This window comes from Rhinoderma darwinii, chromosome 7 (genome assembly GCF_050947455.1).
Source record: "Rhinoderma darwinii isolate aRhiDar2 chromosome 7, aRhiDar2.hap1, whole genome shotgun sequence".
NCBI classification, from domain to species: domain Eukaryota; kingdom Metazoa; phylum Chordata; class Amphibia; order Anura; family Rhinodermatidae; genus Rhinoderma; species Rhinoderma darwinii.
Window position 1 is genome coordinate 144,231,648 of NC_134693.1, and position 72,089 is coordinate 144,303,736.

Sequence of the window (72,089 nt, forward strand, 5' to 3'; positions counted from 1 at the left end):
AGGAGGGGGGGGGGGTAAACTGAGCTCAGGGGGCAGATATGAGAGGATGGGGGGGTAAACTGAGCTCAGGGGGCAGATATGAGAGGATGGGGGGGGGGTAAACTGAGCTCAGGGGACAGATATGAGAGGAGGGGGGGTAAACTGAGCTCAGGGGGCAGATATGAGAGGATGGGGGGGTAAACTGAGCTCAGGGGGCAGATATGAGAGGATGGGGGGGGGGTAAACTGAGCTCGGGGCAGATATGAGAGGATGGGGGGGTAAACTGAGCTCAGGGGGCAGATATGAGAGGAGGGGGGGGGGGGGTAAACTGAGCTCAGGGGGCAGGTATGAGAGGAGGGGGGGGGTAAACTGAGCTCAGGGGGCAGATATGAGAGGAGGGGGGGGGTAAACTGAGCTCAGGGGGCAGATATGAGAGGAGGGGGGGGGGTAAACTGAGCTCAGGGGGCAGATATGAGAGGAGGGGGGGGGGGGTAAACTGAGCTCAGGGGGCAGATATGAGAGGAGGGGGGGGGGGTAAACTGAGCTCAGGGGGCAGATATGAGAGGAGGGGGGGGTAAACTGAGCTCAGGGGGCAGATATGAGAGGATGGGGGGGGGGTAAACTGAGCTCGGGGCAGATATGAGAGGATGGGGGGGTAAACTGAGCTCAGGGGGCAGATATGAGAGGATGGGGGGGGGGGGGTAAACTGAGCTCAGGGGGCAGATATGAGAGGAGGGGGGGTAAACTGAGCTCAGGGGGCAGATATGAGAGGATGGGGGGGGGGGTAAACTGAGCTCAGGGGGCAGATATGAGAGGATGGGGGGGTAAACTGAGCTCAGGGGGCAGATATGAGAGGAGGGGGGGGGGGTAAACTGAGCTCAGGGGGCAGATATGAGAGGAGGGGGGGGTAAACTGAGCTCAGGGGGCAGATATGAGAGGAGGGGGGGGTAAACTGAGCTCAGGGGGCAGATATGAGAGGATGGGGGGGGGGTAAACTGAGCTCGGGGCAGATATGAGAGGATGGGGGGGGGGTAAACTGAGCTCAGGGGGCAGATATGAGAGGATGGGGGGGGGGGTAAACTGAGCTCAGGGGGCAGATATGAGAGGAGGGGGGGTAAACTGAGCTCAGGGGGCAGATATGAGAGGATGGGGGGGGGGTAAACTGAGCTCGGGGCAGATATGAGAGGAGGGGGGGGGGTAAACTGAGCTCAGGGGGCAGATATGAGAGGAGGGGGGGGTAAACTGAGCTCAGGGGGCAGATATGAGAGGAGGGGGGGGTAAACTGAGCTGTGGGGGCAGATATGAGAGGAGGGGGGGGGTAAACTGAGCTCAGGGGGCAGATATGAGAGGATGGGGGGGGGGGTAAACTGAGCTGGGCAGATATGAGAGGAGGGGGGGGGGTAAACTGAGCTCAGGGGGCAGATATGAGAGGAGGGGGGGGGGTAAACTGAGCTGTGGGGGCAGATATGAGAGGAGGGGGGGGGGTAAACTGAGCTGTGGGGGCAGATATGAGAGGATGGGGGGGGGTAAACTGAGCTCAGGGGCAGATATGAGAGGATGGGGGGGTAAACTGAGCTCAGGGGGCAGATATGAGAGGATGAGGGGGGGGGTAAACTGAGCTCAGGGGGCAGATATGAGAGGGGGGGGGTAAACTGAGCTCGGGGCAGATATGAGAGGGGGGGGTAAACTGAGCTCCGGGCAGATATGAGAGGGGGGGGGGGTAAACTGAGCTCAGGGGGCAGATATGAGAGGAGGGGGGGGGGTAAACTGAGCTCAGGGGGCAGATATGAGAGGATGGGGGGGGTAAACTGAGCTCGGGGCAGATATGAGAGGAGGGGGGGGGGGTAAACTGAGCTCAGGGGGCAGATATGAGAGGATGGGGGGGGGTAAACTGAGCTCGGGGCAGATATGAGAGGAGGGGGGGGTAAACTGAGCTCAGGGGGCAGATATGAGAGGAGGGGGGGGGGGTAAACTGAGCTCGGGGCAGATATGAGAGGAGGGGGGGGTAAACTGAGCTCAGGGGGCAGATATGAGAGGATGAGGGGGGGGTAAACTGAGCTCAGGGGGCAGATATGAGAGGATGGGGGGGTAAACTGAGCTCGGGGCAGATATGAGAGGGGGGGGTAAACTGAGCTCAGGGGGCAGATATGAGAGGATGAGGGGGGGGGTAAACTGAGCTCAGGGGGCAGATATGAGAGGATGAGGGGGGGGGGTAAACTGAGCTCAGGGGGCAGATATGAGAGGATGGGGGGGGGGGTAAACTGAGCTCAGGGGGCAGATATGAGAGGAGGGGGGTAAACTGAGCTGTGGGGGCAGATATGAGTAGAGGGGGGTAAACTGAACTGAGGGGGCAGATAGTCCTAGGGGGGCTACATTGTTGGCTATCGTGGCTCATAGTGAATAATATCTGTTTGAATGCGATTTAGCGCTCAGCGAGCATTGTGAATCACTGACAGATCCAACAGAACACACAAAACTGACAGAACACACAAAACTGACAGAACACACAAAACTGACAGAACACACAAAACTGATAGAACACACAAAACCGACAACTAACAGAACACACAAAACCCACAAAACCGACAGAACACACAAAACCGACAACTAACAGAACCCACAAAACTGACAGAACCCACAAAACTGACAGAACCCACAAAACTGACGGAACACACAAAACCGACAACTAACAGAACCCACAAAACTGACAGAACACACAAAACCGACAGCGCCCAATAGAGCGGTAAGCCGCCATATTCGATTATAGCTGCGCCAAGAGTAACACTGAATCAGTCCCCAGTACGGCTCAGTGCCAGACGAAGGTCTCACGACAGAAACGTTGCACTTGTAGCCACTGGCTTATACCTAAAGAAATAAAATCTATGTTGAATACTACTAAGGTCTGCTGAATACAATTCTTCAGAACCCACAAAACTGACAGAACCCACAACAATGCACGGCACCCGCTGACTGCACCACATTAGCCGTTCTGTGCACTCTGCTGACATCTAGTGGAATCATAAAGTAGTGCAAACAGCTGAGGACATGACCTGCACCCCTCTATACGCTCTACCCCCAGCCAGGGACCTACATACCAAATATAGGAGCCCATTGTCGCTATAACAGCATTGCATGTAATGGACTGAGCATATGAATTTCGGGGCTCAGGGATTGTTAGAGACATGTGGGGGGCTCTATCATAGTTGCCAACATTTTAATTTTTTTTCCATGGACACTTAGGGTGTAGTGTCTTTGATGGGTGTGTCTCGTGGGGCGTGGTTTAACTGATGGGGCGTGGCTTTCCAGAATTCCTGCATACAAATAAACAAACAAAAATGTCTGCACTAGTTTGGCTCACAATTATTTTGGCAGCCGGTATCTCCCTCTGGTTATCTGGTCGTTTACAGGCCGGTGATGTCTCACTTTATCACTAGGGCGAGGTGATATGTGCCGACCACTACTGGTAGTGTAAAAACCAGCGTAGATAGTGCCACACTCAGAGCCCCTTGTAGATGGTGCTCCACACTGCCCCCAATAGATAGTGCCATGCACTGCTCCCTGTAGATATTGCCACGCACTGGTCCTTGTAGTTATTGCCACACACACACACTGCTTCCTGTAGATAATTCCACAGTGCCCCCTTTAGATAGTGCCACACAGCCCCCTGTAGATAGTGCCACACAGCCCCCTGTAGATAGTGCCACACAGCCCCCTGTAGATAGTGCCACACAGCCCCCTGTAGATAGTGCCACACAGCCCCCTGTAGATAGTGCCACACAGCCCCCTGTAGATAGTGCCACACAGCCCCCTGTAGATGATGCCACACAGCTGCCCTGTAGATGATGCCACACAGCCTCCCTGTAGATAGCGCCACACAGACCCCTGTAGATAGTGCCACACAGCCCCCTGTAGATAGTGCCACACAGCCCCCTGTAGATAGAGCCACACAGCCCCCCTGTACTTGATGCCACACAGCCCCCCTGTATATGATGCCACACAGCCCCCCTGTAGATGCCACGCTTTGGCTGGGGATTCCTCTGCTGGAGGAGACCTTGACGTCACTGTCCATAGACAGTGAAGTCAGTGGATCCTCCTGGACCGGACTGTGATGTCAGGGGCAACCCCAGAGCAGGACAGAGCGCTACTAGCACTCCTGCTCTTCTCCTGACATCACTGTCCATATATGGACAGTGATGTAAGGGGCTTCCCCAGAGCAGGAGTCTCGGAGCCGAGCGCTAGTATAGTCTCTGCTCTGGAACTCCTTCAGGTCAGTGAAATTAGGGGCTCCATCTATGAGCGGAATCCGAGGCAGAACATTGGCAATGCTCTGGCCGGGGACTCCGCTGCAGGAGGTGCCCTGCCCTGGCGTCACTGCACTTATATGGACAGTAAAGTCAGGAGCTCCGTCTGTGAACGGAATCCCCGGCCGGGGCATCGGCAACGCTTCGGCTGAGGATTCCGGCGCTCCAGGAGGAGTGAATGGCAGAGCAGGAAGCGGATAGTTTCCTGCTCTGCCATAGTATTCAATTGAGGACGCAGATACAATTGAATGTAGCAGTTCCCGGGACAGTAATTTGTAAATTCGGGACTGTTGGCAAGTATGCTCATATACTGTTCTTGTACGAGGGTCCTCTGCTCTGTGCCTGCCCATAGATGAGATCATGATGTCCCCCTCATAAATAAGACCAGCGGCTTGTGACATCATTCCGCCTAACATTGGCATTTATTGTATGTAAAGCCTGGCATCAAACAGCTACAACTGTACACCGGGCCGGGCACCCGGAATGGGATGTGGTCAACTTACATACATACAGCGAAGAACAGCAAAGGGTTAACCATCTAAAGGAGCAGCGGGTCCACCCAGTGCAGAACACACCGGCCGGTGGAGGTGCTGAGCTCCAGGCCACGGGCCCCTGTGTTATACTGACAGCACAATGTTACAGGGCCACGTCTGGAGGTGCGTTCCAGGCCGCTAAAAAACAAGTACGTTATAAACAGACTGGCAGCCCCCCCACCCAGCACGGGTCCCTATAACCGGGTGATCAGGGAGGTCACCAGTGTCTGAGCGTCTCCAGAATGGGTGGTGGGCGCTTCTTGTGTCCGATCTTCTGCTACGACAATGATGGAGGAGAACCGTGCGCTGAGCCCCTACTGCGGAGTCTGGACATCCGGGACACATGACGGGAGACATCAGGCGTGCGATTACTCATAGAAATCCTAAATGTCCTTTACTGGGAAGGATGAAGAGCCTGTGGAGCGGGGGCGGTGTAGGTGACATCCCGGCGGGGGCGGTGTAGGTGACATCCCGGCGGGGGCGGTGTAGGTGACATCCCGGCGGGGGCGGTGTAGGTGACATCCCGGCGGGGGCGGTGTAGGTGACATCCCGGCGGGGGCTATTGAGGTATTATCTTCTCTACTCCCCTAAACTTTCTGTTGGATCGAACAATGTGATGTGCAGTTTGATTCCTCCGTGCAGGAGGGGGAGGGGATGTAGCGCTCCTTGTTCTGAGGCTCTTTGGGGGTGGAAGGACGAGGGAACGTTGTGGGGCAAAACCCGCAATAGAATTCTGCAGAGATCTAAAACGGAAGAAATATGAAAGTTAGAAAACTAAAAATTCAACATGCAAATAACTTTCTTACAAGACGTCACTGGATGAAACGGCATATAACGATGAGTAACAGATCTCATGCTCCAGTCACATCCAGAGCAGCATCCACAGTTCTGCTTGTGTTCTGATACTGGAGTGCAGTGCATTATGGGAGCTACAGGGTCAGAGCAGAGCAGTTAGGTGACAGTGCAGGGGAATATGGATAAACTGCGGACGGATCCCAAGCTGTATCCGCAGAATGTGAACTCTCACTTTGGTAGTGAATAGAGAATAAAATCTGATCGGACTTAGATCCAGAGTTACACGATCTCCGCAGATTAAGATGTTGCAGGTTCATTCCCAGAACAGCGTCCGTCGTCTCATGTTCCATTATTAGCGGGAAACTTGTGCAATTCCGATTCATTTGTTTGCGGGATGTGAAATGAATTGAGGACTGATAGAAGAAACTGTCCAGATCATGATGTTCCCAGATAACTGCCGGCTTATTACATGCGTGCAGCTCCCGTCACGTGCATCGGCGGCAACATTGCGTGTTGTTTGGCAGGATGTAATATTTGAATAAGATTAAAAGGGTCAAGGGGCGTCCAGGGCGGCAGCTCACACGGGCCGACATCCGAATAACAGTAACAACAGCTACATGCACGAGACCCCAGTGTACGGGGAGACTAGGAAATCAATGAGGCTCCCACAGCCCTGATAATAACTACATATGACAGTGACTGAGGGGTTGTCACAGCCCCGCCCCCTGTTACTGACATCACTGATATATAATATAATTACACTGTGATCAGACATGAGATCCACACATCTTATATACAGTCACAGCTATTCATCTATTACTACTGACAACCAGCCTGTATATCATGTGTGAGAGGTTGTCACAGCCCCGCCCCTGTTACTGACATCACTGATATATAATATAATTACATGTGATCAGACATGAGATCCACACATCTTATATACAGTAACAGCTATTCATCTATTACTACTGACAACCAGCCTGTATATCATGTGTGAGAGGTTGTCACAGCTCCGCCCCCTGTTACTGACATCACTGATATATAATATAATTACATGTGATCAGACATGAGATCCACACATCTTATATACAGTAACAGCTATTCATCTATTACTACTGACAACCAGCCTGTATATCATGTCTGAGAGGTTGTCACAGCTCCGCCCCCTGTTACTGACATCACTGATATATAATATAATTACATGTGATCAGACATGAGATCCACACATCTTATATACAGTCACAGCTATTCATCTATTACTACTGACAACCAGCCTGTATATCATGTGTGAGAGGTTGTCACAGCCCCGCCCCCTGTACTGACATCACTGATATATAATATAATTACACTGTGATCAGACATGAGATCCACACATCTTATATACAGTAACAGCTATTCATCTATTACTACTGACAACCAGCCTGTATATCATGTGTGAGAGGTTGTCACAGCCCCGCCCCCTGTTACTCACATCACTGATATATAATATAATTACACTGTGATCAGACATGAGATCCACACATCTTATATACAGTAACAGCTATTCATCTATTACTACTGACAACCAGCCTGTATATCATGTGTGAGAGGTTGTCACAGCCCCGCCCCCTGTTACTGACATCACTGATATATAATTACACTGTGATCAGACATGAGATCCACACATCTTATATACAGTAACAGCTATTCATCTATTACTACTGACAACCAGCCTGTATATCATGTGTGAGAGGTTGTCACAGCTCCGCCCCCTGTTACTGACATCACTGATATATAATATAATTACATTGTGATCAGACATGAGATCCAAACATCTTATATACAGTCACAGCTATTCATCTATTACTACTGACAACCAGCCTGTGTATCATGTGTGAGAGGTTGTCACAGCCCCGCCCACTGTTACTGACATCACTGATATATAATATAATTACACTGTGATCAGACATGAGATCCACACATCTTATATACAGTAACAGCTATTCATCTATTACTACTGACAACCAGCCTGTATATCATGTGTGAGAGGTTGTCACAGCTCCGCCCCCTGTTACTGACATCACTGATATATAATATAATTACACTGTGATCAGACATGAGATCCACACATCTTATATACAGTCACAGCTATTCATCTATTACTACTGACAACCAGCCTGTATATCATGTGTGAGAGGTTGTCACAGCCCCGCCCCCTGTTACTGACATCACTGATATATAATATAATTACATGTGATCAGACATGAGATCCACACATCTTATATACAGTCACAGCTATTCATCTATTACTACTGACAACCAGCCCGTATATCATGTGTGAGAGGTTGTCACAGCCCCGCCTCCTGTTACTGACATCACTGATATATAATATAATTACACTGTGCATGAGATCCACACATCTTATATACAGTAACAGCTATTCATCTATTACTACTGACAACCAGCCTGTATATCATGTGTGAGAGGTTGTCACAGCTCCGCCCCCTGTTACTGACATCACTGATATATAATATAATTACACTGTGATCAGACATGAGATCCACACACCTTATATACAGTCACAGCTATTCATCTATTACTACTGACAACCAGCCTGTATATCATGTGTGAGAGGTTGTCACAGCTCCGCCCCCTGTTACTGACATCACTGATATATAATATAATTACACTGTGATCAGACATGAGATCCACACATCTTATATACAGTCACAGCTATTCATCTATTACTACTGACAACCAGCCTGTGTATATCATGTGTGAGAGGTTGTCACAGCTCCGCCCCCTGTTACTGACATCACTGATATATAATATAATTACACTGTGATCAGACATGAGATCCACACATCTTATATACAGTAACAGCTATTCATCTATTACTACTGACAACCAGCCTGTATATCATGTGTGAGAGGTTGTCACAGCCCCGCCCCCTGTTACTGACATCACTGATATATAATATAATTACATGTGATCAGACATGAGATCCACACATCTTATATACAGTAACAGCTATTCATCTATTACTACTGACAACCAGCCTGTATATCATGTGTGAGAGGTTGTCACAGCCCCGCCCCCTGTTACTGACATCACTGATATATAATATAATTACATTGTGATCAGACATGAGATCCACACATCTTATATACAGTCACAGCTATTCATCTATTACTACTGACAACCAGCCTGTATATGATGTGTGAGAGGTTGTCACAGCCCCGCCCCCTGTTACTGACATCACTGATATATAATATAATTACACTGTGATCAGACATGAGATCCACACATCTTATATACAGTCACAGCTATTCATCTATTACTACTGACAACCAGCCCGTATATCATGTGTGAGAGGTTGTCACAGCCCCGCCCCCTGTTACTGACATCACTGATATATAATATAATTACACTGTGCATGAGATCCACACATCTTATATACAGTGACAGCTATTCATCTATTACTACTGACAACCAGCCTGTATATCATGTGTGAGAGGTTGTCACAGCTCCGCCCCCTGTTACTGACATCACTGATATATAATATAATTACACTGTGATCAGACATGAGATCCACACACCTTATATACAGTCACAGCTATTCATCTATTACTACTGACAACCAGCCTGTATATCATGTGTGAGAGGTTGTCACAGCTCCGCCCCCTGTTACTGACATCACTGATATATAATATAATTACACTGTGATCAGACATGAGATCCACACACCTTATATACAGTCACAGCTATTCATCTATTACTACTGACAACCAGCCTGTATATCATGTGTGAGAGGTTGTCACAGCCCCGCCCCCTGTTACTGACATCACTGATATATAATATAATTACATGTGATCAGACATGAGATCCACACACCTTATATACAGTAACAGCTATTCATCTATTACTACTGACAACCAGCCTGTATATCATGTGTGAGAGGTTGTCACAGCTCCGCCCCCTGTTACTGACATCACTGATATATAATATAATTACATGTGATCAGACATGAGATCCACACATCTTATATACAGTCACAGCTATTCATCTATTACTACTGACAACCAGCCTGTATATCATGTGTGAGAGGTTGTCACAGCTCCGCCCCCTACTACTGACATCACTGATATATAATATAATTACATTGTGATCAGACATGAGATCCACACATCATATATACAGTCACAGCTATTCATCTATTACTACTGACAACCAGCCTGTATATCATGTGTGAGAGGTTGTCACAGCCCCGCCCCCTGTTGCTGACATCACTGATATATAATATAATTACACTGTGATCAGACATGAGATCCACACATCTTATATACAGTCACAGCTATTCATCTATTATTACTGACAACCAGCCTGTATATCATGTGTGAGAGGTTGTCACAGCTCCGCCTCCTGTTACTGACATCACTGATATATAATATAATTACACTGTGATCAGACATGAGATCCACACATCTTATATACAGTCACAGCTATTCATCTATCACTACTGACAACCAGCCTGTATATCATGTGAGAGAGGTTGTCACAGCCCCGCCCCTGTTACTGACATCACTGATACAATGTTGTTGTGTGACCTGTATTCCTCAGAACAGGGGATTGGGGAGAGGTGGTGAGTATTTGGTTATTATATTATACTGATCTAACAAGACTGTTGCGTGGAAATCGATTTGCTAACGTGGGATCCTCAGCGGACACCAGACCCCGGGGATGGACTCTATTCCTCTAGGGACGGACGTGTGTGAGGGGCAGGGTCTTGTTCGGTTCTCACCTCCTTAGAACAGGCCGCAGTCCTTCAGGTTTTCTTTGATGATAATGTCTGTGACCGCGTCAAACACAAACTTGACGTTCTCGGTGTCGGTGGCGCACGTCATGTGGCTGTAAATTTCCTTTATGTCTCGTCGCATATTCAGCTCCAGGAACTGAGTCTTGATGTAGTTTCCGGCATCTTCATATGTGTTTGAACCTGGGTCATAACAAAGATAAAGAGATCAAGGTGTGGGGTTACGATTAGGGCCGCACACATGTAAAGGGTTAGTCCCATTTATTGAAGTGATGGCCTACAGCAACGCCTGGCCTCTTCATTCTCAGGATCGTGGGGGTCCCACAAATTATAATGTGATGGCATTTTCTAGGTATGGGCCATCACTTCATAAGATCGGAATAACCTACGGATATATTCTCTAACTTCCCCATCACACTTATCTCAAACGAGCATGCATGTTTATTTCAATAGTGAGAGAGGAATAGGCTGCAGCCAGAACCCCCCCCCCCCCAACCCCTCAAGACCCCTCTGTCCTCCTCCAGACCCCTCTGTCCCCTCCAGGCCCCCCTGTCCTCTCCAGGCCCCCCTGTCCTCCTCCAGGCCCCCCTGTCCTCCTCCAGGCCCCCCTGTCCTCTCCAGGCCCCCCTGTCCCCCTCCAGACCCCTCTGTCCCCCTCCAGACCCCTCTGTCCCCCTCCAGACCCCTCTGTCCCCCTCCAGGCCCCTCTGTCCCCCTCCAGGCCCCTCTGTCCCCCTCCAGGCCCCTCTGTCCCCCTCCAGGCCCCTCTGTCCCTCTCCAGGCCCCTCTGTCCCCCTCCAGGCCCCTCTGTCCCCCTCCAGGCCCCTCTGTCCCCCTCCAGGCCCCTCTGTCCCCCTCCAGGCCCCTCTGTCCCCCTCCAGGCCCCTCTGTCCCTCTCCAGGCCCCTCTGTCCCTCTCCAGACCCCTCTATCCCTCTCCAGGCCCCTCTGCCCCCCTCCAGGCCCCTCTGTCCCCCCTCCAGGCCCCTCTGTCCCCCCTCCAGACCCCTCTGTCCCCCCTCCAGACCCCTCTGTCCCCCCTCCAGACCCCTCTGTCACCTTCCAGACCCCTCTGTCACCTTCCAGACCCCTCTGTCCCCTTCCAGGCCCCTCTGTCCCCTTCCAGGCCCCTCCTTCCCCCTCTAGACCCCTCTGTCCCTCTCCAGACCCCTCTGTCCCTCTCCAGACCCCCCTGTCCCCCTCCAGACCCCCCTGTCCCCCTCCAGACCCCCCTGTCCCCCTCCAGACCCCTCTGTCCCTCGCCAGACCCCTCTGTCCCTCTCCAGACCCCTCTGTCCCTCTCCAGACCCCTCTGCCCCTCTCCAGACCCCTCTGTCCCTCTCCAGACCCCTCTGTCCCTCTCCAGACCCCTCTGTCCCTCTCCAGACCCCTCTGTCCCTCTCCAGACCCCTCTGCCCCCCTCCAGGCCCCTCTGTCCCCCCTCCAGACCCCTCTGTCCCCCCTCCAGACCCCTCTGTCCCCCCTCCAGACCCCTCTGTCCCCCCTCCAGACCCCTCTGTCCCCCCTCCAGACCCCTCTGTCACCTTCCAGACCCCTCTGTCACCTTCCAGACCCCTCTGTCCCCTTCCAGGCCCCTCTGTCCCCTTCCAGGCCCCTCCTTCCCCCTCCAGACCCCTCTGTCCCTCTCCAGGCCCCTCTGTCCCCCTCCAGACCCCTCTGTCCCCCTCCAGACCCCCATGTCCTCTCCAGACCCCCCTGTCCTCTCCAGACCCCCCTGTCCTCTCCAGACCCCTCTGTCCCTCGCCAGACCCCTCTGTCCCTCGCCAGACCCCTCTGTCCCTCGCCAGACCCCTCTGTCCCTCTCCAGACCCCTCTGTCCCCTTCCAGGCCCCTCTGTCCCCCTCCAGGCCCCTCCTTCCCCCTCCAGGCCCCTCCGTCCCTCTCTAGACCCCTCTGTCCCTCTCCAGACCCCTCTGTCCCTCTCCAGACCCCTCTGTCCCTCTCCAGACCCCTCTGTCCCCTCTCCAGGCCCCTCTGTCCCCTCTCCAGGCCCCTCTGTCCCCCCTCCAGACCCCTCTGTCCCCCCTCCAGACCCCTCTGTCCCCCCTCCAGACCCCTCTGTTCCCCCTCCAGACCCCTCTGTTCCCCCTCCAGACCCCTCTGTCCCCCTCCAGACCCCTCTGTCCCCCAATCCAAAGTGCTCGATCCTTCTTTTGCGTCGGGGAAGAGTCGGGACACCCACATATGCATAAGATAAATGGATAATGACCAATCCCATCAAAATTGTCGGTTTTGTCTAATGTGCACATTAAGACCATGCGCAGTCCTCCTCCCCCTCCTCTCACCATCATAGTCTGGGAAACAGATGCTCAGGTGGGCCTTCTTGATCTTTTCTGTGAAGACGTCTTTTTTGTTGAGGAAAAGTACAATAGAAGTTGCGGCGAAATAACGGTGGTTACAGATACTGTTGAAGAGGTGCAGACTTTCATGCATTCTGTTCTACAAGGGAAGAAATGGTGAGAAGTCTTGGGGTCACTCGTTGTACTTCTACAAGTATCTTGAAACTGACAGTGCGGGGGGGGGGGGGGGGGCTTCTTACTGAGGGTCCAACTCCGGAATCACTGGACTTATTAATCAAAGAAAACCCGTCACTAAGAATGACTTTATACTGGAGCCGTGTGCAGAAATCCCAACTAGTAAGGCACGAAAAAATGGAGCCGCCAAATTCGACGCGTGACGGAAACAACTCCACCCGATGGAACGCATTGACTTGAATCGGTTCATCAGGTTTCTGTCATGGTGTCCGTCATTTTGCTGGACAAAATAGCGCAGCATGTTGTTTAGTAAAAACGTCAGAATCTGTGAAGGGGCCCCTAATGAAGCCTCCAACGCAGATGTGAACAGAGCCGTAGTGCACGTTGTCATTAAATAGCGCCAATCGGATGCCCAGAAAAGGTGACCTTCCTCCCTCTGCTAAATGTTTTCCAAGTCTATGATTGGCACCTAAGGAAATCATTCACCGTTCTATAGTGTCTCTAAGGGGCAATAAATAAGAATGGGCCCATCCCAGTGACAGGTTTAATTCAAAAGTCCATGGACTCCTCTTCCAGTCGTGCCATTTACCACTTCATCGTCCTCCACCAGGACCATATCGTACGCGCTCAAAGCCGCAATAAAGATGATGCAGGTGACACCTTCAAAGCAATGGATCCATTTCTTGCGCTCGGATCGCTGACCTCCCACGTCAAACATCCTGCGACAAAGTGAACAACATTAAGAAACATGAGCATAACAAGAAAACCGCACACAAGGACTCATGTCTAACGGGGGCCCTACTTTTCTTGTTGACTAGGGCCCCATTTTTGGTTCTACCTTTTCATTTATCAGAATGTTCTTTAAATCTCAGAAATATATTCCATTATCTTATGTCCCCATCAAAGAGGCTGCGGCTGATACCACCTCTCTCTCTCTCTCTCTCTCTCTCTCTCTCTCTCTCTCTCTCTCTCTCTCTCTATATATATATACAATATGGTCAACCTACCTGAAGTTGAGATCTTTTAATCCAAATTGTGTTTCAATGATGCCAGTGGTCTTCACTCTGGACCTGAGGACGTCCTGTTCAGTGGGGACATACCCCGGGGTCACCAGTCTTTCCAGGTCATTCAGATAACTGAAGTAGAAGAAAAACCCATCAAAATGCTCAATAACCCTTTATAACGCCCTCCCCTCAGACATGGAATTCATTCTTCATATATGTCTACATGAGACAGATGAGATGTTCTTTATGTGGTCCACCAGCATGGCCCATTGACTAGAATTCAAAGAATGAACCAGAAGAACTGAAATTTCAGAGAACCATAACTCAAAATGATCTAAAACTCAAGAGACTATAGGGACTCACAAGGTCCCCTACACATAACAAATTCTGGGAACCCGTAAAGTACCCTGAGGTCTACAACTGAAGGGACATCCCAAAGGACAATAGGATCTAGAATTTAAGAAACCATGGGAACTTTTCAGGGACTATGGGGACTTGCCAAGAACCATGAGGTCTGAGACTCCAGGGACCAGGGTAACTCAAAAAAGAACCATAGGGATAATAATATCAAGGAACCATAGGAACTAACATTTCGGAGAACGATGGGAACTCACAATGAGTCCTGATGTCTTGAGCCACGGAGACGTTTGCTATGGGGCTACTAAGATACTAATAAATAACCAGACGTCTTACTATCCTGCAGAGTCATTGAGCTGATATTCAGATGCACGATCGAAGCACGCCTGAATACCCGTGTCCTTCCACAGGCGTCCGATGATGTCTGCCATCTCTTTTGGCATGGCGCCTTCATCGATGGTGTCTGCCAGGTGCATGAGTTTTCGGGAGTCGTCCTGGAAATCAGAAACACTGGTAACGGCTCATAATACAGCCCGGTGATAGCAGAAATCTTCAAAGACGTACGGTCCCTACTCCCTGACCACAGAATAGGGATAAACGACATTAGCAGCTCAAGGTCAACTCTCCAGCCCCAAGGTCGCTCCACACAGAGGACGCTCTGCGGCGCCTCCAGATCTCTATATTGCTCTGTGTTGTCGTTTTGGGTGGAGGTCTTTCCTTACCTGTCGCCCAGCGTCCCCATACTGGATGTTAAGTGTGTTCATAGCTCTGACGATGGCCAGCATGGACTGAAGCGTGTTGCCATAAATAATGGTGATAAACTCCAGACATTCTTCAAGGGAGTAACCGTCTTGATGAATAATTCTGGAGAAAATCAAAAATGATTATACATAAGATTACAGCGGAAAATCTGGAGAAAATAATTGCTAGATAGATATGAGTGAGATCAGATACTGTGGATAGAAAGCTAGATACAGAAGAGACAGCGAGAGAGAGACAGCAAGAGAGAGAGAGAGACAGCGAGATAGAGACAGCGAGAGAGAGAGACAGCGAGAGAGAGAGACAGCGAGAGAGAGAGAGACAGCGAGAGAGAGAGACAGCGAGAGAGAGAGATATGAGATAGATAGATAGATAGATATGAGTGAGATCAGATACTGTGGATAGAAAGCTAGATACAGAAGAAACAGCGAGAGAGAGAGAGACAGCGAGAGAGAGAGAGACAGCGAGAGAGAGAGAGACAGCGAGAGAGAGAGAGACAGCGAGAGAGAGAGAGACAGCGAGAGAGAGAGAGACAGCGAGAGAGAGAGACAGCGAGAGAGAGAGACAGCGAGAGAGAGAGAGACAGCGAGAGAGAGAGACAGCGAGATAGAGACAGCGAGAGAGAGAGAGACAGCGAGAGAGAGAGATATGAGATAGATAGATAGATATGAGTGAGATCAGATACTGTGGATAGAAAGCTAGATACAGAAGAGACAGCGAGAGAGAGACAGCAAGAGAGAGAGAGACAGCAAGAGAGAGAGAGACAGCAAGAGAGAGAGAGACAGCGAGATAGAGAGACAGCGAGAGAGAGACAGCGAGAGAGAGACAGCGAGAGAGAGACAGCAAGAGAGAGACAGCGAGAGAGAGAGAGACAGCGAGAGAGAGAGACAGCGAGAGAGAAAGATATAAGATAGATAGATAGATATGAGTGAGATCAGATACTGTGGATAGAAAGCTAGATACAGAAGAGACAGCGAGAGAGAGACAGCAAGAGAGAGAGAGACAGCGAGAGAGAGAGACAGCGAGAGAGAGAGACAGCGAGAGAGAGAGACAGCGAGAGAGAGAGACAGCGAGAGAGAGAGACAGCGAGAGAGACAGCGAGAGAGAGAGCGAGAGAGAGAGACAGCGAGAGAGAGAGACAGCGAGAGAGACAGCGAAAGAGAGAGATATGAGATAGATAGATAGATATGAGTGAGATCAGATACTGTGGATAGAAAGCTAGATACAGAAGAAACAGCGAGAGAGAGAGAGACAGCGAGAGAGAGAGACAGCGAGAGAGAGAGACAGCGAGAGAGAGAGAGAGACAGCGAGAGAGAGAGAGAGAGAGAGAGAGAGACAGCGAGAGAGAGAGACAGCGAGAGAGAGAGAGACAGCGAGAGAGAGAGACAGCGAGATAGAGACAGCGAGAGAGAGAGACAGCGAGATAGAGACAGCAAGAGAGAGAGACAGCGAGATAGAGACAGCAAGAGAGAGAGAGAGAGAGACAGCGAGAGAGAGAGAGACAGCGAGAGAGAGAGATATGAGATAGATAGATAGATATGAGAGATCAGATACTGTGGATAGAAAGCTAGATACAGAAGAGACAGCGAGAGAGAGAAAGCGAGAGAGAGACAGACAGCGAGAGAGAGAGACAGCGAGAGAGAGACAGCGAGAGAGAGACAGCGAGAGAGAGAGACAGCGAGAGAGACAGCGAGAGAGAGAGAGACAGCGAGAGAGAGACAGCGAGAGAGACAGAGACAGCGAGATAGAGAGCGAGATAGAGAGAGACAGCGAGATAGAGACAGCGAGATAGAGACAGCGAGAGAGAGACAGCGAGAGAGAGAGACAGCAAGAGTCAAAGAGAGACAGCGAGAGAGAGACAGCGAGAGAGAGAGAGAGACAGCGAGAGAGAGACAGCGATGAGATAGATAGATATGAGTGAGATCAGATACTGTGGATAGAAAGCTAGATACAGAAGAGACAGCAAGAGAGAGACAGCGAGAGAGAGACAGCGAGAGAGAGAGAGACAGCGAGAGAGAGAGACAGCAAGAGAGAGAGAGACAGCGAGATAGAGAGAGCGAGAGACAGCAAGAGAGAGACAGCGATGAGATAGATAGATATGAGTGAGATCAGATACTGTAGATAGAAAGCTAGATACAGAAGAGACAGCGAGAGAGAGAGACAGCAAGAGAGAGAGAGAGACAGCGAGAGAGAGAGCGAGAGAGACAGCGAGATAGAGACAGCGAGAGAGACAGCGAGAGAGAGACAGCGATGAGATAGATAGATAGATATGAGCGAGATAAGATACTGTAGATAGAAAGCTAGATACAGAAGAGACAGCGAGAGAGAGAGAGAGACAGCGAGATAGAGACAGCGAGAGAGAGAGACAGCGAGATAGAGACAGCGAGAGAGAGAGACAGCAAGAGTGAGAGAGAGACAGCAAGAGAGAGACAGCAAGAGAGAGAGAGACAGTGAGAGAGAGAGAGAGCGAGCGAGAGAGATGAAATAGATAGATAGATAGATAGATTTTTGTATTCTACTTACTTCATCTGTTTTACAATGGTGCTTTTCCCGGATTCTCCGGCTCCTAAAATATAAGAACATGTCAGGTGCTTTACAGGTGCGTTACGTGTCAGGTGCTTTACAGGTGCGTTACGTGTCCGAGCTGGAAGCTTCTTTCCTTCTCTATAGTGTTGGGTTCACTTGTTCATTGATGCGGCAGAGACTGAGCTCCCCAGTAATAGTGTTTATATATTATATTCATTTATATAGCAGCAACATACTCCGCAGCGCTGTACAGAAGTTGTCATCGCTCACATCAGTCACTGTCCCCAGTTGGGCTCAGTGCTCACAATCTAAATTTCCTATCTGTATAGTGGAAACTAGAGTAAACCCATGCGAACACAGGGAGAACATGCATACAAACTCCATGTTGTCATTGGCCAGATTGAATCCAGGACGCCAGTGCTGCAAAAGATCAGTGCTAACCACTGAGCCACCATGCTGCAAGAGAACAGTGCTATCCACTGAGCCACCATGCTGCAAGAGAACAGTGCTGACCACTGAGCCACCATGCTGCAAGAGAACAGTGCTGACCACTGAGCCACCATGCTGCAAGAGAACATTGCTGACCACTGAGCGACCATGCTGCAAGTAACAGTGCTGACCACTGAGCCACCAGAGAACAGTACTAACCACTGAGCTACCATGCTGCAAGAGAACAGTGCTAAAAACTGAGCCACCATGCTGCAAGAGAACAGTGCTAACCACTGAGCCACCATGCTGCAAGAGAACATTGCTGACCACTGAGCCACCATGCTGCAAGAGAGCATTGCTGACCACTGAGCCACCATGCTGCAAGAGAACGTTGCTGACCATTGAGCCACCGTTCTGGTGACCAGCGACTGCAGATGTGGGAATGTTTTTAGAATTGCTTAATGATTATTTGGTATATTTTATATTTTTTCCTCTTTACAATATTAACCTGGGATAACGGAACAAACAGGAACGGTCGGCATCACTGATTGGAGGAGAGTTGCCTGTTAACAGCCTCCCCCCAAGCTCCACCTTTACCACTTTTCTTCAGGGATGAGCACCCCCCTGAACCGTGGTTTGGGTGAATAAAGTGGGTGCTCCTTTAATTCTTTATAGACGTCTTACAGATGTAATGCAGTCTCGTGCGCTCTAGACATGAACTGCGGCAGGCCTGAAGGACCGCGGGATCCGTGACCGCAACGTGTTGCTGGAATTTATAACCGCCGGTCTCATCAGTGTCCAGGTTTTCTGCCGTGGTGTCTATAAGTAAGAAACCTCAGTCTCTGTGTTTTATAAAGAATGGACTGGACCGGTCTGTGCCGCCTGAGTCATATGATGCATGGCATCAATACAGAGTTCACAAAGTGTACGCCCCTGTAAAGGGAAGTGTCATATATATATATATACATATATAGAATATGTATGTGTATGTATAATACATATAATGTATCATGAGCCAGGGCTGTAACAACAACAGCTCTGGCCATGAATACGGTTGTAAACAAAGCAGGACAATTAGCATTGTCCTGCTTTGTTTGGAAACCATGGAGACAGGCGATAGTAAGATCTCCTGACTCCATTTAAATCTACCGCGCACGCGGGATTACGCGCGGGCGCTCATGAGTCGGCTGGTGATACATTATCACTATGCCGACCCATGCTAGCCGGGGGCTAGCGCCACTCATCCCCAGGCTTAAATAGCGCTGCGTCGGTACGCTCAGTAGCTGGAGCTAGCTGGGTCCGGCCACGACACCACCAATGAAGCTCACCTCTCCAGCTGGCACCTCACCGATCTCCTCCAACGACCTGCTACGGCTCCTGCCTCTGCTCCCATGTTCCACCAACGATACGCTAAGTATCAGTGTAGCTATGGCTACACTTTAAACTCTCCCTGTCTTTCCCTGTTAACCCTTGCTTCCCCTATCCCTGAGTAATCCTTGCTGCCCCTAAGTTAACCCTTGCTTCCCTGAGATAACCCCTTGCTCTCCCTGAGTACTGTCCCTACTCCCTGAGTTAACCCCTTGCTCTCCCTGAGTACTGTCAAGTTAACCCCTTGCTCTCCCTGAGTAAGTTAAACCTTGCTTCCCTGAGTTAACCCCTTGCTCTCCCTGAGTACTGTCCCTACTCTCCCTGAGTACTGTCAAGTTAACCCTTGCTTCCCTGAGTTAACCCCTACTCTCCCTGAGTACTGTCACTAAGTTAATCCTTGCTTCCCTGAGTAACCCTTGGTGCCCCTGAATTTCCCTGAGTTAACCCCTTGCTGAACCCTGTTTACCTTTGCTGCCCTAAGTACCCTGCAGTGACCCTTGACCTGCACATCCCCAGGTACACAGTAACCCATTCCCCTTGTTCCTCCTTATCCCGTATTAACCCTTAGTGTATAGGGAAAGTTATATTAGGAGGGAGTGGGATAGAGATAGTGAGCGTGTGAGAATTACAAGTAACTTATGTGTGTTGTAACGTAACTGTATTCATATGTATGTTTAGGTAAGTGGGTGGCGGTATAATTAGGATTGTGATACCGTGTTTATACTGTACTGTGATTAGTTACTGTATTTTATATATGAGTGATTACTGTATGTTAATAAATATTATCTTTATTTACTATACGGTCTTATTCCCATGAGTAACAGCAAACGCAATTAGATCGACGTTAGTATAAGGAAAAGGTAGGGGAACGAGGCATAACCCTAGTGACCCTAATTATAAAGGAGGTAGTAATAGTGGGTGACACTAACCAGTGAATCCTGATATTACCCCACCCCCTTTAACAGCCCCCATACATAATAGTGGGGGGTCCTGTACATAACACAAGGGTCTGCACTGACCGCACATAATGGTGGTTACTCCACCGACCTTGTACTCAGGTTAATCTTAAGATTCTGCTTATGAGGATGGAGCAGTGTAAATGGGATAGAAATGTATCCAGGATCAGCCGCCAGGGATCGCCCCTCATTATATAATGTGACTACAGGGCTCTGCGCTAACACGAAATGGGGGGGAGTAATCAGACTGCGCCAGTCGTATCCGCCACAGACTGAGATTATCTGAGTGACCATCTTGGTGACGATGATGAAGATTTCCTTTCGCGTTGTGATCTTCAAACGTGGGAATCTCAGAGAATTCTGATAATAAGAATATCACATTCTTGGCATCAAAAATATCGGAACCCATCAAAGTCTATTGGGTCTGTCGATGAGCGCACGGGTTCATATGGTGGATCTGCCATAGCATCGTATCTTCAGGTATAAAGGTCTTGATGCAGGTGTGAACAAAGCCTTCCGCCCATTGTCAGCATGGCGCCACATTTATCAGCCCTCCGTCTTTCAGGTTACATTTCGTGATTTCCTTATTTACTGAGGTTCGTGTCATTTGTAGCTGCGCCGTATATACCGCACTATGATGAGCGGCGAGTGTGGGGAATACAAAACTAGAAAGACCCCGAGCTGATCTGTATGGCCACGGCGGACATTGTACATCTCACACTAGATTATTCCATATACTGATCACTGCAGAGCGGATTATGGGGGACTTATCGCAGACTCCAGAGAAAGCCCCACGGTCACTGGGACCCGAGTGTTGTAACCAGGGCCGGATAAAAGGGGCAACAGTGAGGTGGAGGCCCCAAGACCTAAAGCCCTTTCCAGACTGGACGTAGGAGCTTACGCCACGCTGCACTGTTACTTATAGGAAATCCAGGGGCTGAGACTTCATCTTCATCACTATAGGGAGAGGAGGATAAGTGGCTGCCAGGCGCCTCTGACTCCACTTACCTCAGGAGGAACAACGGATCAGACATGTAAAATACAACACCCTGATCCGTCTTTTCCCACCAGCCGACGTCGGGGGACAGTGGGCGGATCTCATACACATCACATTGTTGGGGGATTCTGTCCAGTTTGGGGGATCTGCTGGCAGTGATCCAGTGTGTACGGCCGGCTCGACACAGGAAGAGGGGCCCCCCAGCCTGGATCCCGCCCCGGTTGTACCCCCGCTGTAGAGTTCTGCGTTTACTGGATGTACGAATTTACCCCGAGACTTTATTAATGTAAAGGAAAAGATTCTGCACCGTGATCGAAAACCGCCAGCAAGAAAGCAAATCATCTGAGGAGCCGATCATCCAGCCATTAAAGAGTCGTGTAATATAAAGTGATATGAAATAATCCCATATAATATAATACATGTACCACCAATGATGGCATCGCTGACTCTAATACGCTCAGATTACTGTCCCCAAGGTGCCACGTCTATAACATTGTCTGTCCTTAATCTGTATGTAAACCAGGCGTTAAGCAGAGGATTAATGTCCTAACCCAAATCTCAAACCGGCCTAAAGGTGAACACCTGCGAGTAATGGCCGAGACACTTCAGGACGGGAAATGACACACAATGTTATAGTAACAATGGGGGATCACCATGAGAAGTAACCGAATTATAAGATGTGATAGATAGATAGATAGATAGATAGATAGATAGATAGATAGATAGATAGATAGATAGATAGATAGATAGATATGAGATAGATAGATAGATATGAGATACATAGATAGATATGAGATAGATAGATATGAGATAGATAGATATGAGATAGATAGATAGATATGAGATAGATAGATAGATATGAGATAGATAGATAGATATGAGATAGATAGATAGATATGAGATACATAGATAGATATGAGATAGATAGATATGAGATAGATAGATAGATAGATAGATAGATAGTCTGGGGTCCGGACTGCAAACACCTTCTCCAAGTCCATCGGAGCACCACAAATAGTGCCTGTCGGGCAGAACTGGGCAGATTCCCACTACACCTCACAATCCAGAAGAGGGCGCTATCATTCTGGGCCCATCTACACAGCAGCAGGCAAAGATCCTATCACCATAAAGCCCTGCTACACAAAGGGGTCCCAGGTAAACCAGACCCCCCAGAACATCTCACCCTGACCCGGCCTGAAGAAAATGTCACTCAGCGCGGCCTCACAAAAGCCGAAATCAAGAAGACAATAAACGAGAACCAAGAGGAATATATCAGTGACTGGAGGAACGACATAAAGACATCCCAGAAACTGACAATATACCGGAGTCTACAGCGGGAATATAAACTGGCGCCATATCTGGAGAAACTGCCAAACCCCAGAGACAGACAGATCCTGAGCCGCTACAGACTGAGCGCCCACAACCTGCTCATCGAATCCGGGCGCCACAGACAGACCTACAAGCCCAGGGAGAGCCGACTGTGCCAACAGTGCGACCAGGAGGCCGTGGAGGATGAGGCCCACTTCCTGCTACACTGCTCCAAATACTCAGCAGTAAGGGACACTCACTTCAGGAGACTCTCTGATCTCTTACCGGACTTCAGCTCCATGGAAGAGGAAGAGAAACTCTACATCCTGCTGGGTGAAGAGGAAACCACAGTGGGCACAGCGGCACAATATGTCACTGCATGCCATAAACTGAGAGAGACATGATATGCCATGGACTTGTATAACCCCGACCCTAGATATGTCCCTATCCCCCAATCCCTCAGTCCCTATCCCTCATTCCCTTACTTCTTACTTGCTTTGGCAATGCTAATATGTATTTGGTCCTGCCAATAAAGCTTCTTTGAATTTGAATTTGAATTTGAGATAGATAGATAGATAGATAGATAGATATGAGATAGATAGATAGATACATAGATAGATATGAGATAGATATGAGATAGATAGATAGATAGATAGATAGATAGATAGATAGATAGATAGATATGAGATAGATAGATAGATAGATAGATAGATAGATAGATAGATAGATAGATAGATAGATAGATAGATATGAGATAGATAGATAGATAGATAGATAGATAGATAGATAGATAGATAGATAGATAGATAGATAGATAGATAGATAGATATGAGAGATAGATAGATAGATAGATATGAGATAGATAGATAGATAGATATGAGATAGATAGATAGATAGATAGATAGATAGATAGATAGATAGATAGATAGATAGATAGATAGATAGATAGATGATAGATAGATATGAGATAGATAGATAGATAGATGATAGATAGATATGAGATAGATAGATAGATAGATAGATAGATAGATAGATAGATAGATAGATAGATAGATAGATAGATAGATAGATAGATAGATAGATTATGAGATAGATAGATAGATAGATAGATAGATAGATAGATAGATAGATAAGAGATAGATAGATAGATAGATAGATAGATAGATAGATAGATAGATAGATATGAGATAGATAGATATGAGATGGATAGATATGAGATAGATAGATATGAGATAGATAGATAGATATTAGATAGATAGATATGAGATGGATAGATATGAGATAGATAGATATGAGATAGATAGATAGATGATAGATAGATAGATAGATATGAGATAGATAGATAGATGATAGATAGATAGATAGATAGATAGATAGATAGATAGATAGATAGATAGATAGATAGATAGATAGATAGATAGATAGATAGATATGAGATAGATAGATAGATATGAGATAGATAGATAGATAGATAGATATGAGATAGATAGATAGATAGATAGATAGATATGAGATAGATAGATAGAGAGATAGATAGATATGAGATAGATAGATAGATAGATAGATAGATAGATAGATAGATAGATAGATAGATAGATAGATATGAGATAGATAGATATGAGATAGATAGATATGAGATAGATAGATATGAGATAGATAGATAGATAGATAGATAGATAGATAGATAGATAGATAGATAGATATGAGAGATAGATAGATAGATAGATAGATAGATAGATAGATAGATAGATAGATATGAGATAGATAGATAGATAGATAGATAGATAGATAGATAGATAGATAGATAGATAGATAGATAGATAGATATGAGATAGATAGATAGATAGATAGATGATAGATAGATAGATAGATAGATAGATATGAGATAGATAGATAGATAGATAGATAGATAGATAGATAGATAGATAGATTATGAGATAGATAGATATGAGATAGATAGATAGATAGATAGATAAGAGATAGATAGATAGATAGATAGATAGATAGATAGATAGATAGATAGATAGATAGATAGATAGATATGAGATAGATAGATATGAGATAGATAGATATGAGATGGATAGATATGAGATAGATAGATATGAGATAGATAGATAGATATTAGATAGATAGATATGAGATGGATAGATATGAGATAGATAGATATGAGATAGATAGATAGATGATAGATAGATAGATAGATAGATAGATAGATATGAGATAGATAGATAGATGATGATAGATAGATAGATAGATAGATAGATAGATAGATAGATAGATAGATAGATAGATAGATAGATAGATAGATAGATATGAGATAGATAGATAGATAGATATGAGATAGATAGATAGATAGATAGATAGATAGATAGATAGATAGATAGATAGATAGATAGATGATAGATAGATATGAGATAGATAGATAGATAGATGATAGATAGATATGAGATAGATAGATAGATAGATAGATAGATAGATAGATTATGAGATAGATAGATAGATAGATAGATAGATAGATAGATAGATAGATAGATAGATAGATAGATAGCTAGATAGATAGATAGATAAGAGATAGATAGATAGATAGATAGATAGATAGATAGATAGATAGATAGATAGATAGATAGATAGATAGATATGAGATAGATAGATATGAGATGGATAGATATGAGATAGATAGATATGAGATAGATAGATAGATATTAGATAGATAGATATGAGATGGATAGATATGAGATAGATAGATGATAGATAGATAGATAGATAGATAGATAGATAGATAGATATGAGATAGATAGATAGATAGATATGAGATAGATAGATAGATAGATAGATAGATATGAGATAGATAGATAGATAGATAGATATGAGATAGATAGATAGATAGATAGATAGATAGATATGAGATAGATAGATAGATAGATAGATAGATAGATAGATAGATAGATAGATAGATAGATAGATAGATAGATATGAGATAGATAGATAGATAGATAGATAGATAGATAGATAGATAGATAGATAGATATGAGATAGATAGATATGAGATAGATAGATATGAGATAGATAGATATGAGATAGATAGATAGATAGATAGATAGATAGATAGATAGATAGATAGATAGATAGATAGATAGATAGATAGATAGATAGATATGAGAGATAGATAGATAGATAGATAGATAGATATGAGATAGATAGATAGATAGATATATAGACCACAGTGGGCACAGCGGCACAATATGTCACTGCATGCCATGGACTGAGAGAGACATGATATGCCATGGACTTGTATAACCCCGACCCTAGATGTGTCCCTATCCCCAAGCCCTCAGTCCCTATCCCTCATTCCCTTACTTCTTACTTGCTTTGGCAATGCTAATATGTATTTGGTCCTGCCAATAAAGCTTCTTTGAATTGAATTGAATTGAATAGATGATAGATAGATAGATAGATAGATAGATAGATAGATAGATAGATAGATAGATAGATAGATAGATGATAGATAGATATGAGATAGATAGATAGATATGAGATAGATAGATAGATAGATAGATAGATAGATAGATAGATAGATAGATAGATAGATAGATAGATAGATAGATAGATTATGAGATAGATAGATAGATAGATAGATAGATAGATATGAGATAGATAGATAGATAGATAGATAGATAAGAGATAGATAGATAGATAGATAGATAGATAGATAGATAGATAGATAGATAGATAGATATGAGATAGATAGATATGAGATAGATAGATATGAGATGGATAGATATGAGATAGATAGATATGAGATAGATAGATAGATATTAGATAGATAGATATGAGATGGATAGATATGAGATAGATAGATATGAGATAGATAGATAGATGATAGATAGATAGATAGATATGAGATAGATAGATAGATGATAGATAGATAGATAGATAGATAGATAGATAGATAGATAGATAGATAGATAGATATGAGATAGATAGATAGATAGATAGATAGATAGATAGATAGATAGATAGATAGATATGAGATAGATAGATAGATAGATATGAGATAGATAGATAGATAGATAGATAGATAGCGCCATATCTGGAGAAAATGCCAAACCCCAGAGACAGACAGATCCTGAGCCGCTACAGACTGAGCGCCCACAACCTTCTCATCGAATCCGGGCGCCACAGACAGACCTACAAGCCCAGGGAGAGCCGACTGTGCCAACAGTGCGACCAGGAGGCCGTGGAGGATGAGGCCCACTTCCTGCTACACTGCTCCAAATACTCAGCAGTGAGGGACACTCACTTCAGGAGACTCTCTGATCTCTTACCGGACTTCAGCTCCATGGAAGAGGAAGAGAAACTCTACATCCTGCTGGGTGAAGAGGAAACCACAGTGGGCACAGCGGCACAATATGTCACTGCATGCCATAAACTGAGAGAGACATGATATGCCATGGACTTGTATAACCCCAACCCTAGATATGTCCCTATCCCCCAATCCCTCAGTCCCTATCCCTCATTCCCTTACTTCTTACTTGCTTTGGCAATGCTAATATGTATTTGGTCCTGCCAATAAAGCTTCTTTGAATTGAATTGAATTGATAGATAGATAGATAGATAGATAGATAGATAGATATGAGATAGATAGATAGATAGATAGATAGATAGATAGATAGATAGATAGATAGATAGATAGATATGAGATAGATAGATAGATAGATAGATAGATAGATAGATAGATAGATAGATATGAGATAGATAGATAGATAGATAGATAGATAGATAGATAGATAGATATGAGATAGATAGATAGATAGATAGATAGATATGAGATAGATAGATAGATATGAGATAGATAGGACAGATAATAGATAGATAGATAGATAGATAGATAGATAGATATGAGATAGATAGATGGATATTAGACAGATAGATAGATAGATAGATAGATAGATAGATAGATAGATAGATAGATAGATAGATATGAGATAGATAGATAGATAGATAGATAGATAGATAGATAGATATGAGATAGATAGATAGATAGATAGATAGATAGATAGATAGATAGATAGATAGATAGATATGAGATAGATAGATAGATATGAGATAGATAGATAGATAGATATGAGATAGATAGATAGATAGATAGATAGATAGATAGATAGATAGATAGATAGATAGATAGATAGATATGAGATAGATAGATAGATATGAGATAGATAGATAGATATGAGATAGATAGATAGATAGATAGATAGATATGAGATAGATAGATAGATAGATAGATAGATAGATAGATAGATAGATAGATAGATAGATAGATAGATAGATATGAGATAGATAGATATGAGATAGATAGATAGATAGATAGATAGATAGATAGATAGATAGATAGATAGATAGATAGATAGATAGATAGATAGATAGATATGAGATAGATAGATAGATAGATAGATAGATAGATAGATAGATAGATAGATAGATAGATAGATATGAGATAGATAGATATGAGATAGATAGATAGGATAGATAGATAGATAGATAGATAGATAGATAGATAGATAGATAGATAGATAGATAGATAGATAGATAGATCGATGTTTGTCTCTATTTCTTGCTCTCTTATTATTACTGGACATTTGCTTGCTGTTTGGTGAATGCCACTTGTCCCTTTGTCTGGTCGCTGCTACCTCTGCTTGCTCAGCGCTGTGGACTATGTTGGCGCCACATGTGGATTCTGATTATTGACGTCTTTGCCACTCACCCAGTAGGAGAAGTTTCACCGTCCTCGCATCCTTTTCTGCATCTTCCTTCAACTTCTTCTCCAGTTCTCGGGAATGCTTCTCCTCGGCGCTGGCTCCGGCTCCCATGTTTCACGTATCCCAAGGGGGAGTCAGACCCCACCGGAGAATATTCCTACTTGCTGCTATGAAGACGGGTGATCCTCCTTATGGGGTCCCGGAGTGGCGAGCGGGCAGTGTGACCACCACTAGGACTGCCGGAGGAATGAGCCTTGTCCCTCTGCCCTCCTTCCAAATCTCATCTGCTCTAATTCTCAATAGGATTTTACAGCCATATCTTGTCATGTGACCCTCCGGGGCCTATGGCAGCCAAGGACAGGTAAAGGGGTGAGACAGGTGTATGTGTTGCTGAGCTCAGCTGAAGTCCATAACCCCCGCACAGAAGTATTAAGGTTTATCCTAAATCTCTGTATACGCTGAGTCCAGGGAGGAAAGACTTACCCTAATCCTTCTGTATCTGCACCTTCACCAACACGTCTACGAATACAGCACGCAACCTCCTGTGCTGTCTGATAAGCATCCGGTATATATCTATACATCCCATATACATCCTTACACCTCGTATCTATCCACGCCTCTAATATATGTGCATACACCCCATATACATCCCATATACATCCCATATACATCCTTACACCTCGTATGTATCCACGCCTCTAATATATGTGCATACACCCCATATACATCCCATATACATCCCATATACATCCTTACACCTCGTATGTATCCACGCCTCTAATATATGTGCACCACATATACATCCTTACACCTCGTATGTAGCCACGCCTCTAATATATGTGCATACACCCCATATATATCCATACCTCCGATATACACTATATGGAGAAAAGTATGTGACCCCTCCACATTACACTACAGGAGATTTTATGACGTTCCATTCTATAGACATTAATATAGTTGTAACGTCCGTGGTCGCTGACCACGAACTCCTCCCATCCTGTCGACGCCCTGCTCTCCAGAGATGTCTGCACATGCGGCCGTGCTGTTCCGCAGTAACCACCAGGGTGCGCTGGCGAGCTCAGTCCAGCCTTAAGGAGCCAGAGCGCACACATGTGTGAGATTGAGCTGATTGCTCCCAGATCACGCTGGACTATAAGAAGGGCCCTACCCCTCCCTGCATTGCCTGAGCATTGTTGTCGTTAAGCTAAGTTTGTCTCTGCAAATGGTCCCCTAAGTGTCTCCAGTTCCCAGTGTTCCCCGTTCCTGCTACCTGTAACCTGTATCCCGTGTTATCCTGGTTCAAGTTGGGGTCGTGCTGCGCTTCACCACGCCTGGTGCCTGCCTGCTGCCTAGTCTTATCCGAGCCTGTCTTGCTACTGTCTGAAGCTACCACAAGTTACACCTATACGAACTATAGACTTTGACCTGTGTCCTGCTGGCCGGCTGCCATACCGTTAAGGCGGGATGGCCCAGTGGGTACACGCACCCTTCGTGACAATGGAGTTGTTCCCTCTTTGCATTAAAACATCCCCCACACTTTTGGGGCTTTCTACAAGATTTCGGGGTCTGTGGGAATTTTTGCCCATTCATCCACAAGAACATTTGTGAGGTCATACAGTGATGTTGGGGGAGGGGGTCGGGCTCGTAGTCTCCATTCTAGTTCATCCCAAAGGTCTTGGATAGGGTCAGGACTCTGTGGGGCCGGTCAATTTCCTCCACCCCAAACTCCCACAACCAACTAACCAACCGACCGACCAACCAACCGACCGACCGGCCAGCCAGCCAACCAACCGACCAGCCGACCGACCGACCAGCCAGCCAAACGACCGACCAGCCGACCGACCGACCAGCCAGCCAAACGACCAGCCAACCATGTCTTTATGGAGATTGTGCACTGGGCGCACTCATGAGGAACAGAAAAGAGACGAACGAACCCCAAACTGTTCCCACAAAGCTGGAGGCTACAATTGTCCAAAATGTCTTTTGTGCCCAAGAATTAACCCTTCACTGGAACTAAGGGGCCGATCCCTGAAAATCATCCGCATTACCCCTCCCCCAACAAACCTTACAGTGGCACAATGCAGTCAGGCGGGTAACGATCTCCTGGCATTCACCAAACCGAGACTCATCATCAGACGCCAGATAGAGAAGCGTCACTCCACAGAACACGTCACAGAGAGAAGCGTCACTCCACAGAACACGTCACATAGAGAAGCGTCACTCCACAGAACACGTTTCCGCAGCTCCAGAGTCCAATGGCGCCGTTCTTTACACCCCTCTATTCGACGCTTGGTGATGTACGGCTGGCATGCAGCTGCTCAGCCCCCATGCCATGAAGCGCCCGGTCAGTTTTTGTGCAGATGTTAATACCAGAGGAGGTCTATACTCAGCAGTTACGGGGTCAGCGGAGCGTCGGTGACTTTTCTGCACTTGCTCCTCAGCACTCGGCCCCCCCCCCAGCTCTGTAACTTTAAGTGGTCTGCACTTCTTTGCTGAGTTGCGGCGGTTCCTTCCACTTTACAATAATATCACCCACAGGTGAGGGTGGAATATCTAGGAGGGAAGACATTTCTGGAACTGACTTGTTACAACGGTCCTATTACAGGACCGCGCTGGAATTCAGAGATCTCTTTACAACGACCCATTCTATCACTAATTTCTGTAAAGTGACTGCATGGCGAGATGCTGCATCACCTCCAACATCCTGAATGCCGCGTCACCTACAACATCCTGAATGCCGCGTCACCTACAACGTCCTGAATGCCGCGTCACCTACAACGTCCTGAATGCCGCGTCACCTACAACGTCCAGAGTGCCGCGTCACACACTACTAGGTCCGAAGAGCCACGTCACCTACAAGGTCCTGAGTGCCGCGTCACCGACAAGGTCCAGAGTGGCGCGCCACCTACAAGGTCGAGAGTGCCGCGTCACCTACAACGTCCTGAATGCCGCGTCACCTACAACGTCCTGAGTGCCGCATCACCTACAAGGTCCTGAGCGCCGCATCACCGACAAGGTCCTGAATGCTGCGTCACCTACAAGGTCCAGAGAGCCTCGTCACCGACAAGGTCCAGAGCGCCGCGTCACCGACAAGGTCCAGAGTGCCGCGTCACCGACAAGGTCCAGAGTGCCACGTCACCGACAAGGTCCAGAGCGCCGCGTCACCTACAAGGTCCAGAGTGCCGCGTCACCTACAAGGTCCAGAGTGGCGCGTCACCTACAAGGTCCAGAGTGGCGCGACACCTACAAGGTCCTGAATGCCGCATCACCTACAAGGTCCTGAGTCCCGCGTCACCTACAAGGTCCAGAGTGCCACGTCACCTACAAGGTCCTGAGTGCCGCGTCAACTGCAACGTTCAGAGTGCTGCATCACCTACAAGGTCCTTAATGCCGTATCACCTACATGGTTCTAAGAGCCGCGTTACTTACAAGGTCTGGAGCGCCGCATCGCCCACAAGGTCCAGAGCGCCGCGTCACCTACAAGGTCCTGAGCGCAGCACCACATACGAGCTCCGGAGTGCCTCGCCACCTACAAGGTCCTGAGTGCCGCGTCAACTGCAACGTCCAGAGTGCTGCCTCACCTACAAGGTCCGGAGCGCCGCGTCACCTACAAGGTCTAGAGTGCCGCGTCACACACTACTAGGTCCGAAGAGCCACGTCACCTACAAGGTCCTGAGTGCCGCGTCACCGACAAGGTCCAGAGTGGCGCGCCACCTACAAGGTCCAGAGTGGCGCGTCACCTACAACGTCCTGAATGCCGCGTCACCTACAACGTTCTGAGTGCCGCATCACCTACAAGGTCCTGAGTGCCGCATCACCGACAAGGTCCTGAATGCTGCGTCACCTACAAGGTCCTGAGGCCCGCGCCACCTACAAGGTCCAGAGTGCCACGTCACCTACTAGGTCTGAAGAGCCACGTCACCTACAAAGTCCTGAATGCCACGTCACCTACAAGGTCCGGAGTGTCGCATCACATACAATGTCCTGAATGCCGCGTCACATACAAGCTCCTGAGTGTCGCGTCAACTGCAACGTTCAGAGTGCTGCATCACCTACAAGGTCCTTAATGCCGTATCACCTACATGGTTCTAAGAGCCGCGTCACTTACAAGGTCTGGAGCGCCGCATCGCCTACAAGGTCCTGAGCGCTGCACCACATACGAGCTCCGGAGTGCCTCGCCACCTACAAGGTCCTGAGTGCCGCATCAACTGCAACGTCCAGAGTGCTGCCTCACCTACAAGGTCCGGAGCGCCGTGTCACCTACAAGGTCCTGAGTGCCGCGTCATCTACAAGGTCCTGAGAGCCGCATCACCTACAAGGTCCGGAGCGCCGCGTCACCTACAAGGTCCGGAGCGCCGCGTCACCTACAAGGTCCGGAGCGCCGCGTCACCTATAAGGTCCTGAACGCAGCATCACGTACGAGCTCCGGATTGCCACGTCACCTACAAGGTCCTGGTAACCGCGTCACGTACAAGGTACTGAGTGCCTCGCTACCTACAAGGTCCTGAGCGCAGCATCACATATGAGGTCCAGAGTGCCGCATCACATATGAGGTCCAGAGTGCCGCATCACATATGAGGTCCAGAGTGCCGCATCACATATGAGGTCCAGAGTGCCGCATCACATATGAGGTCCAGAGTGCCGCATCACATATGAGGTCCAGAGTGCCGCATCACATATGAGGTCCAGAGTGCCGCATCACATATGAGGTCCAGAGTGCCGCGTCACCGACAAGGACCGGAGTGCTGCGTCACCGACAAGGTCTGTAGTTCCGTGTCACCTACAACGTCCTGACCGTACCTAGTATGCGCCGCGGCCTGCAGTGACCGCATGAGGGGAGAAGCGGAGCGGGCCGTACATGTTTTAATTATATTGTCTGATGGAGAAAGAAGGGGTAGGGTGTTTAGGGGGTCCGGGGTCCAGAACTGGCCTCTACCTTGCTACACTCCACTGAGTAAAATCTACGCTAGTGGCTGGCGTTAATTTTCTGCTGTAATTTCCGGCATGAATTATAGTAAATCTGTCAGGCTGTGGGTGGCCCGCCACTTTTGTTAAGCCATGCCCCATTTTTTTCAAAAGTGGCGAGGATGACGTAAAATGCCCAAAAGTCGCAGTTTAACCCTCAAATTGAGACTTTTAGGCCATTTGCGACTTTTTTTACGCCAGATAACTGGTGTAGAAAGGTGAATAAATTCCCCCCCTATGTTCTCGCTCTTTCCTCCCATCATGCCTCAGGATGGAGCAGAGAATGGGAGGAGCTTTCTTCTGTGCTCAGTAGCGCCCCCTGTGGAGTAATGTGCTGTGATTAGAGGTTCCTGCAGTCCACCCTGTTCACACACTGTTCTCTATATTACTGGCAATGTCCTTCTCAGATTAATGAGTGGAATAATCCGATCACTGGATAATATCATGGACCAATGTCAGTAATTGTGTATGAAGTCAATGCGAGAACAGTGAGGGTGTCAGTATGGGAAAAGCTTATACAGCGTTCCGGCAGTTATCAGGGATTGCGGGTGTCCATTAGGTAGCGGTGACTCTTTATCTCCTAAGAGTTCTCCCATTTCAATGATGGTGCGACCAACTGAACGGAGTCCGCAGGTGCTGTAATTCCCCGGATCAGCACCAGGTGGCAGCAGAATCCTCACTTTACTTTTTGACATTTTCTATGGAGAATTCTCAGCGCAAAGTTTCGTTTAATTATAACTTTATAATGAGAAAGAGAAAATCCACAACAGATTTAAAAAAAAGGAAATGAGACGAGAACAGCGAAGGCCAGAAATGCGGCGCAGCCTCCTGTAGATAACAAGAGACAAGATCTCACATAAAGAGTCTCCAGTCCTATACAGCAAAATAATAATGTGCCGATCCAGAGCCGGGTGCACGCTTCAGGAGCTCAGGGGAGCACATACTCACCCCGGTGTTGCCCTTCCCTGACTGTAGGGGGCAGCATATAGATCCGCACTCTCCTAGAAAGAGCGATCAGTGATAGAGCTCACCTGCCACTGACAGCGGGGAATGATCAGTGTGGGACAGGTGAGTGTGCGGGGACTTAATATGAGGCTGGCGCTATGGCCGCTGCTATACTTACAAGGAGCGCACATGCTACCTCCCCCAGACCTCTGACCAACAGTAAATACACAACACATCATCTTTGGCAAAAAACATTGGCTACCAGTCCATCTTATTCCAACAATGTACAGTGATAAGGGGAGCCCGACCAATCACAACACCGCTCTCTATGAGCCGGGGCACCTCTGCCCCCAGCCCTCCTACCGTAGGACCGACCACGCATGCCTGCGCGCAGACGGTCCTCCGGGCAGCCGCCAGCCGACCTTCAAAGCTACCCGGGCCATGATCTTACCTGGGAACCTGCCGTACGGCTCGTGTTTCCCACTAACAATGGTCTCCCTGCCGTTCTGCTCGTGGCTTGCTCGCTGCGGCCAACCAAATCCATCCGCCGTTCCCAAAGCGTCATGTCTTGATCCGCCTTACAAAAATTAACCTAACATTTAAACAGGGAGGGAGGGTGGCTATCCTTGCTCTCCATCAAAGAACTGGCCACCCCTTATCTACCCATATCCCCCACCCACTTTACCTGACCAATCGTTTGGCGGGCTTTTCCCGCCAAAATGGCCCCTTTTTCACCCCCGGGTGGGCTAACTACCCAGCCCACCTCGAACATGCCTGTGCCGCAGCCATTTTTGGCCCCAAGCTCGTGGTTCTTTATATAGGGAAGGACCATGGACGGTTCAGGGGCTGTGACCAGAGTATAAGGGTGGTGCTAACATATGAAATCCCTTATTATCACGCCATGCAGATCATATGTACCCCTCACTTTTCACATCTCTAATATTGGGGTGCAGGGGCAGCAGTTCACTTTTATCTTTGAAGCTCCCCTGATGGTCGTGTTCACACATCCATGTTTGTTACATCCCCGGCACCATCACTGAGCCCTGACAAAGTCCTGATGTACAGCAGCAAATACTGTCAGGGCAAACTTCCTTTTCCCTGTTATTTCACACCGAATAACCACCTCTGTAAATTGGAAACTGAGGGCATGCGTGGAAACTGAGGGCATGCGTGGAAACTGAGGGCATGCGTGGAAACTGAGGGCATGCGTGGAAACTGAGGGCATGCGTGGAAGAAGTATACCAGGCATACAAATGATGGTACAGATCCTCCCTCAGTGAAGTAGGAAGTGAAGACTAAACTTTATTAAACAAAGAAACACAATCTCCTCCCTAGAGATGTGGGACGTGCTTAAGCCCCATTGGCTCCTCAGCTGTAAGTTCTTCTGTACACTCCTCTTGCATTCCAGGGGCGGTGTCTCCATAGGCGTGTCCCTCATGCAGACTCCTTTGTGTTCCATAGATCCAATCTCTTTGTGAAATATACTGATATATGTAAGGATAATATTTTTGCAAACAATATACATGGTAATGATCCCTGACAATACCAATCACATTTAAAGGGGGACTCCACCACAAAGATTTCTGTAACTCATCATTTCCAAGGTCTATTGTCAAACCCAGCAGAAAAGAGGTTAAAATAAAGACCAAACACATGAAAACAAGGCAGGGTGTCTACTCATTGTATCTGGTCCCGACCTGTAACTCTTCATTCTGGCCACTAGGGGGCAATCTGTTCATCCAATAAAGAGAGGATCCTCTGTGCAAGAAATGAAAGCTGATCGTCTGGAGGAGCAGAATTAGGTGCGGCTCGAAGGCAAACAGTCAAGATGCTTGTTTTACTTACGTCACAGAAACTTCTGGTTTTTCAGCAAATGTGGTTTCAGGTGATGCCCAATCCTCCGTCTCATCTCAGCTTCTCCAGAGTATCTGTTTATAGAACAATTATATCTATATCCTGACCGAAACGTTCTGCTACTTTCTAATAGACTTCAAGATCTCTTCTTCCTGTCAGTGAATATGGATACGGAAGAGATTTTCTGCGCGTTTCAGCCTCCTGAATACATCATTTGGTTTGTAGTATTTCGGAGGCCGCTGGTTCCTGTCTTCTTTAGGTCTCTCGCTGATTAGGCCTCTGACGGTTTCTTGATCTCATTGTGGTGGTTTGTGGTTGGTGGTTTGTGGTCTCCTTCCATCTTTGTTATATTAGATCATTGGTTCCCGTTCACACTGCTCTCTTTGGTCCTTGTCTTTCCGTCTTCACGTGCTGTAATATTTGGTCTTCGTCCATCTTGGCATCTCTTAGATTCACAATTCAGCTTCTTTTCATCAATCTTAATTTTGGCCTCTTTTTTTCCACTGCGTGTTGTGTAATCTTTCTGTACTAATCCTCCTCTTACACCCGTCTTTGAGATCCTTCCACAGTTTTTCTGGTCCTCCACCAGTTGAGCTACTTCCACAGTTTGTTTGTTTCTCTTCATTTAAATTCTATCCACAGTTTAGTGAAACCCCAGAAGCTAGCTACTTCCTACTTCACGGAGGTCACCACTGAACTACACCACCATGATTGACTGCCAAGCAGAGCTGAGAAAGGGAAGAGCTCCTGGATGACCAAGTGACAGAAAAATGAGCCCCCCATGAGACTTAATCTGGTGCATGGCCATGTTGGATGTCAGACAGCTACTTCCTGCTATACTGGAACTGTGCAGCATAAGGTTGTGAAGCTCCAGGTCTTCTTAAAGACTCCGGACGGCATCCCCCTCGCTGCTCAAGGTTCTTATTCAGGACTGGGACTGCACCTAGTTCTGCAGACACGACTAGTCTGATATTCCGTTCTGTATTTGCTGTAGAGCTGGATAAATCATTCCTAGGGGGCGCTGTGATTCCGGTGTCCATGACCACATTGCTCTTTAGTGGGTCTTCAGCAGATGACGGATCCTTTTTGGTTTCGAAGTTCCTCCTCCGGCCCAGGCGTTCTGACATCCTGCGCTGGCTGCAAGGACAAACCACCAGGACATTTATTTTTCTTCCCTATTTATAGCTTTCTGATCATTATGGCCAAGAAAAATAAGCAGAATTCAGATAATTAAAGCTCCATTAAATGAAGGAGACATCTATGTATAATCGCACCTCGTAGCATGAAACGAGCCGTGAACCCGAGCGCAGCGAGGTCACATCCCCCGAGCCGGCACCAGCTAAACATCTGCTAGTTCTGTGCGGCTGTCACCACGAGCGGCCACCTCCGCCTGCCAGTATCTACCCAACTCCTGCGACGCTCTGATCTCACTGCGCGGAAATGTCAAACACCCAACACGCCGGAAAATAATGGGCAATAACCGGCTGAATGCAACATGGAGCAAAGGCGGCAAGAACAGCCTTCTAATATCCTCAAGTAGCGGAGAAGTTCTATAACGTGAAACACAAAGATGGCCGCTAACATTATAACGTAATCTCCCGGAACAGTGCTGCCGAGCCGCTGTATCTAATCCTATCATGTGTGATACTGTCTGCCGAGCCGCTGTATCTAATCCTATCATGTGTGATACTGTCTGCCGAGCCGCTGTATCTAATCCTATCATGTGTGATACTGTCTGCTGAGCCGTGTATCTAATCCTATCATGTGTGGTACTGTCTGCCGAGCCACTGTATCTAATCCTATCATGTGTGATACTGTCTGCCGAGCCGCTGTATCTAATCCTATCATGTGTGATACTGTCTGCTGAGCCGCTGTATCTAATCCTATCATGTGTGATACTGTCTGCTGAGCTGTGTATCTAATCCTATCATGTGTGATACTGTCTGCTGAGCCACTGTATCTAATCCTATCATGTGTGATACTGTCTGCTGAGCCGTGTATCTAATCCTATCATGTGTGGTACTGTCTGCCGAGCCGCTGTATCTAATCCTATCATGTGTGATACTGTCTGCTGAGCCGTGTATCTAATCCTATCATGTGTGGTACTGTCTGCCGAGCCACTGTATCTAATCCTATCATGTGTGATACTGTCTGCCGAGCCGCTGTATCTAATCCTATCATGTGTGATACTGTCTGCTGAGCCGCTGTATCTAATCCTATCATGTGTGATACTGTCTGCTGAGCTGTGTATCTAATCCTATCATGTGTGATACTGTCTGCTGAGCCACTGTATCTAATCCTATCATGTGTGATACTGTCTGCTGAGCCGTGTATCTAATCCTATCATGTGTGGTACTGTCTGCCGAGCCACTGTATCTAATCCTATCATGTGTGATACTGTCTGCTGAGCTGTGTATCTAATCCTATCATGTGTGATACTGTCTGCCGAGCCGCTGTATCTAATCCTATCATGTGTGATACTGTCTGCTGAGCCGCTGTATCTAATCCTATCATGTGTGATACTGTCTGCTGAGCTGTGTATCTAATCCTATCATGTGTGATACTGTCTGCTGAGCCACTGTATCTAATCCTATCATGTGTGATACTGTCTGCTGAGCCGTGTATCTAATCCTATCATGTGTGGTACTGTCTGCCGAGCCACTGTATCTAATCCTATCATGTGTGATACTGTCTGCTGAGCCGTGTATCTAATCCTATCATGTGTGATGCTGTCTGCTGAGCCGCAGTATCTAATCCTATCATGTGTGATACTGTCTGCTGAGCTGTGTATCTAATCCTATCATGTGTGATACTCTCTGATTTATTAGAACGTATACAATGGTGAAGCTTTATTTACATTGAATTGTTCTGGCCCTTTAAGGTAAGACAATGAGGGGGCTCCCGCTCCATCTGATCCATCCTTTGGCCGGAGTTGCGCCGTACACTTTACTATAACGATGTGACGGTCACCTGATTCTGCTCCACCAGTCGCGGACACTGTAACAGATCGATGGTAATGCTGCGCGCTCGCCACGGACCTGTCCTGGGACTATTACAATCTCCGTATATGAGACGACAGAAATAGTCTCCTCTCCGGATCAATGAGGTCCCGATGATAATGGAAAATCACACGAGTCCAGACTTCTAAAATAAGAGGATGGAGGCAGCCGAGCGCTCTCACCCCACGCACAGCGAAGGACGCGACGAGAAATCCATATCCCGACCTCTGAGAAGCTTCAGCGAGACGGATCCATGGGAATAAGACGGCTATTAATATCATCCCCGTGTCTTATCTCTATCGTATTAACACTTTCACCAACCCCTTGTCCCTGCGAACGATCCAACATCTGAGAACATTCCCCCAACCTGTCCCAGTTCCATCCTCCCTGCTCCTCCCGCTCTTCCTGTGGAGGTGTCAGTCTTCACTGTAGATCTGGTATTCTGTTCATGAACTGGGAGGCACAGGATGAACATTTCTATTATTTGCTGCAGCAGATGGAATTGTGGGAAGACCCAGAAAAATGATTATGCCCAGGTCCCTGATTGAGGATTGGCCGGTCCAGGACGCTCATTGGGGCAGTCGCGTCGCTATAGGTGATGCAGAATGTGCCGGGACTCCCCACTTTACTCTATGGCCCCCCACTTTACTCTAGGACCCCCCACCTTTACTCCAGGGCCCCCTCATACTTTACTCTAGGGCCCCCACTTTACTCTAGGGCCCCCCACTTTACTCTAGGGCCCCCACTTTACTCTAGGGCCCCCCACTTTACTCTAGGGCCCCCACTTTACCCTAGGGCCCGCATACTTTACTCTAGGGCCCCCCATACTTTACTCTAGGGCCCCCCATACTTTACGTCCCCCCCCCTTCTTTACGCTACGTCCCCCCTACTTTTATTTATGGCCCCCCATACTTTACTCTACATTCCCCCCAACTTTACGCTACGTCCCCCCCACTTTACTCTAGGGCCCCCCATACTTTACTCTATGGCCCCCCATATTCTGAGCTTTGTCTTGTCTCTGTACCGGTCATTTCATGTTTCCAGGCTGCTCACACGTCCGGATGGTAAAGTCTCTGAGATCTTCCTGTCTCCAGTGGATGAGCGTCGTTGTCAGTGCCGGCAGCTGAGCCACGGAGCCGCAGACACGGTGACAGCCGCTCATTACCGCGCCAAGTCACTGAGTGTGAAAACTGAGACGTCTGCTGCCCGGTGAGCTGCTCCGACACACAGGCCGCCCTCCTGCCCATAAAACAGGAGACACCTCAAGTCTCATAAACAGCAGCAGCCGCTCGTCCATCAGTCGCACTGTTATATGAGTATAATGTATCAGTCCAAAGACTCTATTCCCCCATGTAGCGGGACTGCCGCCCTGTACAAGGACACCTTATAGTATGAGATCTGCTGACAATCCAATGTCTATGGACTAAAGAACCAATAAGTCGTATTCTATCGATCCCATTATATCTCCCGACATCTACAGAAATATAATGTATGGTAACGGGGGAGCTGAATGATCACGTCTATAACCATAGCAAACTTTTGACTGGGGCCCCCCTCCCCTGGGTATCACACAAACCCCCCTTGTAGATAACGCCATACAGCCCCCCTGTAGATAACGCCATACAGCCCCCCTGTAGATAACGCCATACAGCACCCCTGTAGATAACGCCATACAGCCCCCAACCCTCCCCCCCCTCCAAAAAAACCTGCTTATATTTTGTCCTACAAAAGACATGCATCCCCTATGTACAGGAGAGGGGATACATGTGTGATCGCTGGCAGCGATAGGGAGAACGGACCGAAAGTCCCCCAAGCTCTCCATGACAAACCTCGGACTTCCGGCCTCTGCGCAGCTCAATAAAAATGAAAGGAGCGCTGGTCCCGCATGCGCACAAGCGCAACCGGTGCAGTTTATTTCTACGGAGCTGCCGACACAGACCCCGGAAGTCCGAGGTTTGTCATGGAGAACTTCGGGGGACTTTCGGTCCGTTCTCCCTATCGCTGCCAGCGATCACACATGTATCCCCTCTCCTGTACATAGGGGATGCATGTCTTTTGTAGGAACAACCCCTTCAGTGGCGTCACGCTGTAGCAGCAATAGCAGCTGCTAGCGGAGCCTCCGGCCATGTGGGGGGGGGGGGCAGTAGCAGCACCACTGCCTATACTGAGATCAGTAGTGGGCAGGTAAGTGTTCTAGAGGTCAGTAATGGGCAGGTAAGTTGTCTAGAGGTCAGGGGAGGGCAGGTAGGTTGTCTAGAGGTCAGGGGAGGGCAGGTAAGTTGTCTAGAGGTCAGTAGTGGGCAGGTAAGTTGTCTAGAGGTCAGGGGAGTGCAGGTAAGTTGTCTAGAGGTCCGTGGTGGGCAGGTAAGTTGTGTAGAGGTCAGTAGTGGGCAGGTAAGTGGTCTAGAGGTCAGTAGTGGGCAGGTAAGTGGTCTAGAGGTCAGTAGTGGGCAGGTAAGTGGTCTAGAGGTCAGTAGTGGGCAGGTAAGTTGTCTAGAGGTCAGTAGTGGGCAGGTAAGTTGTCTAGAGGTCAGTAGTGGGCAGGTAAGTTGTCTAGAGGTCAGTAGTGGGCAGGTAAGTGGTCTAGAGGTCAGTAGTGGGCAGGTAAGTAGTCTAGAGGTCAGTAGTGGGCAGGTAAGATGTCTAGAGGTCAGTAGTGGGCAGGTAAGTGGTCTAGAGGTCAGTAGTGGGCAGGTAAGTTGTCTAGAGGTCAGTAGTGGGCAGGTAAGTGGTCTAGAGGTCAGGGGTGGCCAGGTACATTGTCTAGAGGTCAGGGGTGGGCAGGTACATTGTCTAGAGGTCAGGGGTGGGCAGGTACGTTGTCTAGAGGTCAGGGGTGGGCAGGTACGTTGTCTAGAGGTCAGGGGTGGGCAGGTACGTTGTCTAGAGGTCAGGGGTGGGCAGGTAAGTGGTCTAGAGGTCAGTAGTGGGCAGGTAAGTTGTCTAGAGGTCAGTAGTGGGCATGTAAGTGGTCTAGAGGTCAGGGGTGGCCAGGTAAGAGGTCTAGAGGTCGGGTGGGCAGGTACATTGTCTAGAGGTCAGGGGTGTGCAGGTACGTTGTCTAGAGGTCAGGGGTGGGCAGGTAAGTTGTCTAGAGGTCAGGGGTGGGCAGGTAAGTTGTCTAGAGGTCAGGGGTGGGCAGGTACGTTGTCTAGAGGTCAGGGGTGGGCAGGTACGTTGTCTAGAGGTCAGGGGTGGGCAGGTAAGTTGTCTAGAGGTCAGGGGTGGGCAGGTAAGTTGTCTAGAGGTCAGGGGTGGGCAGGTAAGTTGTCTAGAGGTCAGGGGTGGGCAGGTAAGTTGTCTAGAGGTTAGGGGTAGGCAGGTAAGTTGTCTAGAGGTCAGGGGTGGGCAGGTAAGTTGTCTAGAGGTCAGGGGTGGGCAGCCTTGCATTAACTTTTATAGAGTCCTGTTGCATAATCATAAATACATGTGAAGGAAATGTCCATTTAATGCCCCCCGGCCGCTGTTACACAGCTTGTCCCTCGTTAGTACAATGAGCGCAGTATAGAGGGATATACATTATAACAATGTTATTACAGTGGGCACCGCTCATTGGTCTTATAAGCGGCTGGCCAGGAGGCGCAGGTGTGTGGCACAGAGGAGCTGGCGCGGGCTGAACAGCATAGCGACATCATCATGTTACATCGTGTCACATGACTGCCTCCTGTCGGGCTCTCCGTGGACCTTATAGATAAAGCTGCTCTGCTCCTGTGACCTTCATGATATATGTCAACCTGTGTAGACTCTGCCTATAAAGCATCAGACCGATAAGTTGAAGCTCCTGGGCCCCAATTCAGAATCTGTAGGGCCCCAACTATAACGCATCATTTATAGTACTGGTCCAATGTGGGGCCCCCTCAGGCTCCAGGGCCCGGGTGACTCCACAACCTCTGCACCCCCGATGGTTAGGTCCCTGTTAGACTCGGCCTGGCAGTCTCTGTAATCTCGCACGTCTCGCTGCCGGTGACAACGGCTCTCGTGGTTTCCTCAGAAAAGCTTCTGACTCTCGGCAGCTGAAGACCGAGGATTATTTACACAAATAAATATATTGAACGCAGGAAATGATCCTCCCCGGGCTGTGAAATAAAGTGACGAGAACCAGCGGGAAACCACAAAGATTTAAGAAGGAGAAAATGGCGCCCTGGAGCAGCTGCTGGGGCCGAAGACAAGTTACATGGAGGGGGTTAATACTTATTTCTCACAGGTGACCACTGCGCCATTATCCGAATTATCAGTCCAGGGACAAGTGACAATCACATCTTATCTTGAGTCAAGTTAAAAGTCACAGAGAAGAAGGTGAACGGGACGAGGATGAGAAATGTGTCCATGAGATCTTCCGGATAGGAGAACCAACGTAACGACACAGAGGGACAGAAAAGTATTGGCGCCTTTCAACCTTGATGTTGGGGAAAAACGCAAGTGCCATCCGGAAGCTCCAGGGACCGGACTGAGGCCTTGTCTTATTGTGGACGTATCATGAGAAGATCCGGATCACAGGAGACGACGACTATGGAGGACGAGCGGTGACAAGATGGAGGCAACGACGGGAAGCCTGAAGACACGACGCGAGACGTTCTGGATATTGTTTTGTTTTTTTCCACCAGTTTTGTGAGGGAGGTTTTATGGGACATGAACCTGATTCACCGGACAGGAACTTTATACTGTCATCCATTCAATGAGGTCTAGGACGTTGAGCAGTAGAGGTCAGAAGGCTGTTAGAAAGCATCAGATAAATGTTATTGACGTGAACACAATGTATGTCTATGGACTGTCAGCTCTGTGTGTGGCCCCGGCCCAAATGTTCTATGAGGAAGGTGATCCTGATGGCTGCAGGGATATTTCCACCCCGGGCCGGGATGACTAGGCGACCGCATAGGGCGCTGCTCCTGCTCAAACTGGGGGGGCAGCTCTGGCTCTGATTGCCTAGGGCACCAAAATATCTTGTCCAGGTCCTGTTTCCACCAGTTAAATAGAGGCGAGTTGTACCAAGTATGACGGGTGAAAGTCAATATCCATGACGACCAGAGGCGTCCGGCAGGAGCCCCCTCGCTGACCTAGACACTGACCTGAACATTTGGCTGAGCTGGACATATTGGGGGTATCGGGGCTGGAGTTTCTTTTGTCCATCCCCTTATGTGTGCGGCCGGCTGTAGTCAGTGACCGGGACTGTGTCCGTCACCCTCATTCCCCAAGTGACTCCTCATTTTGACCCTGAGCAGAATTTGACCCCCAAACTCTCAGCAGGCAGCGGATCCGGGCTCCTCATACATTTCCATCCCGGTTCCTTTTTTTTGGAGGAGGGGGGGGGGGGCTCAGTGAAAGAGAATTTCAGAACTTGTGAACTTTGAGTGAAATGAATGGAGACGGATGAGCGGCCGGGGTCAGGGGTCGGGTCTCGCGTGGGTTCAGACCTCCGCCGTCTCTCTGTTTGTTTGGCCTCGGTCTTTAGGGCTCGTTCTCTGTTTACAGTTTGCTGTGATTTCTGCTCCGGATTGTTTCATATTATAAATAATGGGAATATTTTGTGACTTCTTCGCTTCTCCCCCATCGGCTTCCAGCCCGCAATTCATTTAACCCTTTCCCCTCGGAGTCGTCAGCGCGCTCTGACGGTCTAAGGGTTTAATGAAACATCTTGTTAGTATGAAACGTCTCACAGGAGGCGACTCATTGTCCACTTTTCCTATATATCGCGAGGGCTCATTGTCCCGGTGCCCACATGTGGCCTGTCTATGGGGGAGGGGCAGCCTTCATATTGTGTAATCTGGTGACGTCCATCGACTTCTGTAAATAACTTCTTCCTTTTCTGTCTCGTCTTCTAATAAAGATGGGAATTTATAGACGCTGTAAATGTGATGGTCAGAGGGGGAAAGGGCCGGGGGGCCGGGGGGGGGGGGGGGGGTCAGCACTTCTGGGAAACACACAAAGATAGTGCTGGGCTTATTACCCCCCATGAACATATATATATATACACGTGTGTCATTATTTATAGGCTGGGAAAATCATTGTTCAGCCGCCATGAGCTCAACAAAACGCGCCGTGCCTTTAAGGATTAATAATGTTTCGCAATGAAGAGGAGTCAGTCCCTGCACCATAGGAGCTTACAATCTAAATTCCTGATTACTCGCATTAATTTACAATAGACAATGTCCCTGGAAATGCCAAACATACAATTACCAGACATATAATATAGAGACAGGGGTTCGTCCGCAGATGACACGAGACCCAGGAGCCGGCGGAGGCCATGACACAGTCCTCGGGTCACTCTCTGCCGTCAGTATCCCCTGTGAATGGACTGACGGTCTTATCAGGGTCAGTAAGCTCCCGGAAAGTCAGTAATAATCAGGGACTTGTGTCTGTAATAATAAATTAATGCGTCTGTGAGACGACTCCAGACATTGGAGACTGGAGAATATTGGGGTACAGCAGGTTTTGGGGCTTGGACATGAGACAGGGGCATTGGACCGACATTCAGGACCCCATCAGTCCATCCAGGAACCTCTATAGTCCCCATGATTCAGCAGTTTGAGCCGTGAAGAAAGTTTCCCGCCTGCGACTGCTGTTTGTTTATGAATCGTGTCCTCGTCTTCCTCGTCACTTGTGCGGAGCCGATGTTTATGTTCCATACATTGCGCGCTTTGTATACACATCAGCAGCAGATTCTTTCCATGCGTCCACGTAAGGCCCTGTTCACATCACGTCTGTTAGACTGCGTTTAGCATATACACTGGGAAAAGCTATTGGAAAGCTCATGGCGTAGACGTTTATAGAGTGGCAGTGACGTGTGCCGTAATGTTAGGAAAACGGATCCTGCGCGGTGTAATATGTTTTGGGGGATCCCGTTGTAGGTGACGTCTAATTCGCAATTTCATACCTTAAAAAAAAAATAGCGTCCTAACGAATACCGGCCTGACGGAGGCAAATAGGCCACTTTTAGCCTCCATCGTGCTAATGAAGCGCTATGGACACGTTTACGTGCATGTCAGGAGATTCCCGTGCGTAGCGCAAATTGTACGGCAAAAACGTGTTGTGAAGGGGCCGTAACCCCACAGGAGGAGGAGCTACAATGTAATGGATCAGAACTGGGCAGTGATTGGGTGACACTGGAGACAGAGAGGAAGCCACAACTGGTCCAAGTGCCGAACCCCCCAGTGACGTCACGAGACTCTGATGACATCACACGAGGTTTATTAGGATGTATTCAGCATCTCACCCTAATTTATATTATATCATAGGAGACAATCACATTATATCTGACGGGGAGGGCTGCGCTCCGGTCACCATCGCTGGGGGCAGCTCCTCCACTTTTTATTTACACCAGTTTTCAATTTCTAATTCAATTTCAATTTTCAGCTGAGGGTTTGTTACAATTGTATCCAGTGTAGACAATCCTTTGTGAGATAAACAGGCTGGACTCCAGACTGATACATTGTAACAAACTGTCAGGACACAAAGTTGATTAGAAAGTGTCAGGACTTTAATATGGGGGATTATTTGTTTATAGTCTCGCTGAATCCCGTTCACACCGGGGTCTCGCGCGCAGTTTTTCTTCTCCGTGTAACGTGATTCTGGGATCTTGTTATTGTTGAAATCCTACAGGAGAAGTAAAGTCCGGAGTCGTTTTTCACCGCGACAGGCCGATTATTATGTGAAGAGTTTATGGTCGCGCTGCCGCCATTAGTTGGTCGTCTGATCCCCTCCCCCTCTATTTATGAGCCCCTCCCCCGCTATTTATGAGCCCCTCCCCCTCTATTTATGAGCCCCTCCCCCTCTATTTATGAGCCCCTCGTTTTATTGTCTTGTTAAATGTCACATTAACATTGATGTAGAAACATTTCCCCACAATCTGTGCAAACAAATCCACGGCTTCGGCCATCGTGCGGTTTCCAGGACAAACGAAGTCCATCCGGGCTGAGGAGTCATGAGGGCGGGGCTCATCCTGCGGCTCCATGTCATAGAGCGGGCACTTATTTACATCACTTCTGATCATATCACAGGGAGACGGGGCAGCGCTGCAACTAATTCAGACGACCGCAGTATACGTCCGTGTGACTGCGGTTAAAAAAAACGGAACGTGTGAAGGGTCCCTGAAAAAAAAGATCCTGTCCGATTATCTTCCGTTTTCACGGATCCCTCAATAGACTCAAGTCTACGGGGATCAGTTTTTCAAATCCAAGTTCTATGACTTTCTTTTCCTTCTTCGCAGATGTTGACATTTTCGTCGTCCCCTCACGAGCTCCTTCATCGTCACGTACCGGTCACGCTGCTCCATGTAATAGTGGGGACCCCCCTTGTTTCATGAGGACGGGGGTTGGGACGGTATTTGCGCTGATCTGTGACCCCCTGATTGTGGAGCGTGTTCAGAATGAGAATGAAGGTAATTCTACAAACAGAGACCCCGGGTATAAGGGGGGTCGGGGCTCCATGAATATTTATTAGTGGGACGAGGGACGATCATTCATTACCGCAAATCTCCAAATAACTTCTCATTGGATGCAAAGTAATGACTCCACCATTCTGCTGTCTTATACTCCAATCACATCCAGAGCTGCAGTCACAATTCTGATGTTACATCAGCAGAATTGTGAGTGCAGCTTTGGATGTGACTGGAGTATAACATTCATACATGGCGGTGCAGGTTTATAATTCTTGTAATTTGCACCTCTTGTCCAGGAGTTTCTCATTTTCTCGAAGGTTCTTGTCCCTTAGCTGTAGCGGTGCGGCCACGTTGCGTTTATGTTGCGTTTTTAAACTGCAGCGTCATTTTTCAATAGAAGTCAATGGTGAGATGTTGGTTCTGGACAGACGGCCGCTGTTATATTACAATGTGGTTTTTGTGCAGTTAGCGGCATCTTCATAATGTCCGACCGCATGCAGTTAAAGAACGCAATGCCAAAGTTGTTGCTGAGCTGCTTGTGTTTTCCTAAGGGTATGTTCACACGACCTTGTTCGGTCCGTAATGGATGGAACGTATTTCGGCTGCAAGTCCCGGACCGAACACACTGCAGGGAGCCGGGCATCATACTTATGTACGACGCTAGGAGTCCCGGCCTCGCTGCGGGACAACTGTCCCGTACTGTAATCATGTTCTCAGTACAGGACAGAAGTTCCCCGCAGAGGCAGGGACTCCTAGCGTCGTACATAACTATGATGCCCGGCTCCCTGCAGTGTGTTCGGTCCGGGACTTGCAGCCGAAATACGTTCCGTCCATTACGGACCGAACAAGGTCGTGTGAATCCAGCCTTACAGTTCTGCAATGCAATGTAATGACCGATATACCGGCAGCACCGAACAAACCGCAACACGGGGGAAAACGATGTCCATCAATTATTTCCTTTACAAACGCAACAGAACTGCAGCATTACAGAGACAAAAAACGCAACAAAACCGCGTACGCACCGTGTGGCCTTACCCTAAAAGTCACTCGGGTTGTGGTAACTTCATGATGTGAGTGCGAGTTCTTTTCAGATGGCACAGTGCCCCCATAATAATAGACGACCAGGGCACCCCATAACAATGATAGACGGCCACAGTGCCCCCATAATAATAGACGACCAGGGCACCCCATAACAATGATAGACAGCCACAGTGCCCCCAAAATAATAGACGACCAGGGCACCCCATAACAATGATAGACAGCCACAGTGCCCCCATAATAATAGACGACCAGGGCACCCCATAACAATGATAGACAGCCACAGTGCCCCCAAAATAATAGATTATCATGGACCCCAATAACAATGATTGATGACTGCGGCACCCCATAACAGTGATAGACAGCCACAGCACCCCCATAATGCTGGACGACTGCAGCACCCCATAATAATAATAGATGGCAACAGAGCCCCCATATTAATGATAGACGACTGCGGCGCCCCTGGAACAATGATGGGACGTCCGGTATTTGGCAGCCTGTTATTAGTACATGCTGGGAGTTGTAGTCCCACATGTTATAATCTGATGTTCTGTGGAGGTGTCGCTCACGTACAGGACGGGGGAGGGGAGGGGGATTGTTCTGGGCAGGACACGAATCTTCTGGAGCTTTAATTGAGCTTCGTGCGATGGAAGGAGCAAAACATGAAAAGAAGATGCAGGAAGTTTACAGATGGGTGGGGGGGGGGGCTGTATACGGGGGGGGGGGGGGCTCCATTGTACTCACATGCACAGCTGTATACCGCATGCTCTGGCCACTGTGTATATTATCTGCAGATGTTTATCATGTATCCGCAGACCATCGCACTATTTACGTGAAGACAGATGTGCCCATTAGTGGTTCTATGGGGGTGATACATTGTGTGAGATAGGGGGGTTAGAGTGTGAGCTCCTGGGGTCAGGGATGATGGGTGTGATACATTGTGTGAGATAGGGGGTTAGAGTGTGAGCTCCTGGGGTCGGGGATGATGGGAGTGATACATTGTGTGAGATAGGGGGGTTAGATTGTGAGCTCCTGGGGTCGGGGATGATGGGAGTGATATAATGTGTGTATGTGAGATAGGGGGATTAGATTGTGAGCTCCTGGGGTCGGGGATGATGGGAGTGATATAATGTGTGAGTTACGGGGGTTAGATTGTGAGCTACTGGGGTCAGGGATGATGTGAGTGATACATTGTGTGAGATAGGGGGGTTAGACTGTGAGCTCCTGGGGTCGGGGATGATGGGTGTGATACATTGTGTGATAGGGGGTTAGAGTGTGAGCTCCTGGGGTCGGGGATGATGGGGGTGATACATTGTGTGATAGGGGGTTAGAGTGTGAGCTCCTGGGGTCGGGGATGATACATTGTGTGAGATAAGGGGGTTAGAGTGTGAGCTCCTGGGGTCGGGGATGATACATTATGTGAGATAGGGGGATTAGATTGTGAGCTCCTGGGGTCGGGGATGATACATTATGTGAGATAGGGAGGTTAAACTGTGAGCTCCTGGGGTCGGGGATGATGGGTGTGGTACATTGTGTGAGATAGGTGGGTTAGATTGTGAGCTCCTGGGGTCGGGGATGATGGGAGTGATATAATGTGTGTGTATGTGAGGTAGGGGGATTAGAGTGTGAGCTCTTGGGATCAGGGATGCTTAGTAATAGAGGAGTTCTTATTCTTCAGCATTTCTCTATGTAATATACTGTAAATAGTTGGGCGGTGACGGTCGCGGTCCTCGTATAATGACGGATCATAAAGATCTAAAGAAGGTTGAAAGGTTAAATATAATGGAGGCCGTGGAAATATAATCCTCCACCCCCAGGATAAATGGCTTCCAAACGGTGAGACTACGCGACGGCCCCATCGTGGACGGTCTGTGGAGCAGCAAATAGCTGGTGGTGAACGCATTACAATAAGGAAACAGTCAGTAAGGAGAATGATGATGATATTTATAATGTGACCCGTGTGTATATGAAGGGGAGAAGCGGCTTCCAGCTCTGAACCAGGTTTCATTTTTATGTAAATAAAGCATGAGACATTGTAACACACATCAGCTGTACAAACCTAATGCTCCTCACATCTGAGGGTGTGTGGCAATGTATCAGTGTAGATAATTATCCTGTTAGCTAAACACAGCAGCAGCACAAATGTCTTATTCTAACTGCACTGATACATTGTAACAGTTTGGAGTCCGAGCTGTTTCGTTTTCAGAGAATTGTCTAGACTGGATACAATAGCAGCAAAATCTCAGCTGTGAGAGTTTCAGACCAGGACAGATTGTAAGCCTTTGGATGTAAACATAAATGCCATCATTCACTGACAGCAAGCAGAGATCTTAAATTGGTAAAGCAGTGAAACACAAATTCTATTGGAAAGTTGTAGAAGTGTTCATTATAATAAAGCTTTATTTATAGTCGGAAAAGGACAATTTCCACTTTCATTTGACTTCAGGTCGGGGATATCAACGTGGGCGTCAGCGGTCGGGGATATCGATGTGAACGTCAGCGGTCGGGGATATCGATGTGAACGTCAGCGGTCGGGATGTAGATGTGAACGTCAGCGGTCGGGATATCGACGTGGGTGTCAGCGGTCGGGGATATCGACGTGGGTGTCAGCGGTCAGGGATATCGACGTGGACGACAGCGGTCGGGGATATCGACGTGGACGACAGCGGTCGGGGATATCGACGTGGGCGTCAGCGGTCGGGGATATCGACGTGGACGTCAGCGGTCGGGGATATCGACGTGGACGTCTGAAAACCAGGAGCTGTTTTTGCTTGAAGCTCCGTATTTTCAGACGTATTTTGCTAAGAGTGTGAACATGGCCTTAAAGCAACACCGGGGCCCCTCTTCCCGATTTGTCTTCACAGGATGAAGTTACTGCCACTCCTTTAGTCTAAATGGCCGATCAATGACGACACTCAACACGAGACGCTGCCCGGGAACCCATCACAGCTCTCAGGTTAAATAGACACTTGAGTTACGGAGTCGCCGCCGCTCTCCAGATATCGCAGCTTTAGGCGTCCGTCGCCTTCTTCCGTGAACAGATTGTTTGTGACTGTGAAGACACTTCGTATCGTCCTGACGAGCGCGGCCGTATGTTTACTGCGCAGACGAGACATTTGTTCTGCAGCGACGGCAGCGGAGAAAATCTGTTCTCTCATCTGTAACAGACGCGGCGCTTATTCTCGGGGGAGGAGGCAGAATGTCTATCGATTTCTTCATCTCAAAACCTCGTCCAGTCCCATGTAAATAAACTAAATCGTGTGTGATGAAAAGTTCCGCAACTTCTGACTCTGGGGGAGATTTATTAGTCGCATATATTGGGCTGTCCTAGCAAAAAAAAATGAAATCTACGCCTGGGCCTCCCAGTTACCTCTGCCCACCTTCAGAGGCCAAAAAAATGCGTAAATATAGTGAGCCAAAATGTGCAACTTTTTCACCATAAGGGCGTGGCTACACGTAACGGAATTGCTGCAGAAAACGGTGCGCAATTCAGTCACTTTCCGCAGCAGGAATTGACATGTACGAAAAACACGCACCGCAGAAGAATTTCTGGTCGGGCATTTGCCGCAGCGTGTGGATGGGATTTGTTGAATCTCACGCACTTTGCTGCTACTGTATTCTGCTGCATATTTTCCATCCGCAATTCCAGAAAATACGCAGCAATTCTGTCAGGGCTCGTCCACACGTGACGAAATTGGCAAAAAAACGCTGTCGATTACAGTAGCAGCATAGCGGATATTTAACAAATCTCATCCACACGCTAAGATTTCCGAGCCGAAATTGACCTGTGGTGCGTGTTTTTCAGACCGCGGCCTGTTAATTCCTGCTACGGAAAGTGGATGGAGTTGCTGCGTTTTTCAGAGATGTCACCATCCCCCAACATTGGGAAAAACGCAGCAATTTCCACACCATTTTCTGCCATAAAAAACGCAGGAAATGGTACGTTTTTTGCCGCAGCGGAAAGCCTTTGACTTTCAACGGAATTGCTGCAGAAAGTTTTTGCAGCAATTCCGTTGTGTGTGGATAAGCCCTAAAAACTGATAATAAATGCCCCACCTTCATTTTCAACTCCAATGTCTCTGCTTGCTGTCGGTGAATAGGACTGAAAACCTGTCCTGCTCACACAGATAAGTGTTTGTTACAATGTATCCAGTTTAGACAATCCTCTGATCTAAACACATCAGCAGCAAAAAGTCTCTTCCCTGTCTTAATAGATTGTTACAATGTATCAGTGCAGGTAAAATGTAGCAGAAGGGAATCACAGCGCACCATGCACGGAGTCTGTACCTGCAGAGGGGAGACAGAATAATGTGGTGACTGTCCCTTTAAGCCCTGCTCCCCGTCCGTAGATTTCCCACTGTCGCTGTTCTCACGGTTCTGCTTATTGACAGAATTCTGCTCCAAGTCCTTAAACAGACGGTCAGATGATCAGTCACATTTATGCTGCAAAGTTATCAGAAATTCAAGTTCCAGCCTCCTGCATGAAGAGCATCTCTACCTATGACAACACTTCTTGCTCCTGTGATCTCAAAGCTCAGTGTTATCATAGGGACATGCAGTAGAGATTACACATATATTTCCTTTGGAAGATTAGCAAGAAGCAAAATACGTCAAAATACACTCAATAGGTACAACAAAATGTGTGGCTCATAAATGACCTTTAGGACGTGGACCCACGAGGACAGCGCACGCCCCAGGCCCCTAATCATACACTGCGCTTCACGAGGACAGGACAAGTGCCCCCTAGAGACGTACACACCGCACAGGCTGAGAACCTACGGTCTAGGGTGGGTGACAGGAAGCAGCCTGGTGGCCGGTGTATTGTGTCACGCCTGGAGGCCGGTGTATTGTGTCACGACTGGTGGCCGGTGTATTGTGTCTCGCCTGGTGGCCGGTGTATTGTGTCATGCCTGGTGGCCGGTAGCCAGTGTATTGTGTCACGCCTGGTGGCCGGTAGCCAGTGTATTTTGGCACGCCTGGTGACCAGTAGCCGGTGTATTGGTCACGCCTGGTGACCAGTAGCCAGTGTATTATGTCTCGCCTGGACCCAGTAGCCAGTGTATTATGTCTCGCCTGGACCTGGTAGCCCGTGTATTGTGGCACACCTGGTGGCTGGTGTTTTGTGTCACGCCTGGACCCGGTAGCCTGTGCCATATATCAGCTGCAGAGCAGGCAGCCAGCCAGACTGAAATCCTGGCCCCGCTATCTAGTCTTGAAGCGTAAAGGGCCCACATCCATTTTCCTGCTGCAGCACCTGGATCTTCTGTAGGGCCCGGCCCATGTAGTGATGAGGCTCTTGTGAAGCTCTTAACCGCAGGATTCCAGGACCTGTCCCTGCACGCTGCCGCTTGTAGTCCCGATCATAGATCACCTGCCCCATTATTCTGACTAAAAATCCTGCCTGCCGGGAGGGGCGGCCAGACCCACAGGACATTGACCTTCCTCAATCTCATCAGCTGCGGCTCGTGGTTGGTTCTTTACCCCCTTCATAGCTGGAGCACAACCCCTCACCTCATGTACAAGGAGGGGGACACGACTAACTATGGGGTTAACCAAAAACAAATATTTATTTACCACAGAATCTTCTCTGAAAAATCACTTCCCCGTCCTCCGCAGAGGAGATCCGTGGGGAGAACCGAAGAGTCAGCTCTGAGATTCACTTCTGGCAGAAGAACGCGAGTGCTCGGCCAATGGATTCTCCGGAGCGCGGCCATTGAGGGAAAAGATTCACTCATCCCGATTTACTGTGAAATTCCTTTAATCCAGTATTTAATTATCCAAAAAGTCCGATAATCCGGCACCGACCTGTGGAATCACGGGAGAGGAGAAGCAGCGGGGAGACGGCGGCGGGCTCTGGGCGAACATTGGGCTCCTGTTGTTTCTGAAGGTTTTCTGCCCTTACAAAAGCGCGACAGACGGACTGTCCAATAATCCAGAATATCTGATGATCTGGCACTTGTACTTTATAATGAGATTCTCGTGGGAAATAATCCATTGGGATAAAATCACTGACAGTGTCCACTCAGCAGGTTGTGGGGAGCGTCTATATTTTAGGGTATCGGTGCGGGACGGATGGCTGCCGGCTCCCTGAACCTCATTATTGTGCATCATATATGCCCAGAACTAGGAGGGCGGATTCATGAAAAAACCATCAGACATGAAAGCTCCAGCCTCCTGCATGTAGAGCTTCTGTACCTATGACAACACTCCTTGCGCCTGCGCTCTGAAAGCTCCGTGTTATTAATGTATGAACAATAGAACGAATCAATACAAGAGATCACCAGTGCCCCCATATTATCAGCGAGGAGTCACATGACCAGACATTCCCCACAATACGAACAACTGGATGGTGCATGCTGGGAATATTGGCCCTTCACTCCACCTGAACTTTCAAGTCCAATTAACAGAGCAGAACTCAGAACCGATTGTCTAGAGAAGCAGAAGGATTACAGACAATGACCGGAACCATCTCCCGATCATTTACATCTGCATTCAAATCTAAGCGGATTAATCGCTCAATAAATCTTTATAGGGGGGGGGGGGGGAGAATTGTTTTCCTGCTGCAGAGCTCCAAATGCCCTGCATAAACAGATACGTGAAAAGATTCTGCAGTCACCACTAGGGGGAGCTCACTACATACAGATATATACAGCTCCCATAGAGTTACATGATATCTGCTGCCTGCAGTCACCACTAGGGGGAGCTCACTACATACAGATATATACAGCTCCCATAGCGTTACATGAGAACATTCTCACTACCTGCAGCCACCACTAGGGGGAGCTCACTACATACGCATTTATGTAACTAGATCGTACTGAAAACATGATTACAGTACGGGACAGTTGTCCCGCAGCGAGGCAGGGACTCCTAGCTTTGTACATAACTATGATACTAGGAGCCCGGCTCCCTGCACTGTGTTCGGTCCGGGACTTGCGGCCGAAATTTGTTCCGTCCATTACGGACGTAACGTAGTCGTGTGAACCCAGCCTAAGAATCCCTCAGCCTTGAGAAGTATTAGTGCCTGTTCACATCAGCATTGGCTTTCCGTTCCGGGGTTCTGTCGGGTGAACCCCGCAACGGAAAGTGAAACCACAGCTTACGTTTCAGTTTCCATTGATATCAATGGTGACGGAAACATCGCTAATGGTTTCCGTTCGTCACCATTCCAGCAGGTTTCCGACGGAATCAATAGCGCAGTCGACTCCGCTATTGATTCCGTTGGAAAACCGGAAACCTGCCGGAATGGTGATGAACGGAAACCATTAGCGATGTTTCCGTCACCATTGATATCAATGGAAACTGAAACGTAAGCTGTGGTTTTACTTTCCGTTGCGGGGTTCACCTGACGGAAACCTCCAACAAAACCCCGGAACAGAAAGCCAACGCTGATGTGAACAGGTCCTTAGGTCAGGATGGGTTTTCAGCCACCAAGTGTAAACAATTATTCTTCCCATTCACTGTCAGCAAGCAGAAATCTTGAAACCGGTGAGGAGATGAAACAAAGTTGCGGAACTCTTCACTACACAATGACGGAGCAGGCGGATGTCTATAGGTGATTGAGAGACACCGGCCGCTAAGACTTGGATCATGACCCATCCCCCTCACTGTAAGTCATCGGCGCACAAACCCCCAGTCACATTGTATAAAACAGGCCAGTGTTTATTGTATTGTGCTCATCCACAGGAGATAATTCACTGCACGTTTCAGGCTTAAACTCAGGAAGAAACATCGTTACATTCTCATTTACATCTATTTACAGACAATCAATATCTCCACAAGAAAGGGGGGGGGGGGGGCGACGGGTCACCGGGGGGCGACCATCAGATCCGAATACAGGGCAGGGGGCTCCGCACGTCACCATCACACCAGTGACCGCACCAGACGACCGGAGGTCCATTATATAATCAGCCTCCGACTGATCTCATCCCACCTACAACCGATGTTTCCCCCGACTTAGGACAGATGTGGTCCCTGTTCCCATCCATTTTGGTATTAACACTCAGGCAGGGCATAAGACCCGCCCCTCCCCCGTGTAGAGAATTCAGGACATTCGGGCATCTTCCTAATACTCGGACACCCATGGTCACCCCCCTCTTATCCGCGGTCCTGAGGGGAGGGTCACACATAAGGACATTATACATTTACAATTGAGCGGACATCATGAACTTCAATCCTCCGTTAGGTTCATATATTACATTTACTCATAGAAAACGGCTAATCGTACCGACCAATAACAAAAAGGAAGACTTTAAGGAAACCGAATGTGACATCGTGCCCCCCCGACCGCCCTCCCACCGACATAACCTTCCCACCCGGACTCCACAGCCTCCGGAATAAGGTGCGGCAATGAAGTGTCGTAGGTCAGAACACGGGCAGATCACGGAAGGTTCGGCCACTTTTCGGACTGTACCAGAATTAAAATAATGGAAGCTTTTATGATGCGATACGAGTCACCAGGCGGGATGGTCGCTGTATGGACCGCTGGGCGGCTCCGGTGCCGTATAATGGTCCCTGCCGTTCAGAGGCCGCTACATTTATGTACAAGAACAGCAGAAAGGAGACGCGGCAACCGAGTAACCAGAGCCTGTCAAGAACTATCAGCGGAGCAATAGTCTGCAGAACAGCTGGGCCGCACAGGGCAGTGTCGTGAAGGAACGCTCTGCTCGCCGTGCAGTGGTCATAGGATGAAGCAGATATTATGAAAGGTGCGATGTGCAGCCGTGTACCGAAGCTGCGACGTTCTGCAGGCCGTCCAACACGTTCCGGTATAATGAAGCTGCGACGTTCTGCGGGCCGTCCAACACGTTCCGGTATAATGAAGCTGCGACGTTCTGCGGGCCGTCCAACACGTTCCGGTATAATGAAGCTGCGACGTTCTGCGGGCCGTCCAACACGTTCCGGTATAATGAAGCGGCGACGTTCTGCGGGCCGTCCAACATGTTCCGGTATAATGAAGCTGCGACGTTCTGCGGGCCGTCCAACACGTTCCGGTATAATGAAGCTGCGACGTTCTGCGGGCCGTCCAACACGTTCCGGTATAATGAAGCGGCGACGTTCTGCGGGCCGTCCAACACGTTCCGGTATAATGAAGCTGCGACGTTCTGCGGGCCGTCCAACACGTTCCGGTATAATGAAGCGGTTCACATGCTGAACTGTCAGTAACAAATCGTCCAGAGCAAAACAAACCTTCTCTTGTCCAAACTGGGAATTTCTGCGTCCCCCAATAAATAAATTCTGAGAGACCCTGAAAGGCGACTCCTCCGACGTTCTTTACATTTATAGATATTTATATATTTATAGTTTGACTTTTCTTATTAAAAAAAAAGAAAAAAACTTTTGGGTAAAAATAAAATAGGGGCTCGTCTGGGGAGATGCAATGAATGGGGTCAGGTGGCTGGAAGAAAGTCCTACAGCAGCAAGCGTCGTCCTCCTTCATGTCTGCAGCTCCTCCGTGGGCGGGTGGTTTCGTCGATTCCTTGCTCGTTTTTGGTCCTGAAGGTCTTTGGCGTCGCTGTGGGCGGAGCCAGATGGGCGCCAGTATCCCTGGCAGTATTGGTTGATGAGTCCCATCTCGGGCTGGGAGAGAAGCTGCACAAGATCATCATAGGCCCCTGGGGGCCCAGCAGGGTGAGAGGCCAAAGCGGCCGGTGTTTCAGGGTGAAGCAGAGCAGCAGTGACGGCCTCGGCGCTCAGCACGTGGAGTCGGACACGCATGACTGTGTGCTTAAAGTTATTCTCGGTGGCCGTGCAGTGGTAGACGCCGGTGTCAGACAGCTGGAGGGACCGGATGAGGAGACCTTGTTCAGTCTTCAAGAACCGGCCCTCTGAGCGAAGCTGTGGAGACAAATCACAATGGTATTATTTCATCATTTAAATTTTTTTTTTAATAATAATCACTGATAATGAAACATTCTCTGCTTGCTGGCAGTGAATGGAAAAATTCATTTTTACATCCAGAGGCTGAAAATCATCCTGACCAAGTCCTGCTCACACAGCTGAGACACCTTATCAGCTTTGTAATATATCCCTGTAGATAACGCTCCGTGAGCTAAACACAGCTGAAGAACAAAACTCTGTCCTGATTCCAGGCTGATCAATCTCATCTACACTGATACACTGTAACAAACTACAGCTGGGATTACCATTTAATTACTTTTACTATGTCATTTTTTATCCTCCCATCCCTAGGATTTTTTGGCTGCCGTGTGAAGCAACGTGATCGGCTGGCGATAGGCGAGGGGCACGGCCAGTGTTCAGCTCTGAAGCTTTTCCTATCTGGAACCCATGTGTGAACAAGTGAGGACGGAGCAGGGGACGGGGCAGGGGACGGGGCAGGGGACGGGGCAGGGGACGGAGCAGGGGACGGAGCAGGGGACGGAGCAGGGGACGGAGCAGGGGACGGAGCAGGGGACGGAGCAGGGGACGGAGCAGAGGACGGAGCAGAGGACGGAGCAGGGGACGGAGCTTCCCCTCGTCTCTAGACACTGGAGGATCCGCACTGCCGTCATCCCAGAGCTCTATCCATCTATATACAAGGGACAGGCGCAATGCTCTGCAGAAATCTATGAACTATTGGACATTTTCAGTATGGAATCGAAATGCAGAAGAATAATCAACGCGTTCTGGGGTCACGATCCACCGCCGCTCCAGACATAAAACTATACACTATATATGTGGGGCTCAGGGTACAGTATTCTGAGGGGGTCATCATCCTCATCACTAGTGTCCTTCTCACCTCTTTCTTGCGCTCAGAATTGTCTTTCTGTAGGATCCATTTGATGGCGGCCTGCGGGGAGCGCGCTTGACATTCCAGGAAGGCGGAGCTTCCCTCCACCCCGTACTGCGCCGCATCCATCCCATTCTTATTGGCTGTAGGAGAGAATTCAATGTGTGAATGATCGTAAAATACAAGATGAAGCTAATAACCGGCTGAGTGGGAGGGTTTCTGGGGACGGCGTCCTCTCCTCCAGATTTCTGTGCTGAGGGCACGTTACTCTAAAAGGTAAAAGTAAAACAACTTTTCTGTTGTGTTTCCTAATAAATTTCATATTTTATTCTATGGAGTGCTGGATCGACACTTCTGGTTTGCTACTATTTATTGGGGGCTCCACCGGATCCACGCACCAAGGGGACATGCCAAGCATCAAACCCTGGATTTCCGGTGAGCCGCAGGTTACTACACATTCCTGTACTCTGAATATTATTTGGGTTAACGGCTCCTGGGATATCATTGTCCTCGTCTTACCGTTGGAGTTGTACCCGCGGCACTGCCTCATGGGATTCCCGTGTCGGACGTCCTGCCGGCGGCTCCGCCTGTGAATAGTAGAGAGGGATGGAGACCAGTAGAGGAGGAGATGACAGATAGATGAGTAACGCTGTGATGTGGCTTTGCTGTACATGAGAAGGTTCTCTATAAATTAAGCCCAGGCCTCACCCCTCTGCGTACCGCTTGGACGACGCTGAATAGCGCGAGCACGTTTTTCCATCCCAGGCGCAGTAAGGGTCTCTGGCCAGACAGCAGTCAGCACACGCCTCCCCGTACACGTCACAACGATGGAGCGCAAGATGCGTCACCCCAGAAACAGACGAGACGTAGAGCTGTTGCTGCAATGAGAGAGTAACAATCCCGGGATACAACGTCTCTCAAGAACTCAGACTGAACCATACAAAGTGTTACATTGTGACCTGGTCGTGTCTGGTCTAGATCTGGACTGTTGTCCAGTGACTGAGAAGAGGCAGGAGATGAGAGAAGAGATCGAGATGTAAGAGACTGGAGCCATTATCCACCGCCTCATCATCATCATCATCATCCTCATCCTCATCATCCTCCGCAGAGACGTGTAGTCAGATTAATATTAACCTGACTACACAACAAGAGTCAGTGCTAATATTTAGAACAATGACCGTCAGCGCTAGAAGTACAAATCACAACGACGAGACAGACAACGCACTTACTCTTTTTGATGAGATTTTCATGGATCTGATGGATGAAGGGACCTAAGAGAAGACACAGCGTTACACATGGGAACACCACACCGATGAGACATTTATAATAATGTTCAGTGCAGGACTCGATAGGATATCATCACAACCCCCCCCACCGCAGTGACCATCATCAGGGAGCGGCAGGGTCTAGGGATTCGCTGTATCGGTACCAGAGGATCATTACTGATCCAGTTCGTGATCTCTCTGCGGCTCTGGACTTGTTCTTCACCACAGTTAAAATGAGATGAGAAAAAGACAATGAAAACCAGAACAAGATGGCGGCTGAGGGAGCAGGACGTCCACTATACGGTTAATGCTCGGTTTACAGTTTTGCTCAGACGCTGAACAAAAAGTAGTAAATCAAATCTCCATGTTCTGACCCAAAAGGTCCATAAGATCAGCAGCATAAAAGACAACTCAAGAAGAAATACGTGTGAAGAGCAATAAAGTCACCGCATCTATTATACGCTGTGATCAGCGGAAAGTTATAAAAGAGCGAACGCTCCTCAGACACAACAGAAACTGAAGATATAACGGAGACCTGAACAACCAAGAGATCAAACAGAACCAGGAAAAAGGGTCAGGCAGAATTACTGCGGTTATATCCCCCGTGTTTAGTCTGGTGGGGGTTATTAGATAGGATCGTGCCTATAAATATATAGTAATCTACATGGACAGGGGTGTAATTAATAGGCTGTTATAACGCCAACATAAAACGCTACCAAGATTCAGATGCCAATACAACGACCACCAATAACAGTTCAGCCAATATTCAATCCTACTAGCCACATAACGTAGAACAGAGCGCATGAAAGTGATCAATATGAGAACTCACCCAGGACAGGACGGCCGGAAAAGCTCAGCCCAGTCACAAAGAAACTGTATAAGCAGCTTTATGACCTCCGTATAACAGAAGTTAATGCAGCAGAGGAGGAGGTCAGGACAAAATTATAACTAGAAGAAGATTTTTGTGCAAAATACTGACACACATGCATGATGGCTATGAGAAGACGTGAGGAGGAGCAGTGCATGATGGGAGTGGCGCATCGAGCTAATGGACACTGCTACATCCGTTTCTTCTGTGCTGCGATAGGAGCCGAGTGTTGCGGTTTGCAATATGCCGACATACAGAGACTACATCGCAGTCACCAGAGATGAAAGATGTGACAACACGCTCACCTTAAACACCTCCACCTCCTCCAGGATGAGCTCCTCCGTCTCCAGGTCGTCTTTCGGAAGCACAATCACTTTCTGCACCGTGCCCTGATCTGAGAAACACAGAAGGATTAGGGGACGAGCGACACAGACGGCAAACCAGAACTTTTTTCGCACTTTTTTTTTATCCTTAGAAAAAACGATTGGATCTCACAGACAAAATGTTATCAAATAATAAACGGTATCATTTTCCTCCTGGATTCTATCACATTTACGCAGCCATATTTCCAGAATGTGATGCACTTTATGGATTCTAGGAAAGCTGGGTGATGGCCCCGGAGGGAGCTGTAATGGCGGCCATACTGGTCGTCACCCAACTTTTGACAGAAACGGATATATGGCTGAATCTAACAATCTGACAGCGGCGGAGACTCCAGGACGGATGTTTACAGGGGATTTCATGATGAAACGCTTTCAGGTGCGTCCACAGTTTGCAGAGACTTGAGAGATTTTCCTGTAAGATTTGGACGTTACACTGGACAAAATCAATAGAAGCATCGGGCGCGGATTCCAGTCCTCATTATTGAAGACACTTCATAATCATTATATTGAGAGGGTCACCGTGTGATTGAAGCCTCGTTACCTGTGCCCAAGAAGAGAACCTCATATCGCCCGTCAGACGCATCCACCTGATCCACGGCAATGGTGGTGAACCTGTAGTGGACATTGGTGCGGACCAGCAATGGCTGGCGATGGACGGGGTACACCGGATTGTACATGACCGGGTGCGTCCTCATGAAGTTTATCACTTCATCCGGGTAATCCTTCGTGGACTTCATGGACGGTGTGAACGTTCCTCCTGGACACTGCACACAAAAGTACAGGGAAGACGTCAAACACCAACATACGAGATTCATCCACATGTTACAGGGAAACCCCAAAAACCTCATTTGCAGTTGACAAACTTTGTTTTAAAACTCAAAATAAAAACCCAAATCCTAATATTAAAAATAAAAAAAAAAAAGAAGAAGAAGAAGAAAAAAGTATGAAATCTCCCAGCGCCTCCTGCTTGTTCTAGGTCTGCACAATGCTTGCTCTGGTGATTTGCTTTCTGGGAAGTGTCACTCCCGTATTATAGGAGATAAGTTAATCTGTTGGAAGGGGGCCTGTCCACAAACTTGCTGTTTCCAATAAAAATACAAAAACAGCAGAACAGTGAGTGCAGCTCTGGGGTATAAAACAGGCTGTAAATCAGTAGGAGACAAGTAATTTCATTACAAAAAGCCTCAACTTTTTAGGCAAATGATATCTTTATATAAACCACACAACAGTATCCAATACATATTCTGGGAGCGTCACAAACACATGTGACATAGAAACCAAGTAGCAGGAGAACACGCGACAACTTTTATGTAATGCAGTAAATGCATTTGGTTGGAATTGCTCTTACCGTGCCAGGGCGTGGATATGGGATCTTCCCGGTGTACGGCATCCACTGGTAGTTGGGTCCTTCCTTATGAGCAAATGGTCCGTTGAACACCATGCGTATGTCAGCCATGGAGTAGACACACACCGCGGAACCCTTAAACACAGAGCTACACAAGAAGGGGAGAGAGAAGGTCAGAGAGACGCTCCAAGGACCACACCGTGCAAACAACAGGGATGAGACGCGTGACTTACCCGGAGGCGGAGAAGACGGCGTAGATGACGGGGTTCTTATTGTCCTGCGTCTGCTGAATAAAGACGTCCTCTAAAAAAAACACAATTACCGAGTGATTCAGTTGCATCAGATTAGACGCCACTGAGCTGAGCCGCCTCACTCCATCCAGATACATACGTAGTTCATCAAAATGCGTCTCTATCCCGTCCGCCCCCGGCACAGAGCAGATGAGTCGCGCTTTCAGGAACGTGCTCCACTTATTTACCAGGCAGCAGTGACCTCCGTCGTCGTTCTAGGAAAAGCGACATTTTTGTAAGGAGGCAGAACATTTGAGTCCTGTATATTAGTCGGCCTGTAGGATCATGTAGAATGGAGCATGCGGATGACCTGGCAGCTACGTGGTAAGAACGCCATTTATCACGGCCTCGTGCGGTCACTGAGCAGCCGGATCCCCCCTACAAGCCTGCTTATAAAGTTCCTATAGGGGAAACCCGTTGTCTCGGGAACGTCAGGCTGGGTATTGGTCCTTTGTGGACAGAAGTAAAATACTAATCTGATGTGTTCCTGTATCCAGTACCCAAAATGGTGCGACACCCCATGGGTAGAAGATTGCAGTGGCATCCGCTATGTAGGACAGACAGGCCGGCTTTCCTCCGCAGGGTAGTGCCGGTGACTCTTGTACCAGATCTCCACTCCCCCTTCCACCAGGCAGGAACGGGCATGTTCATTAGAGTTTTATGTAAATTAAGCTTAACCATTGTAATAGTTCTGCAACCTGCTCATTTTTTGTTTCAATTAGTTAAAGTTGCCAACATCTCTGCTTGCTGTCAATGAGTGGGAAGATTCCGGTTTACATTTAGGAGGCTGTAAACCTGTTCTAATCACAGGAGAGGATTTGTTACAATGTATGAAGTCTAGCCAAATATCTGTGAGAGATCGGATACATTTTACCTGCAGGGATACGACAGGATAATTAAGCTTTACTGACACAAAGCTAGAAATCCCCTGCAACTGTTTTCAGGACGTTCACTAGTTTATTGATTCCATCTCCTGACTAATCGAATAGGCGCTTTGCTGCTGATCACGAAGGCGTGATTTATTTGCAGTTCTGAGCATTTTTCTAAATCTACTAACATGGCTCTAATAGCCAAACAGGAGGGGACTCTTTCTGTTCACTCTGGACAGCGTCATACAGAAAACATTATTTTGTCCAATCAGCATCATACAGTTCTCCTCTTCCCAGCCAGCAACACAGTGTGATCATATAGTATACAGCTTCCATTCCTGACTGTGTATTCAACTGGTGATATCTCGGGTTGGGTCGTATGAAATATTAGAATCCCCTCTTTCATATGCCATCAGAACCGCTGTTCTAGGGGGTTCACAGCCCGGGATATGGCTGTTTGAAGTGATCCCCCTTCCCTCCAGCCTCAGTCTCTCATACTGTGTGAAGCAGCTTCATGCTGATAGGTCAGAGGCTGTGAGCAGGCTCCACCTCCGGAGAATTGCTGCAGTCACCTCCCACTTGGCTAGTATAGGCTCATTTACATATTTAGAAAAAAGCTCATAACTTCTGAAACAAAAAACATTTTGGGACACAATTTCCACGATCATTATCAGTGTGACAGCGACTATTAGATGATCGAATAGATTGGGAATTACTAAACTAGTGCCAGATCCTCGTTAACTGGGGTGGATGGCTGGCATTGATGTGAGATCCACCTGCCAGAATACATACCAGGCACACCCTTCCAATACGGGAATATACGGTTGGGCTGTGCGGTGAATCCGTGGACTTCTCCCGGAAGAAGAAATAAAGTTTATCGTCATTTCGCTCCAAGCTGTCAGGAATCAACTGTACGTGGACAAACGCTGGGTCTGCAAAGAGAAAGGTTGTTATCCCAGTGTAGGGAGGAGCACAAGTCATCTACCCATCATCCGCTCACGCTGGAGTCTCACCATTGAGCCAGCGGGAATTGTACTGATCGGTCCTCATGGCGGCTTGCTTGCCCATCGCTCTGAAAACAGCAGCATCGGTGCCCATGAAATCTATGTAAACCCCGGAGTAGAGCTCCTCATCTGTAAAAGTGCGTGAATTTTGGTAAATACAACTTAGGAAAGCAAAATGTCTGATTCGCGAGTCGTCGGCGGCAAGAAAAGCGTTACAATCACACAGATCTATACAGCGGTGAACACTGCGTGACGCTTATCTAGCTGGCTCCCAGCCCAGCAGCTGCTCCTGATTAATTAGAAAGTCTCGACCTCAGATTGTAACGAAAGCCCCTCAGGTGGAGGGCGCGGGGAGGGGGTCACATGGCGGGTCCCTCTCGGGGGGGCAAACAGATTAGCGGGAATGAGATCTGGCAGGCTTGTCTTGTTTCCCCCCAGATGGACCTCATCTTTGGAACCAGCAGCTGCTCAAACACTGTCCGCATGTTAACCCATCACTCCACAAGCTGCGTGGAGTCTGATGGGGATGAGTGAGCGTCAGTCTACAATGGCGACTCCTATGCAGTAATGGCGGGCGGGCGGACATGCACAAGAAAAGCGATGGAGTTCAAAGAGTCTAAAAATGAGACACTACAGAATATCCGTTCATGGATCGGGAGACGTGGCCTTCACTTACTGACGAGGGCGGAGACACTGTCCAGTTTGGGGTCGTAAGCACATTTTCCTTTCCCGGACTCCACGCGATCTGGGTCCAGGTAGAACACATAATCCTGTGAGGGAGAGAAGAGGCGGAGGGGTGAGGAGGAGATCTCAGGCGTCGCTCTCGTACTGCCCTGCACAAACGTGAAAACTTCAAGCAACACTAGGGATAATCTGCCATTAAATGCGGAGATAATAAGTATCGGGGATTTCAGGACAAGGGAGACCTGACCCATGAAGACAGAAAAAAAAGCTCCTCGGAGGAGGTGGAGACATCATGAAGGCGCACACTTAGTTCTGAAGCACAGATAGCAGTAAAATGATCGCATCCTCCCTACATGATGTGCAAAGCTTCAAAACGGCATACAGCTCTGAAGGCAGCAAATCTGACTCCTAGGGAATGAACATTCTGCCCGCTCATCCCGGCTCCAGGGAGCTTACAATCTAAAAGGAACAAACTATTAATGCCTTAATGGGGGTCATCCAGTCTTAAGGCCTCGTGCACACGTCAGAATTCTGGTCAGTATTTGGAAGCCAAAACCAGGGTCGAAAACACGGAAGAGGTGCAAATGTTTCCATTATAGGTTTTCGCTGTTTATGTTCCACTCCTGGTTTTGACTTCCAAATACTGAAGCAAAATACTGACCAGAATTCTGACGTGTGCACGAGGCCTAAGTGAGTAAATATTAAACAGATAATTCAATGTTCTGCAACTTTCTGATAGACTTTGCTTTAATACCTCACTATTTTCAAGATCTCTGCTTGATTTCAGGAAATTGAATATAATCATGGTTTCCGAGGCTGAAAACAATATATTAGTGCAGATAATACTCCAAAGGAAAAAAAGAGCAGCAGCAAAAAACTCTCCAGTCCTGGACTTCAGGCTGATCGCTCTCTCACATGCAAGGATACATTGTAACAAACACTCAGCTGTGCCAGCAGAACTACATTAAAATGGTTTCCCAGCCTCGAGATGTAAGCAAGAATATTTGTAGTCCCTGACAGAAAGCGGAGATATTAAAAATGGTGAGGAATGGCAACTAAAAGTCTGTTACAAAATTACAGAACATTTCATTGTAAAGCAATTAAGAGAGACTCCAATCTTATAAAGTGAAGGAATATCGATGAGATATATTGGTAGGGTTCTGACCTCTGGGACCCCCACCGATCCGGAGAATGAAGGTGTTCCCTTCACTATTCTTCCTTGCACTCCCCGGCACAGCTCCATTATAATGAATGGAGTCGGCAGCAGTTCCCTGCACAGCCGGGCGGTTGGGAGCTCCGCTGTGCAGTAAAAGCCTAGAAGGGGAGGAGGCACTAAATCTTAGCGATATGACATCACTTTATAAAATGGGAATGACCCTTTATTTCCAGAAGACTGGACACCGGCCCTTTAAGTAGATTGCACAGTCAGACTATCGGTGGACTACAGGGCTCGTTCTGGGGACTGAGATAATATGGGAAGTTATGCAGCAGGACACCTTTAAGAAGCACTTATTGAGTGGTCCTGGAGCTGAGCACGGTGTTCAGTCTATGACGTGAACCATTAGTACATCAGTGAATGAGTACGTGAAGAGCAGTCATAAGAACCAGCGGAGGCGAGTATGAGCGGAGGCGCCCACGAGCGGAGGCGCCCACGAGCGGAGGCGCCCACGAGCGGAGGCGTCCACGAGCGGAGGCGTCCACGAGCGGAGGCGCCCACGAGCAGAGGCGCCCACGAGCGGAGGCGCCCACGAGCGGAGGCGTCCACGAGCGGAGGCGTCCACGAGCGGAGGCGCACACGAGCGGAGGCGTCCACGAGCGGAGGCGCCCACGAGCGGAGGCGTCCACGAGCGGAGGCGTCCACGAGCGGAGGCGTCCACGAGCGGAGGCGTCCCATGTTCTCTTCTAAATGGACAAATAAATAGCAAGTCCATGATTTCTATTATACCCTCAGCTACACTGCAACCTCGGGGGCAGTCGCTCTACATAAACCTGCAAGACGCTATAGAAACCACGTGTGTAACTGCTCAGGTCACAGGCCATTCATAGACGGCACATGCCGGGAAGCGCCGGCTACCACGGGGTTATAGATCTGGTTTCAGTGGCTACTTTGGAGAAACCAAGAAAGCCAAAAATCACTTGAAATAATGTAATAAAACAAATGTCTGTGCGGCGGCTCCGTCCATGCACATCCCATGTAGGGTCTTATAAGTCACAGCCCAGCGTAGGCTGCAATGCTTATTGGTGCAGGGGGCGGGAGGGGGGTGACTGAGCGACTTGGGGTCTCCTACCACTAAACGAGCTGCTTCACCTACGTGGGGGTGTCGTGGATTAGGAGAGTGGGTGCATGTGCTTCAGGTGTCTATCTGGGGTCTGTGTCTGTACAACACTAACCTGTTAGGGGAAACAAACAATTGTTTTATGTCACACAGAAAGAAGAAGTGGGGGCTATAGGTTGTCACTGCCCCAGTATCAGGATGGGGGAGGGGGCTCCTCGGCCCCTGGGAGTGGCCCCACCTTGTGCTCTGCTGGTGCTGGGCTGGGCGGATAATCTGCTGCTCTGCTCCCTCTTCCTCCAGGGGGCGCTGTGTGATCTGAGGCCTGAAGAGAGGAGCAGGGCAATAAGAGTTAGACCTGAAGGCTGTTCAGGTTAAAGGCAGGAAGAGGAACACCGCCAGGAACAAGTGTGAGACACGACACGGATGGCGAACACACAGGCGCACAGATGGAGTCTCTATCCCTAGCCCTAGGTGTTAGTATTTGGATGCAATTCTGTACATAGGAGACGTGTAGCATGAACACATGGAAACACAGAACAGATCACAAGGAGACATGCACATAGCCGGCACATACATGTTACTGTCATGCAGCACGAGGGGTCATTTATAAAATGTTAACAGCACACGGACACCAAAGAATTAAAGTCACATGTGATGGTTTATGTACAACACAGAACAAAATCACATCGAAATACATTACTGAATGTAACTCACCTCCAGAGAAACAGCCCCAATACAAGCAGAAAGCACTGACACATTGTGACGCAACAACCCGAGCAACTCCCTACTTGACCCACACACTCACAATGTACCCACATTCCTTCTAAGTATCCTAATCAGATTATGTGAAGATTGCTTCAATATTATGTTTTACTATACAATCTATATACAGACACAGCACCATGTACATGTATGCTATTACTTAACTTACATCCTGTATTATACTCCAGAGCTGCGCTCACTATTCTGCTGGTGGAGTCACTGTGTACATACATTACATTACTTATCCTGTACTGATCCGGAGTTAGATCCTGCATTATACTCCAGAGCTGCACTCACTATTCTGCTGGTGGAGTCATTGTGTACAGACATTACATTACTTATCCTGTACTGATCCTGAGTTACATCCTGTATTATACTCCAGAGCTGCACTCACTATTCTGCTGGTGGAGTCACTGTGTACATACATTACATTACTTATCCTGTACTGATCCTGAGTTATATCCTTTATTATACTCCAGAGCTGCACTCACTATTCTGCTGGTGGAGTCACTGTGTACATACATTACTTATCCTGTACTGATCCAGAGTTACATCCTGTATTATACTCCAGAGCTGCACTCACTATTCTGCTGGTGGAGTCACTGTGTACATACATTACATGACTTATCCTGTACTGATCCTGAGTTACATCCTGTATTATACTCCAGAGCTGCACTCACTATTCTGCTGGTGGAGTCACTGTGTACATACATTACATTACTTATCCTGAGTTACATCCTGTATTATACTCCAGAGCTGCACTCACTATGCTGCTGGTGGAGACACTGTGTACATACATTACTTATCCTGCACTGATCCGGAGTTACATCCTGCATTATATTCCAGAGCTGCACTCACTATTCTGCTGGTGGAGTCATTGTGTACAGACATTACATTACTTATCCTGTACTGATCCTGAGTTATATCCTGTATTATACTCCAGAGCTGCACTCACTATTCTGCTGGTGGAGTCACTGTGTACAAACATTATATTACTTATCCTGTACTGATCCTGAGTTATATCTGGTATTATACTCCAGAGCTGCACTCACTATTCTGCTGGTGGAGTCACTGTGTACAAACATTATATTACTTATCCTGTACTGATCCTGAGTTATATCTGGTATTATGCTCCAGAGCTGCACTCACTATTCTGCTGGTGGAGTCACTGTGTACAAACATTATATTACTTATCCTGTACTGATCCTGAGTTACATCCTGTATTATACTCCAGAGCTGCCCTCACTATTCTGCTGGTGGAGTCACTGTGTACATACATTACATTACTTATCCTGTACTGATCCTGAGTTACATCCTGTATTATACTCCAGAGCTGAACTCACTATTCTGCTGGTGGAGTCACTGTGTACATACATTACATTACTTATCCTGTACTGATCCTGAGTTACATCCTGTATTATACTCCAGAGCTGCACTCACTATTCTGCTGGTGGAGTCACTGTGTACAAACATTATATTACTTATCCTGTACTGATCCTGAGTTATATCCTGTGTTATACTCCAGAGCTGCACTCACTATTCTGCTGGTGGAGTCACTGTGTACATACATTACATGACTTATCCTGTACTGATCCTGAGTTACATCCTGTATTATACTCCAGAGCTGCACTCACTATTCTGCTGGTGGAGTCACTGTGTACATACATTACATTACTTATCCTGTACTGATCCTGAGTTACATCCTGTATTATACTCCAGAGCTGCACTCACTATTCTGCTGGTGGAGTCACTGTGTACATACATTACATTACTTATCCTGTACTGATCCTGAGTTACATCCTGTATTATACTCCAGAGCTGCACTCACTATTCTGCTGGTGCAGTCACTGTGTACATACATTACTTATCCTGTACTGATCCTGAGTTATATCCTGTATTATACTCCAGAGCTGCACTCACTATTCTGCTGGTGGAGTCACTGTGTACATACATTACATTACTTATCCTGAGTTACATCCTGCATTATATTCCAGAGCTGCACTCACTATTCTGCTGGTTATTATTGGAAACAGTCAGTCAGCAAGCTTGTTATCAGACACCCTGCAACCCTGTGTTTGCACTGATGAATTTAGGGTCATTTTGTTATAATCCCTCATCCAAAACTATTAAGTTGGAGTCCCCTTTTAGTAACTGTGCCCTCGTTCGCCTCTTTATTGCAGAGGCAGCCTCGTGACATTGTGTTTCCTATAACCTTCTGTATGTTCTTGCGTTTTACGAGATTTCTTACAGACAATTAACACGACTCCTGTATACTGCATGGAGTGCGTCACTGGCTTTGCTTTCTTTTCGCTCTCAGCAATCCCAGGGATCAGACAGGTCATTTACTCTGTTAGCAGCTTCTGTGCTAAGAGCAGAACATCAGTACAATAGAGAAGGGCCATGAAACGCGTCGCTCCATTACTCTCCCAAAATGTAATTTTACAGTTCGGTGGTTTCTGAATGTGACAAATGATGACATGACCCATATGGTGGTAAAAGCTACAATTACTCTGCTGGAAATGGAAGGTTCTAGTGCTTGTCCTGTGCTATTCTAAAGAAGATCCATCAGCGTATAAAGTAGTGGCAGTGATAGGTCAAATGACCAGCGCCACAAAAAAACAAACAACCAAGCCTGCCAGGAGGTGTTATCCTACAGTGTTTTCTATTCATGATCAAAAACTTGGATTAAACCCGACAGGAATTAGAAGTAGAACACATGTTTCTGCTTCACTGGATCCAATTCTGGTTTTGGCAAAAAAAAATACTGACGTGAGAGTGTTCCTAGGGTAACACTTCCTGGAAGTCTTGGTTGTGTCTGTAGTCATGTAATGCAGGTTAGATACTTGCTGTGCACTGCCATATTGCCCGGTCTAAGTTGATGTTCCCCCGGTAAGCTTATGTTCCCGTTGATTTACACATGGCTCTATCACTTTCTCCTTGCACTGAGTCTATCAGCCGGAGAGCAGACTGAGGATATTTCCGCGACCTCCTCCCCTCACAGCGCTTTAACACTTCTACAGGAGCAATAACAGAAACCCGGCCTGCAGAGCATCACTCCAGGCACTAAGCACAGAGTATT

General features: G+C 47.9%; 2 protein-coding genes across 6 annotated transcripts in view; both read right to left on the reverse strand.

Annotated features, from left to right (window-relative positions):
• Nucleotides 1–4,672: 4,672 nt before the first annotated feature.
• Nucleotides 4,673–28,564, reverse strand: GNAT1 (G protein subunit alpha transducin 1). Its single transcript, XM_075832464.1, has 9 exons — nt 28,363–28,564; nt 17,538–17,580; nt 14,978–15,119; nt 14,592–14,749; nt 13,902–14,030; nt 13,484–13,613; nt 12,706–12,859; nt 10,389–10,583; nt 4,673–5,556 (listed from the first exon to the last, which is right to left on the reverse strand). Exons 1-8 carry the CDS (start codon nt 28,466–28,468, stop codon nt 10,393–10,395), a joined length of 1,053 nt encoding a protein of 350 aa, XP_075688579.1. The 5' UTR covers nt 28,469–28,564; the 3' UTR covers nt 4,673–5,556; nt 10,389–10,392.
• Nucleotides 28,565–56,328: 27,764 nt separating this feature from the next.
• SEMA3F (semaphorin 3F) overlaps nt 56,329–72,089 on the reverse strand; it is a 29,950-nt gene continuing 14,189 nt past the window's right edge. Inside the window, exons 5-18 of one of the 5 annotated variants that reach the window (XM_075831974.1) lie at nt 68,487–68,570; nt 65,965–66,058; nt 65,298–65,417; nt 65,077–65,216; nt 63,516–63,630; nt 63,359–63,428; nt 63,129–63,273; nt 62,322–62,544; nt 61,703–61,791; nt 60,494–60,535; nt 59,985–60,142; nt 59,784–59,851; nt 59,274–59,407; nt 56,329–58,372 (exon numbers count right to left, since the gene is read on the reverse strand). In XM_075831974.1, the coding sequence (XP_075688089.1) occupies nt 57,971–58,372; nt 59,274–59,407; nt 59,784–59,851; nt 59,985–60,142; nt 60,494–60,535; nt 61,703–61,791; nt 62,322–62,544; nt 63,129–63,273; nt 63,359–63,428; nt 63,516–63,630; nt 65,077–65,216; nt 65,298–65,417; nt 65,965–66,058; nt 68,487–68,570 (1,884 nt within the window). In that variant the 3' untranslated portion in view covers nt 56,329–57,970. Of the gene's footprint in view, nt 58,373–59,273; nt 59,408–59,783; nt 59,852–59,972; nt 60,143–60,493; nt 60,536–61,702; nt 61,792–62,321; nt 62,545–63,128; nt 63,274–63,358; nt 63,631–65,076; nt 65,217–65,297; nt 65,418–65,964; nt 66,059–68,486; nt 68,571–72,089 lie in introns of all 5 variants that reach the window. The other 4 variants (XM_075831973.1, XM_075831977.1, XM_075831976.1 and 1 more) reach the window with 4 other exon arrangements.

What these genes read in the sequence shown, in the direction of transcription:
- GNAT1 (XM_075832464.1), bottom strand. Translation starts at nt 28,468, where the DNA reads ATGGGAGCCGGAGCCAGCGCCGAGGAGAAGCATTCCCGAGAACTGGAG. An exon ending in CTCAATGACTCTGCAGGATA is followed by an intron (nt 14,031 to 14,591) that starts GTAAGACGTCTG and finishes CTTCTACTTCAG; the next exon opens with TTATCTGAATGACCTGGAAA. An exon ending in TTAAAAGATCTCAACTTCAG is followed by an intron (nt 13,614 to 13,901) that starts GTAGGTTGACCA and finishes ACTTTGTCGCAG; the next exon opens with GATGTTTGACGTGGGAGGTC.